General features: G+C 41.9%; 1 protein-coding gene and 1 long non-coding RNA gene across 2 annotated transcripts; one reads left to right on the top strand and one right to left on the bottom strand.

Moving 5' to 3' along the window:
• Nucleotides 1-20,035: 20,035 nt before the first annotated feature.
• Nucleotides 20,036-27,432, bottom strand: LOC100432663 (homeobox protein DBX1). Its single transcript, XM_002821960.6, is given in 5 exon segments — nt 20,036-23,080; nt 23,083-23,101; nt 23,563-23,765; nt 25,716-25,817; nt 26,491-27,432. Coding segments are annotated over 5 exon segments (1,032 nt in total). The 5' UTR covers nt 26,858-27,432; the 3' UTR covers nt 20,036-22,739.
• Nucleotides 27,433-28,806: 1,374 nt separating this feature from the next.
• On the top strand, nt 28,807-71,399 carry LOC129048671 (uncharacterized). Its single transcript, XR_008511201.1, has 3 exons — nt 28,807-30,176; nt 54,341-54,419; nt 66,113-71,399. It is a non-coding gene; the product is annotated as an uncharacterized LOC129048671 (long non-coding RNA).
• Nucleotides 71,400-72,089: the final 690 nt, after the last annotated feature.

The raw sequence follows: 72,089 nt of genomic DNA, 5'->3' as shown, positions 1-72,089 counted from the left end.
CTGAACAGAAAAGCATTCTCAGAAACTTCTTTGTGTTGAGTGCATTCAACTCACAGACTTGAACTTACCTGTAGAAAGAGCAGTTTTGAAACACTCTTTTGGTAAAATCTGCAAGTGGTTATTTGGAGCACTTCGAGGCCTGTGCTGGGATATGGAATATCTTCACCTAAAAACTACAGAGAAGCATTCTCAGAAAGTTCTTCACGATGCATTCATTCAACTCACAGAGTTGAACCTTCCTTTTGATAGAACAGTTTTGAAACACTCGTTTTGTAGAATCTGCAAGAGGATATTTGGAGCGTTTTTAGGCCTATGCTGGAAAAGGAAATGTCTTCACCTAAAAACTAGACAGAAGCATTCTCAGAAACTGCTGTGTGATGAGTGCATTCAACTCACAGACTTGAACGTTTCTTTTGATAGAACAGTTTGGAAACATTACGTTTGTAGAATCTGCAAGTGTTTATTCGGAGCACCTTGAGGCCTATGTTGGAAAAGGAAATATCTTCACGTAAAAACTAGAGAGAAGGATTCTCAGAAACTTCTTTGTGATGAGTTCATTCAACTCACAGAGTTGAACCTACCAATTGATAGAGAAGTTTGGAAACACTCTTTTTGTAGAATCTGCAAGTGGATATTTGGAGCCGTTTGAGGCCTATGCTGGAAAAGGAAATATCTTCACATAAAAACTGAACAGAAGCATTCTCAGAAACTTCTTTGTGTTGAGTGCATTCAACTCACAGACTTGAACTTACCTGTAGAAAGAGCAGTTTTGAAACACTCTTTTGGTAAAATCTGCAAGTGGTTATTTGGAGCACTTCGAGGCCTGTGCTGGGATATGGAATATCTTCACCTAAAAACTACAGAGAAGCATTCTCAGAAAGTTCTTCACGACGCATTCATTCAACTCACAGAGTTGAACCTTCCTTTTGATAGAACAGTTTTGAAACACTCTTTTTGTAGAATCTGCAAGAGGATATTTGGAGCGTTTTGAGGCCTATGCTGGAAAAGGAAATATCTTCACCTAAAAACTAGACAGAAGTATTCTCAGAAACTTCTTTGTGATGAGTGCATTCAACTCACAGACTTGAACGTTTCTTTTGATAGAACAGTTTGGAAACATTACGTTTGTAGAATCTGCAAGTGTTTATTCGGAGCACCTTGAGGCCTATGTTGGAAAAGGAAATATCTTCACATAAAAACTAGAGAGAAGGATTCTCAGAAACTTCTTTGTGATGAGTTTATTCAACTCACAGAGTTGAAACTACCAATTGATAGAGAAGTTTGGAAACACTCTTTTTGTAGAATCTGCAAGTGGATATTTGGAGCCGTTTGAGTCCTATGCTGGAAAAGGAAATATCTTCACATAAAAACTGAACAGAAGCATTCTCAGAAACTTCTTTGTGTTGAGTGCATTCAACTCACAGACTTGAACTTACCTGTAGAAAGAGCAGTTTTGAAACACTCTTTTGGTAAAATCTGCAAGTGGTTATTTGGCGCACTTCGAGGCCTGTGCTGGGATATGGAATATCTTCACCTAAAAACTACAGAGAAGCATTCTCAGAAAGTTCTTCACGATGCATTCATTCAACTCACAGAGTTGAACCTTCCTTTTGATAGAACGGTTTTGAAACACTCTTTTTGTAGAATCTGCAAGAGGATATTTGGAGCGTTTTGAGGCCTATGATGGAAAAGGAAATATCTTCACCTAAAAACTAGACAGAAGCATTCTCAGAAACTTCTGTGTGATGAGTGCATTCAACTCACAGACTTGAACGTTTCTTTTGATAGAACAGTTTGGAAACATTACGTTTGTAGAATCTGCAAGCGTTTATTCGGAGCACCTTGAGGCCTATGTTGGAAAAGGAAATATCTTCACGTAAAAACTAGAGAGAAGGATTCTCAGAAATTTCCTTGTGATGAGTTCATTCAACTCACAGAGTTGAACCTACCAATTGATAGAGAAGTTTGGAAACACTCTTTTTGAAGAATCTGCAAGTGGATATTTGGAGCCGTTTGAGGCCTATGCTGGAAAAGGAAATATCTTCACATAAAAACTGAACAGAAAAGCATTCTCAGAAACTTCTTTGTGTTGAGTGCATTCAACTCACAGACTTGAACTTACCTGTAGAAAGAGCAGTTTTGAAACACTCTTTTGGTAAAATCTGCAAGTGGTTATTTGGAGCACTTCGAGGCCTGTGCTGGGATATGGAATATCTTCACCTAAGAACTACAGAGAAGCATTCTCAGAAAGTTCTTCACGATGCATTCATTCAACTCACAGAGTTGAACCTTCCTTTTCATAGAACAGTTTTGAAACACTCTTTTTGTAGAATCTGCAAGAGGATATTTGGAGCGTTTTGAGGCCTATGCTTGAAAAGGAAATATCTTCACCTAAAAACTAGACCAAAGCATCCTCAGAAACTTCTGTGTGATGAGTGCATTCAACTCACAGACTTGAACGTTTCTTTTGATAGAACAGTTTGGAAACATTACGTTTGTAGAATCTGCAAGCGTTTATTCGGAGCACCTTGAGGCCTATGTTGGAAAAGGAAATATCTTCACGTAAAAACTAGAGAGAAGGATTCTCAGAAATTTCCTTGTGATGAGTTCATTCAACTCACAGAGTTGAACCTACCAATTGATAGAGAAGTTTGGAAACACTCTTTTTGAAGAATCTGCAAGTGGATATTTGGAGCCGTTTGAGGCCTATGCTGGAAAAGGAAATATCTTCCCATAAAAACTGAACAGAAAAGCATTCTCAGAAACTTCTTTGTGTTGAGTGCATTCAACTCACAGACTTGAACTTACCTGTAGAAAGAGCAGTTTTGAAACACTCTTTTGGTAAAATCTGCAAGTGGTTATTTGGAGCACTTCGAGGCCTGTGCTGGGATATGGAATATCTTCACCTAAAAACTACAGAGAAGCATTCTCAGAAAGTTCTTCACGATGCATTCATTCAACTCACAGAGTTGAACCTTCCTTTTCATAGAACAGTTTTGAAACACTCTTTTTGTAGAATCTGCAAGAGGATATTTGGAGCGTTTTGAGGCCTATGCTGGAAAAGGAAATATCTTCACCTAAAAACTAGACAGAAGCATCCTCAGAAACTTCTGTGTGATGAGTGCATTCAACTCACAGACTTGAACGTTTCTTTTGATAGAACAGTTTGGAAACATTACGTTTGTAGAATCTGCAAGTGTTTATTCGGAGCACATTGAGGCCTATGTAGGAAAAGGAAATATCTTCACGTAAAAACTAGAGAGAAGGATTCTCAGAAACTTCTTTGTGATGAGTTCATTCAACTCACAGAGTTGAACCTACCAATTGATAGAGAAGTTTGGAAACACTCTTTTTGTAGAATCTGCAAGTGGATATTTGGAGCCGTTTGAGGCCTATGCTGGAAAAGGAAATATCTTCACATAAAAACTGAACAGAAGCATTCTCAGAAACTTCTTTGTGTTGAGTGCATTCAACTCACAGACTTCAACATACCTGTAGAAAGAGCAGTTTTGAAACACTCTTTTGGTAAAATCTGCAAGTGGTTATTTGGAGCACTTCGAGGCCTGTGCTGGGATATGGAATATCTTCACCTAAAAACTACAGAGAAGCATTCTCAGAAAGTTCTTCACGATGCATTCATTCAACTCACAGAGTTGAACCTTCCTTTTGATAGAACAGTTTTGAAACACTCTTTTTGTAGAATCTGCAAGAGGATATTTGGAGCGTTTTGAGGCCTATGATGGAAAAGGAAATATCTTCACCTAAAAACTAGACAGAAGCATTCTCAGAAACTTCTGTGTGATGAGTGCATTCAACTCACAGACTTGAACGTTTCTTTTGATAGAACAGTTTGGAAACATTACGTTTGTAGAATCTGCAAGCGTTTATTCGGAGCACCTTGAGGCCTATATTGGAAAAGGAAATATCTTCACGTAAAAACTAGAGAGAAGGATTCTCAGAAATTTCCTTGTGATGAGTTCATTCAACTCACAGAGTTGAACCTACCAATTGATAGAGAAGTTTGGAAACACTCTTTTTGAAGAATCTGCAAGTGGATATTTGGAGCCGTTTGAGGCCTATGCTGGAAAAGGAAATATCTTCACATAAAAACTGAACAGAAAAGCATTCTCAGAAACTTCTTTGTGTTGAGTGCATTCAACTCACAGACTTGAACTTACCTGTAGAAAGAGCAGTTTTGAAACACTCTTTTGGTAAAATCTGCAAGTGGTTATTTGGAGCACTTCGAGGCCTGTGCTGGGATATGGAATATCTTCACCTAAAAACTACAGAGAAGCATTCTCAGAAAGTTCTTCACGATGCATTCATTCAACTCACAGAGTTGAACCTTCCTTTTGATAGAACAGTTTTGAAACACTCTTTTTGTAGAATCTGCAAGAGGATATTTGGAGCGTTTTGAGGCCTATGCTTGAAAAGGAAATATCTTCACCTAAAAACTAGACCAAAGCATCCTCAGAAACTTCTTTGTGATGAGTGCATTCAACTCACAGACTTGAACGTTTCTTTTGATAGAACAGTTTGGAAACATTACGTTTGTAGAATCTGCAAGTGTTTATTCGGAGCACCTTGAGGCCTATGTAGGAAAAGGAAATATCTTCACGTAAAAACTAGAGAGAAGGATTCTCAGAAACTTCTTTGTGATGAGTTCATTCAACTCACAGAGTTGAACCTACCAATTGATAGAGAAGTTTGGAAACACTCTTTTTGTAGAATCTGCAAGTGGATATTTGGAGCCGTTTGAGGCCTATGCTGGAAAAGGAAATATCTTCACATAAAAACTGAACAGAAGCATTCTCAGAAACTTCTTTGTGTTGAGTGCATTCAACTCACAGACTTCAACTTACGTGTAGAAAGAGCAGTTTTGAAACACTCTTTTGGTAAAATCTGCAAGTGGTTATTTGGAGCACTTCGAGGCCTGTGCTGGGATATGGAATATCTTCACCTAAAAACTACAGAGAAGCATTCTCAGAAAGTTCTTCACGATGCATTCATTCAACTCACAGAGTTGAACCTTCCTTTTGATAGAACAGTTTTGAAACACTCTTTTTGTAGAATCTGCAAGAGGATATTTGGAGCGTTTTGAGGCCTATGCTGGAAAAGGAAATATCTTCACCTAAAAACTAGACAGAAGCATCCTCAGAAACTTCTGTGTGATGAGTGCATTCAACTCACAGACTTGAACGTTTCTTTTGATAGAACAGTTTGGAAACATTACGTTTGTAGAATCTGCAAGTGTTTATTCGGAGCACCTTGAGGCCTATGTTGGAAAAGGAAATATCTTCACATAAAAACTAGAGAGAAGGATTCTCAGAAACTTCTTTGTGATGAGTTCATTCAACTCACAGAGTTGAACCTACCAATTGATAGAGAAGTTTGGAAACACTCTTTTTGTAGAATCTGCAAGTGGATATTTGGAGCCGTTTGAGGCCTATGCTGGAAAAGGAAATATCTTCACATAAAAACTGAACAGAAGCATTCTCAGAGACTTCTTTGTGTTGAGTGCATTCAACTCACAGACTTGAACTTACCTGTAGAAAGAGCAGTTTTGAAACACTCTTTTGGTAAAATCTGCAAGTGGTTATTTGGAGCACTTCGAGGCCTGTGCTGGGATATGGAATATCTTCACCTAAAAACTACAGAGAAGCATTCTCAGAAAGTTCTTCACGATGCATTCATTCAACTCACCGAGTTGAACCTTCCTTTTGATAGAACAGTTTTGAAACACTCTTTTTGTAGAATCTGCAAGAGGATATTTGGAGCGTTTTGAGGCCTATGCTGGAAAAGGAAATATCTTCACCTAAAAACTAGACAGAAGCATTCTCAGAAACTTCTGTGTGATGAGTGCATTCAACTCACAGACTTGAACGTTTCTTTTGATAGAACAGTTTGGAAACATTACGTTTGTAGAATCTGCATGTGTTTATTCGGAGCACCTTGAGGCCTATGTTGGAAAAGGAAATATCTTCACATAAAAACTAGAGAGAAGGATTCTCAGAAACTTCTTTGTGATGAGTTCATTCAACTCACAGAGTTGAACCTACCAATTGATAGAGAAGTTTGGAAACCCTCTTTTTGTAGAATCTGCAAGTGGATATTTGGAGCCGTTTGAGGCCTATGCTGGAAAAGGAAATATCTTCACCTAAAAACTAGACAGAAGCATCCTCAGAAACTTCTTTGTGCATATGATAGGAGCTCAGCATCAGAAGTACACAAGATTTTGAAGAGCCGATTGTCTCAGCATCCTTTATTGAATTGTGTGTTTTCTCTCCATTGATCTGAAATGGCTTGTCTATCAACAGCAATCTTTCATATATATTTGGTGCATTTTATTCCTCAATTCATTTCCATTTGGCTTATACCTCCATCTCACAAGGAAAACCGGTCTTGTCAGGGTCTCTGGTGACTTCTACCTAGTAAAGTAGTTTCTATTCATCTTCACTGACATTTTAGAAATTTCAGGGGAGTTGGCATCCTGCTTTTTGAAATGTTCTCTCCTCTTTGCTTCTGTGAGGACTTACTCTCCTGGCCTTCTGCCCACATTTAGGGCAGCATCCTTTCCATCACCTTCACTAATGCCTTCTACTGTATCCAGCCTTGGTACCAGTTCCCCCGCCTCCTCCTCCTCCCTGTTTTTCCACCCTTCTTTATCTTCAAAAAAAGTATGTAAATAATGCATGAACACATTCCTAAAGTAGATAAATGAAGCAGGGCACAGCTATAAGAGGAAACATGAAGCATCTTTTCATCTCTGCCTCCCTCCTGTTTCCCCACAGAGGTACTGTAGACAGTTGGAGACATGGGGCACAGAATGGGAGCTGCCCCCAATATCAATTCGCCCCTTCATCTTCTGTAATTGAACTGCTCAGAAGTGAGCTGACATTTCCCTCCCTTGCAGCTCTGTGTAGTCCTGTGACTGAGTTGTGGCTCAGGGTTGAGAAGGGAAATTGGCGTGTGTAACTTCAAGGACATTTCCTCAAAGGAAAGGACATGCTCTTCTCCCTCTCTTTTCTCCTTTCCACTGTTGGATGCCCAGAGCCAGAGCAACCACCTGGAACCATAAATTAGGAGCTGTGTGTTGAGGGAGAGAGGGGAAGATTAGAAAGGCGTAGACACCAATAATCTTGGAGCCACCATTCCATCCCGTACTTGTACACAGGTGATAAATGTGCATGCTTTTGTGAACTATTATCATTTGAGATTTTCTCTCACACCCAAAATTTATCTAACTACATGCTAGTATATCTTTTCTTTTTCATAAAATGTCCATATGTGATTCTGTGGCTGAATTTTTTATTTTTTATTACCAAACAGTATATTCCTCCATTTCCCTCACTTCTCACACTTAATTAATTCCTACAATCTGTTGATTTTGCCTTTAACTTCTCAGCCTCTGTGCACCCTCATTGCCACTCCCCCTATCCAAGCTACTATAATTTATAACTGATGCCAACTGGTCATTCTGCCTCAACTTTTGCCCATAGATAGAACTAGCTCATTCTTCAATTCATTCTCTACATAGTGTTCAGGATAATTTTTTAAAAACACAAATCAATTTATATCAATCCATGCTTAAAACCCTTCTGTACTTTCCTGTGCCATATAGAATGAAATGTAAGTCTTTTATGGGCCCACAAACATCCACAGGATTTATTCTGTGTTCATCTCTTTGGATCCATTTTGGTCCAGACTATCACTCTCTTTGACCACATTGTATTGATTTCCTTTCAAGCCTTTTCCACCTCTTCCTGCCCTTCACAGACTCAGTGATAAGCAGCCTGGAACACCGATATGGTTTGGCTGTTTCCCTACCCAAATCTCACCTTGAATAGCAATAATCCCCACATGTCAAAGGTGGAGCCAGGTGGAGATAATTGAATCATGGGGGCAGTTTCCCCCTTACTAGTCTCGTGGTAGTGAGTAAGTCTCACAAGATCTGATGGTATTATAAATGGGAGTTCCCCTACATAAGCTCTCTTGCTGCCATGTAAGATGTGACTTTGTTCCTTCTTTGCCTGCTGCCATGATTGTGAGGCCTCCCCAGCCGTGTGGAACTGTGAGTCAATTAAACCTCCTTCCTTTATAAATTACCCAGTCTTAGATATGTCTTTATTAGCAGCATGAGAACAGACTGATACAAACACCCTTTCTACAATATGTGCCTCATTGGCTTCTTCAGATATCTGCTAAAATGTCACCTTCTTAAAGAGGTTCCTCTGGCTAGCTTTACATCCTACTTATTTCCCTCATAGCCCTTCTCACAATTTATAATTATGTATGCACTTGTTAATTTACTTGATTATTTTCTTCTCCTACTGGGCTATAAGCTCCCCAAGAGAAAGGTGTCTGTTTGTTTCAGGAATCACTCTATCCACAGAAACAATCATATATCTAGACACACAGAAAGCATGCAATAAATACTTGCTAAAGGAAACTGCCCTGAACTAGAGTTAAGAAACCTTGATTCAAATACCATCTTCACTGCCGGGTGCAGTGGCTGATGCCTATAATCCCAACACTTTGGAAGGCCGAGGTGGGTGGTTCACCCAATGTCGGGAGTTCAAGGCCAGCCTGGCCAACATGGTAAAACCCTGTCTCTACCAAAAGTACAAAAAAATAAGCTGGGCGTGGTGGTGGGCACCTGTAATCCCAGCTATTTGGGAGGCTGAGGCAGAAGAATCGCTTGAACCTGGGAGGCAGAGTTTGCAGTGGCCAAGATCATGCCACTGCACTCCAGCCTGGACAATAGAGTGAGACTCTGTCTCCAAAAAAAAAAAAAAGTACCGTCTTCACCACTAACAGGCCGTGCTGTGGTGCTGTGTTAGGAAAATCAGTCAACCCATCGGAGCCTATGTGGAACATGCAGATAATAAGATCTACCCTGATTATCCTCATGAGATTATGAAAATCAAGTGTGATGATGCAAGGTAAAATTTTAATACTCTGAACAAATGTGAAGCAGGGAAATTTACTATTGAAGCAAGGGAAACTTACATGAGAACTTAGCTTACCCAGTTTTAGAGGACCCTGCTTTCTTAAATATGTGTAAGTGGAATGGGCTTCTATAAAATAGTCTGTCCAAGGCCTTATCAATCATAACTATTTATCCCTGGTCATATCCCGTGTAGCTATAGCTTTAAAGGAAGCATTTTCTTGGAATATAAACCTTGGCACTGCTTATGTCATCAAACCCAGGAAATGGGTCCTTTTGACTTGAGAATGAAAAGTTTAGTGGCAGCTGCTAGTTGAAATGAAACTTTTTGCTCAGAACAATCAAATTCAGCTCTTTTGCCCCTTTATCTACTTTGCTTAGTTTGTTAGTGATTGCTTGGATGTAATATTTACAGAAAAGTTTAGTAAAATGTAGGGGGTGGCCTGTCCTTTCACATTGGGATGGCTGTGTGGTGTAAATAATCCTCTTTTAATCACAGTCTAAACATGGTTCTAAAACAAGATGTTTGTGCCAAAAGGAATTCCAAGAGGCATTACCCTGATGGTTGAGGGGTGTGGGGGAGCAGGGGTGAGTGAGTTAAATAATAGAATCATCAGCCCCCCTGAGCTTGAGCCAGTTGGAGGTGGGGTACACTTTTGTTGCTTTGGATTACCAAAGAATGAATTGAAACTTCACTTTTTCTTTTATTAAACACCTTATTCTAATAGTATTTTTTGTCATTTACATGATAAAGAATGTGGTCTCATTTTGTTCTTAGCAACCTCTATGCAAACACATTTGAACTCTTTTTACATAAACTTTTTATTTGGGGATAATTGTAGATTTACATAAAAGCTGCAAAGACAGTTCAGAGTGTTCCCGCATACCCATCACTCAACTTCTCTAATATTAACATCTTACGTTAGTATGGTACCTCTGTCATCATTGATGAACCAATATTGATGCATCATTATTCACAAAAGTCATTTCTTTATTTAGATTGTCCTAGTTTTTGCCTAATGCTCTAATGTCCTTCTTTCTGTTCTAGGATCTGGGTAGGATACTACTTTGCATTAGACTGGGCTTGTTTTTGCATTGGCATCAAAAAGTCATATTTTCTTCTTTTAAAGTAAAACTATCACGTTAAAATTAAGGAAATGTTTTTCTTTTTGGAGGGTGTAAAGTTACAAACTTATTTACATTTCTGCCAGGTATATAGTCAATTAATACTAGTTGTCTTTTCAAATTTGGATTGTGCAACTCCAGCTAAAGATACTTCTTAAAGGAGAGAGAGTAAATATCTACCAAAAGGACCCTTGTAGAGGCTGAAGTTGGTGGGGAGAAGTGGCAGAGATTTGAATTCTACAGTGTCTCTGCCCTTAGTGGAAAGAATGTAGTCGAATCTCACCTCTGCTGTCTGGTTAATTGAGGGAAAGTTACTTAGCTTCAGTTTCCCATTCTGTCACATGCAGATATTGATCCTTTCATGCAGGGCTGAGGTAAAGGTTAGATGAAAAGGAAATAAAAACATTAGCATTATACCCAGCACACTATGGTGCATTAAGTAGCCATTATTTTTATTCATTTATACTTAAGTAAGGGAAAGAAGCATTTTAGAAACGTTTTACTTGTTTCAGTTTATTGCCTCTGAGTGAAAACGTCTCCTACAACAGTGGTCTCCAATCTTTTTGGCACCAGGAACTGGTTTTGTGGAAGAAAATTTTTCCATGAACGGGGGGTGAAGGATGGTTTCAGGATGATTCAAGTACATTATATGTATTGTGCATTTTATTTCTATTATTACATTGTAATATATAATACAGTAATTATACAACTCCCCATAATGTAGAATCAGTGGGAGCCCTGAGCTTGTTTTCTGGCAGCTAGGTGGTCCCATCTGGGGGTGATGGGAGGTAGTGACAGACCATCAGGCATTAGATTCTCATGAGGAGCATGCAACCTAGGTCCCTCGCATGTGCAGGTCACAATAGAGTTTGTGCTCCTATGAAAATCTAGTGTCGACACTGATCTTACAGGAGGTGGAGCTCAGGAGGTAATGCACACAATGGGGAGTGGATGTAAATACAGATGAAGCTTCACTCATTTGCCCATGCTAACCTCCTGTGGTGCAGCCGGGTTCCTAATAGGCCACAGACCAGTACCAGTTCATGGCCCAGGGGTTAGGGACCCCTTTCCATTCAACATCACTATCCACAAAACACATGCCAGCAATATTCTTCTCTCTGCTCTTTCTTATGTCTTTCTTGAAACAATATGGTGTGTGGTTTCCCCATCTTACCCTATAAAAATTATACCATTCTTCAGGGCTATAGGCAAATTTCACCAAAAAGCCTTCCTTGATGCCTTCAGTGCTGGTGAGAGGGGAAGGGTTTTGGAGTCAGGGATAACCAAAAAGATCTCTGAATCTGTTTTCTCATCTGTAAAATGGAATTTAAAATAGTCATCATATGGAATAAAGAAAATAATGTATGTAAAATGTGAATTACTGCATCTAGCATATAGTATGTTCCTCTAATAATAGTAATAGCTAATGTTTTAGATAGTAGCAATGGGAAATGGAAAGAAGCAGAAAATCTGTTCAGGGCGTACATGCAGAGGCAGGTCTTAGCAGTTGATTCACTGTATTGTGTGGAGGAGAAAGGGAGGGGTCAGGAATGGCACTGAGTCTCTAAATTTTTGAGCAAGAGAAATAAAGGCATTCATAGAGTTAGGGGCAAGAGTCATTTTTGCTTTGTATGAATGTATTGTTGCAACTAGAGGACATGGCACTTGGTACTGATCATATGGAATTTAACAAGTCGTGGGGACACTCAAGGGCCGATGTCTAGAGACTGTTGACCATCTGGGTCTGGAGCTGAGAATGTTAGCAGCGGAATGTATTTGAGTCACCCGGCACCAAAGTATGTTAGTGGTGGCGAATTTGTAGGGATCTGCAGCAACCTCAATTCTTGCCTCCTCAGAAAAAAGAATTCCGCTGAGAGCATAAGGCAGTGTGAGAGACTGAGGCAAGTTTTAGAGGAGGAGTGAAAGTTTATTAGAAAGTTTTGGAGCAGGAATGAAAGGAAGGAAAGTACACTTGCAAGAGGGCCAAGCAGGCGACTTGAAAGATCAGGTGCACTGTTTGACCTTTGGCTTGGGGTTTTATATGTTGGCATAATTCCGATGTCTTGCATCCCTTCTCCCCTGATTCTTCCCTTGGGGTGGGCTATCCCCATGTGCAGTGGCCCACCAGCACTTGGGAGGGGCCACGTGCGCAGTGTGTTTACTGGAGTTGTACACATGCTCACTTGAGGCGTTCTTCCCTTACCATCTAGCATTCCTAGAGGAAGGTCATACACCAGTTAAACTCCACCATTTTGCCTCTTAATGCACATGCTTGAGCCCACTTACCCAACTCCTGGGATCTTATCAGAAAGCTGCTGATGACCAGTTTTGTGTTTTTTCTGTCTGTTGGGAGACTGCCTTTCCCTGGTGCTGGCTATGACCAATTATTTTAGAGAGTTTAACAACCACCTGACCATCACCTAATGGTCGCCTTACATTCCTGGTGGGGTGTGGGGAGCCCCTCTCCTGCCCTGCTTATGTCTGACTAGCTACCTATCATAACAAGAAGAGAGAATTTTGAGTGGCAGATTGGGGTTCTGCATCATACGGGTGCTAATTGAAACTGAAGAAGAGAGGAGCAGATCACCCAGGTAGCTTGTAGAGAAAGAAGGAGCAAGGGCTAAGGATAGAACCTTGAGATACATTAACATTTAAGAGAAAGACAGAGATTGAGGAGTCCAAGGATGAGGCTTAGACACCTTGAGGTATATTTCAGGTGAGGGATGTTTAATGCTGATGAGAAGTTGCCGGTGAGAAAGACAGGCTGAACATGGGTAGAGAAGGGGTTGTAGAAAGGAAGACTTGCAAGAAAGGAGAATGACATGAAGACATGTGAAAGGCACAGGTGTGGTTGCAGTTGAATTTTTAGGTGGGGTGGTAGGAACTTGGCCTCATAGATTTCTCCTATCTCTCACCACAGTAAAGTAATTTATATGTGTAGAGAAGTGGTTCTCAAAGTGGGATGTGAGGATCCCTGTAAGTCCCCAAGACCCTTCTGCAATTGTGTGGTGGAGTTTTCCAGAGGCTACATGTGTGATGATGTCCCCATCTCCCCCTCTGATGGCTGCAAATGGAATGTTTACTTGTATTTTCTTGTGCTTCCTAGAATTTTCTAAGGAAGTAGATGTAGATTTATGTGCATTTCTCGGGATTAACTCCATTTTTTTCTTCAGCACTTCTACTGTGTTCTTATCTACTCTCTTGTTATACCTACTACAACACCTGTAACCCTGTTATTCAACCAATTGTTATTTTGAAATTCCCAGGTTTCCTTGAGTCTATGCAGAAACACAAGAAGTGCACTTTGTTGTCTCGTTTAGCAATAATACAGTATTTTTAAAATTCTTTGAAAATGTTCTACACTTCAAGATTTTACAAAACACTGCTATAATTTTAGAATTTTATATTTTATTTTAAAGTGAAAGAAAATTCATTTGTCATATACAGTTGGCCCTCCATATCCATGGGTTTTGCATCCGTGAATCCAACTAACTGTGGATCAAAAATACTTGAAAAAAATTTGTTTGTACTGAACATGTACAGACTTTTTCTCTTATCATTATTCCCTAAACAATACATGGATGACAAGGCTGGGCATGGTGGTGGCTCATGCCTGTAATCCCAGCACTTTGGGAGGCCAAGGTGGGAGGGTTTCTTGAGCCCAGGAGTTTAAGACCAGCCTGGGCAATATAGTGAGACCCCCATCTCTACAAAAAAAATAAAAAAATTAGCCTGGCATGGTGGCATGTGCCTGTAATCCCAGCTACTAGGGAGGCTAATGTGGGAGGATCACTTGAGACTGGGAAGTGGAGGCTGCAGTGAGCTGAGATCACGCCACTGCACTCCAGCCTGTGCAACAGAGCAAGACCATCTCAAAAAAAAAAAAAAAACAGCATAACAACTATTTGCATAGCATTTACATTGTATTGGGTATTATAAGTAATCCAGAGATGATATAAAATATACAAGAGAATGTGCATAGGTTATATGCAAATACTACACCATTTTATACCGTGGACTTGAGCATCTATGGATTTTGATACCTGAAGGAGGTACCAGACCCAATGCCCCATGGATACCAAGGGATGACTGTATCTTTCTCATATTTAAGGATGAATTGTTGGCTTTTAGAAAGGAGATTACCCCATGGATACCAAGGGATGACTGTATCTTTCTCATATTTAAGGATGAATTGTTGGCTTTTAGAAAAGAGATTAGCAGGCCGGGCTCAGTGGCTTACGTGTGTAACCCCAGCACTTTGGGAGGCCGAGGTGGGCAAATCAAGAGGTCAAGAGCTTGAGACCATCCTGGCCAACATGGTGAAACCCTGTCTCTACTAAAAATACAAAAATTAGCCGGGCGTGGTGGCGTGCACCTGTAGTCCCAGCTACTTGGGAGGCTGAGGCAGGAGAATCACTTGAACCCGGGAGGTGGAGGATGCAGTGAGCCGAGACAGCGCCACTGCACTCCAGCTTGGCCCAGAGCGAGACTCCGTCTAAAAAAAAAGGAAATTAGCAGACTCATTTTCTCTCAGTCCACAGCTGCACGGTATACTTCTCAAAATGCTAAGAAAAATTGAAGATGACATATCAAAGCTTCTCTGAGCCATGGAAGGGAGAAATATACACACAAAAACTGAATGTAACTAATTAAGAAAGAAATTATGTCAAAAGTTACCTTTTCCCTCAGCTTTATTGATGCTAATAATTTGTCTTTATTGTTTTATACAAGAGACCATTCTTAGAAATTCTTATTCTTCCAATTAAGTTTTACTATCCTTTTGAGGGCAGCCATCGGAATTTAAACAAAGGAATCGAAGTGAACTTTTAAAACACAGACATGACGCACTCTTTAAAAACTAAAACACTGTTTGTTACACCTCTTCTCACCTGGGCGCGGTGGCTCATGCCTGTAATTCCAGCACTTTGGGAGGCCAAGGCGAGTGGATTACCTGAGGTCAGGAGTTTGAGACCAGCCTGATCCACATGGTGAAACCCGTCTCTACTAAAAATACAAAATTAGCCGGAAGTGATGGTGCATGCCTGTAATTCCAGCTACGTGGGAGGCTGAGGCAGGAGAATTGCTTGAACTCAGGAGGCGGAGGTTGCAGTGTGCCAGGATCTGCCATTGCACTCCAGCCTGGGACATAAGAGTAAAACTCTGTCTCAAAAATAAATAAATAAATAAATAAATAAATAAATAAATAAATAAATAAAACCTGTTTGTTACACCTTTTCTAACTAGAAACGAAAAGGTCACTAAAGCATCTTACAAAATAAGTTATTATTTGCATTGGCTAGGAAAGTGCACTCAATAGGTAAAAGACTAATAAAGCCCTGCACAGTTAACATTAATTAACACCTACTGGATAGTCAGCTAAAGAAATCATGACAATGCCATTTTCCAGTGGTATAACAGCTCGAAAAAGACTGAGTTAATAAAGCACCTGAAAAATTGTACTTTTGCTTTGAAAATGGCCGAATATACAGAAGTACCTGGACCTTTTATTCTGCTTGTATTCATTTAGTACTTGCACCAACTAATTAACAAAGAGCTTCTTTTATACGAATGCCTAACAACAATACAAGTGTTGCTGAAATATTTAAAGTGTTGAATGCCTTTTTAAATCTCATGGCTTTTTGTGGAACAACTGTGTTGAGATTTTTGTGGATAGTGTAAAACTAGTGGTCAATAAAGCTGCTAGCCTACCTTAAAAGAAATCAAGGGAGTAGCACCAACCCACACTAGTGGTCATTACATTCTCTGTGATTCCGCAGTCATCCCAACACCCAGCCAGTTTCACTTAAGAATGTGCTTGATAAAGCAGGAAAGTTTATTAGTGTTATTAAATCTCAACTCTAGAGTATATAATACTCAACCCTTTCAATATTCTTTATAATGAAATGAGAAGTATGCATAAAATATTTCTGCTAGGCCGGATGCGGTGGCTCATACTTGTAATCTCAGCACTTTGGGAGACCGAGGCAAGCGGATCACCTGAGGTCAGGAGTTCGAGACTAGGCTGGCCAACATGGTGAAACCCTGTCTCTACTAAAAGTACAAAAAATTAGCTAGGTGTGGTGGCATGCTCCTGTGATCCCAGCTACTCAGGATGCTGAGGGAGGAGAATCGCTTGAACCCGGGAGGGGGAGGTTGCAGTGAGCCGAGATTGTGCCACTGCACTCCAGCCTGGGCGAGAGAGTGAGACTCCATCTCAATAAATAAATAAATGAATAAATAAATAAATAAATATTTCTGCTGCATACTGAAGTGTGATGATTGTTTCAAAGAAAAACACTCGTACCATTGTTAGAACTAGCCATGTTTCTCATGTAACTCCATTTTTACTTGAAAATATGACTGACAGACAAACCATGCTCAGAGTTGGATATCTCATAGATATTTTCTCAAAAATAAATAAAGTAAGCCTATCCACTGAAAAAAAAACTGATAGCATTTTTCTCAGTGATAAAATTAGAGCTTTTAAATAAAAATTTGAGTCTTGGAAGCTTGTATCTGCTACTATAAGCTTGACAGCTTCCCAATACTTACTTTGATGATGAGATGGGTGGTGATATTAACAAATGTAATGTTTGATGATGTGTGAAAAGGGTTAATATTTGGAATATCTGCATGAGTCAATGAACCCAATATTTTCCATATGACCAATGCATTATGTTACAAAATCATACATGGGTAAAATACCCATTCTAAGTGGAAGACAGACCAATGGATCTTCATGTAAAGGAGTTGAAAAGTTCATTAATAAAATTTTAGATTACATATTGCAGCTAACCATTAAATAACTACCACTTGTCAAGTCTTGTTGTTCTAAGAACAACCCCAATTATCTAAAAAGACTATGCAAATACTCCTCCTTTTTCAACTGCATAACTGTATAAAGCCGAATTTTCTTATATCGCAACAAATGACAGAAACATATAAGAGAATCCAGCTGTTTTCTATAAAGTCAATCATTAAAGAGATTTGTGGCCAGATGCTGTGGCACATGTCTGTACTCCCAGCACTTCGGGAGGCTGAGGCAAGTGGATTACTTGAGTCCAGGAGCTCCAGACCAGCCTGGGCAACATGTCAAAACTCTGTTTCTACAAAAAATACAAAAATTAGCCCAGCATAGTGGCATGTGCCTATAGACCCAGATTGGGAGGGTGAGGTGGGAGGATTGCCCGAGCCTGGGAATGTTGAGGCTACAGTGAGCTGAGATTGTGCCTGTACTCCAGCCTGGGAAACAGAGTGTGACACTGTCTAAAAAAAAAAAAAAAAAAAAAAAAAAAAAAAAAAAAAAAAAATTGGCAGAAAGGTACGACAGTGCCACTCTTCTTTTTTTTGAGACGGAGTCTTGCTCTGTCACCCAGACTGGAGTGCAATGACACAGTCTAAGCTCACTGCAACCTCTGCCTCCCGGGTTCTAGCGTTTCTCCTGCCTCAGCCTTGCGAGTAGCTGGGACTACAGGTGTGTGCCACCACACCCGGCTAATTTTTGTATTTTTTTAGTAGAGATGGGGTTTTACCATGTTGGCCAGGCTACTCTCGAACCCCTGACCTTGTGATCCATCTGCCTTGGCCTCCCAAAGTGCTGGGATTACAGGCGTGAGTCACCGCGCCCGGCTCTACTCTTCTAACTTTTTTTGTTTTATAATATATTTGTCATAAAATGTGATATTTTATTGATATTTAGTGGATTTGTTTTAATTAGTAAAATATTTAAAATTTATCTCAATCTTAATTTCTTGTACAATAAATATCAATAGATAAAACCTATAAGAACAAAAGAAAATCTTAAGACTTCAATAATTTTTAAGAATATAAAGGAGTTTTAACACTAAAGTTTGAGAATCACAGGTTTAGACCATAGGAAGGAGATCTGGTGGTGGGGTAGGACATTTAGAAGCATAAGAAAGGTTTTAATAACCATTGATAATTTATTTTTTTCACATAACTGCACAACATTAAAAGACATAAAGCTCTATTAGAGAGTTCCCACTGGCTGAGTTTCAGTTAAATGTGTTTTAAATCAGTTTAGTCAAGGGAGTAGGATTGTGATTAATCTGAATTTGAATTCTGACTGGGTGACCACAGGAATATCACCAAAACTCCTAGCCTCAATTTTTGCATCTGTAACATGCATCTACCTTAGAAGGGTTACGGTGAAGTTAAAACTCATGTAAATTTTGCTACAGTGTGTTTGTGGACCAGCCACATTAGCAAAGCGGATACCCAGAGCTCTGAATCATGATCTGCATTTCAATGAGACCCTCAAGCGGTCCTTATGGCACAGAGTAGTGCTGGTGTAAGGCACCCAGGAGACTGACTGCCTGTCACATTGTAGGTGCTCAATAAATATCTCCTTTTTTTCTTTTACTATTTATTTCTTATTCTTTAGCTTATACATGTAACTATTTCAGTCTTTTTGGCCTAAAGTTATTGGTTTGATTTTTAAAAATACATCTGACCTGTTAATTTAATCCCTTTTTCTTATCAGCCAAAGTAATCTTTACATTCATTTATAAAGTTTAAAACTTCCAGACCTGCAGTCTAGATTCTAGAGTGTCTCATTTCTCCTTTTTTATTAAAAAAAAAAAAAATTTAGGCCAGGCGCGGTGGCTCACGCCTGTAATCCCAGCACTTTGGGAGGTGGAGGCGGGGGGATCACGAGGTCAGGAGATCGAGACCATCCTGGCTAACATGGTGAAACCTCGTCTCCACTAAAAATACAAAAAAAAAAAAAAAAAAAAAAAAAAATTAGCCAGGCCTAGTGGCAGGCGCCTGTAGTCCCAGCTACTCGGGAGGCTGAGGCGAGACTGGCATGAACCCGGGAGGCTGAGCTTGCAGTGAGCCAGGATCGCACCACTGCATTCCAGCCTGGGTAACAGGGCAAGACTCCGTCTCAAAAAAATAAAAAGATAAAAATAAAATAAAAAAAATAATAAAAAAAAATTTAAAGCAGCCACCCTGACAATGAGCCCCATGTGGTTGTTGTGTGGGAGACCCACTGCCTATGTAACTAGAAGATCTGTCCCTCCTTTTATAATAATTCATTTATTCACTCAACACATATCAAATAACCAATATGTGTATGGGATTGTGAATGACATTAGGGGAACAGTGTGAAATGAACATGCTCCTCACCCTTGTGATGAAAGAAACACTAAAGGAATGAACCGAAATACAGCATTTGTAGTTCTCCGGAACACTTTGTGAATATGTAAGTAATATATGCTTTTTAAAAAAAATCTCGAGTATTGGCTGCTCGCAGTGGTTCATGCCTGAATCCCAGCACTTTGGGAGAACGAGGCAGGCAGATCACCTGAGGTCAGGAGTTCGAGACCAACCTGGCCAATATGGTGAAACCCTGTCTCTACTAAAAACACAAAAATTAGCTGGGCATGGTGGCATGGGCCTGTAGTCCTAACTACTTGGGAGGCCGAGGCAGGAGAATCGCTTGAACCTGGGAGGCAGAGGTTGCAGTGAGCCGAGATCATACCACTGCATTCCAGCCTCGGCAACAGAGTGAGATGCTGTCTCAAAAACAAAAACAAATAAACAGGCAAAGTACAAACAAACAAAAAAACCACAAAAAACAAAAAAACTCAAGTATTTTTTTCCTTTTCTACATTTTATTGATTTTAAAAAGCACTTTATGTATATCTTGAGTGCTTTGACTTCTACATTGTGTTATAATATTGCTTATTTCACATTTTTCACTTGCCTGCCATAACTTTGATGGTTGCTAGATTTTTAATCCTTCTAGCATGTGAGTTATTTTTCCAATAAAACAAATTTTTTATTTAACACTGTGGTAAAAAAAAATGCACATAACATAAAATATACTACCTTAATCATTTTTAAGTGTACAGTTGAGTAGTGCTAACTATATTCATATTGTTGTGCAACAAATCTCTAGAACTTTTTCATCTTGTAAGACTGAAACTCTATATTCATTGAACAACAAACAACTTTCTATTTCCTCCTCCTCCAGCTCCTGGAACCACAATTCTACTGTTTCTCTGAGTTTGACTACTTTAGATATCTCATACAAGTGGAATCATGTATAATTTGTCTTTTTGTAACTGGTTTATTTCACTTCATGTAATGTCTTCAAGGTTCACCCACATTGTAGCATGTGACAGGGTGTCTTTCTTTTTTAAGGCCAAATAATATTCCATTGTATGTATATATCACATTTTATTTATCCATTCATCCATCCATTCGTGGACCTTTGGGTTTCCACCTCCTGGCTACTGTGAATAATACTGCAATGAACACGGTTATGCCTTCAGAGTGCCTTGACTCCAGATGTAGACACTAATGCGCACCTGTGCCTGAACGTGATTCTTGACTATAAGAAAGAATTTTTGAGCTGGCGGCAGAAAGGGAAAGGTAGGCCAGGTCAGGCTTCTAGTCAGGCTCCCATGTTGGACATCCAGGCAACAGCAGAGAGATAGAAAACAGCCTGAATCCTTCAGAGTCCTGTCTGAAAGGAAAGGACTAACTTGGGTTGAATGCTGACCATGCTCAACACTTTTGTGTCTGTTGATGGGGAAATGTGGGAGGTTTTTTGAATTTTATGATTATGAAAATGAGGACAATTATTTTCTTCAACTTCACAACATCATATATAACAATAATGAAAAGTGATCACCAACATCAGGAACAAGCCCAGCAGGGGATCTTAGCATGGAGGTGGTTTGCATTATTTGAAAACAGGGTTAATATAAAATAGAATATATTCAATTTCAAATATAATACAAACTACCATGAGTTTGGATTAGGATTGCAAAGAAACATGGGTGTGTGTAGCTGATGGGGCAGAGACCAAACTCTCAAAGGGCACAAAAGCCCCTGCCAGGATCTAACCAGATGTTCTTTACTCCCTAGCTTGCTGGTTAAAGAAATCATTCCTGCTGAAAACTAGTCTTAAAAGAACTTTTGTTTCATATGCACACCCCAGAGTCAATATCTGGGCTCCCATGTCAGGCCTGTAGATGGCATTCCTGATAAAATTAGGTCATACACAGAAGGAATGAGTCAAGACCAGTTCTGAAGCTTCCCTGAGGACCAGGAAAAATGCCTTCAGGGAGGAAAAGAAAAACCGTTACAAACTTGAGCCACTTAGACTGACTTGCATGGATTTCTCTTATCCCATCATTTCAGTCCTTAGAGAAGGGGAGGCGGCTTATTGCAGATTCAACTTTTGGTATCACTCTGGAGCTCCTTTACTTGTAACATAGCAAATATGGTTACTTTAAGGTACAGGAAAGCAGAAAAGGCACTGGCCTGAGGGTCAGATGGTTTCTAGTTCCAGCGTGGCTACTTACCAGCTGGGTGGCTTTGGACAAGTGCCTGCACCTCTTGAACCTCAGCTTACCTCCTATAAAACCCAGTCCTGGGGCTAGAACAGCTCCATTCCTTTCAGCTCTACCATTCTGTGAATTAATGACATCAGTTGACCATTGATTGCATCCATTCTACTTTTTATTTGGCATTTGTTCATTTGATACATATATACATATATAAAAATCTGTACATGGTAAAAACACAAAATAAGTATTTCTTTATAAGTTATGCAATTAAACAGCTACCTTTTTGAAGTTTAAAAGCCATTGCAAAAAAAAAAAAAGTGAGAAATCTAGTCAGTCCTTTATAGTCATTCACAATAACCTTGGTATAAAATATCCATACAACATGTGTGTACAAAATAGTGTACAGTTCATAAGAGCTGTGCAAAGACAGCAAAGTTCAGTTAAAAAAAAAATCAAAGAGGCTGTGTAGGTCTCTCTGTCCACATCATGCCCAGTTCCCAGGAGGTTTGCAGCTCAACAACACCTCCCTAGGAATAATAAAAGGACACAAGGTAGAGTGTGTGGTGCGTATATCATGGATACAGAAATTAAAAAGAAAAAGTTTTAAAACACACATACAAGAATAGAGACTGCTTCTTTTCTCCCCCTTTAGAGAACTCACTTCTTTCGCCAGAGAGCTTTTGGAAGGTGACAGAGAAGACTCAATATGTATGTTGTGCCTTGAACCAGAAGGCACTAATATATATATATTTCCTTTTTGAAAATTTTGAGCTTTGTAAGAGAACATCTATGGGAAGACAGGAGTGGGGTGAGGGGTGGAAATGAGAGACTGGAGTGAAATAGGAGCCCCTTGCTACCTATCAGGGGAGGTGAAGGGATCTAGAGAGTCAACGGTGCTGGTGTTAGTTATATGGTTTGGTGTTTTCACTCCTAACTCGGTTTCCTCCTCCATAAACAGGTTTCCTACCATATAGGGTCGTTGCTGCTAACGATCAGCAGAGTCTGTCTCACAGCAAGGCCCAGGCCGTGGGGCCATAGAACACCCCACTGTGTTTAAAATAGTTTGCAATAAACAAAATAGAATGGAGCCCTTGCTGAAAAGTTAAGGCTGGGACCAAGACTTAAAGTGAACTGACGTGGGAAGGACTATTTGGAGTTGGTCTTTTGGGAAGGAAATGTCTCTTTGGGGCTACCGCAGGGCCGGTGGCGCCCTCAATGAGGTGATGGTTCTACCGTCGGGAGAGGCAGCATCTAGGCACGGGGACAAAGTGAACGCGCAGACTGGACCCCACCTCTTCGTTTTCAAAGCACTTAAAAACAGTACTCTGGCGTGCGAGCGGCTTCTAGGACACAGTGATTTCCTCCTCTTCCTCGCCCTCCTCTTCCTCCTCGGAGTCTGAGAAGTCCGAGGGTTTCCCGGGGCTGCTCGAGTGCGCGGGCGAGGGGGGCAGCGGCCCTGGCAGCCGCGGGTCCCGCAGGTGCTGGGGGTCGGGGGACGCGTGGTATGCCAGGCGGTGGCTGGGGCTGCCCCGGCCCTCCTCCTCCTCTTCTTCGTCCCCAGGGCCCTTCTGGCCCACGTCGCTGAGGTCCGGGTGCGGATTGAGCTTGGTGGGCAGGGTCTGCTCGCGACAGCCCCCGCTAGACAGGAGTTCGCGCTCCTTGGAGTTCCGCCATTTCATGCGTCGTTCTGGAACCAGATTTTCACCTGGAATGTCCCAGCCGGCGAGAAGAAGGGAGAAGCAGAGGTCAGATCAGGGGCCCCGGAGGACGCACGGGGGCGGTGAGTGGAGTGGGGTGCAGGCTCTGTCCTTCGGGCTGTGTCCTCTCCCCACCCCCAGAAATGAGTTCCGGTGGATTCCCGCATTGACTCCGCCCCTGCCTCAGCTCGCGGTTCCCTTTGCCTCATCCGCTGCCACCCTGCCCCGAAGGGCGGGGTTGGGGCCCCCTGAGGCCGGGAGAGAAGGCGGGGAGTGGGGGTGGGGAGAGAAGAGGGCTATCCTGCGGAGCTTCGAGGGTAGTGGCCCGTGTACTCACTCCCTCTCTAGGCCTCGGTTTTCCCATCTGTACAGTGGAACCTAAGCTGTTTCCGAAACCTTGCAATTGACGGGTGCGCCGGGGAGGGGTGAAGGGCGGGGGCGGGGGGTGCTGTGGAGGAACTGCGCTCACCTGCGAGTCTTTCAGGCCCAGCTTGGCCGCCAGCTTCTTGCGGTCGGGCTTGCTGATGTACTTCTGCTTCTGGAACATCTTCTCCAGCGCCTTGCGCTGCACGTCGGAGAAGACTGCTCGACGCAGCATGCCCCGCCGAGGCTTCCCGCGCGCGGCCAGCGGCCAGGAGAAGGTCCCGGGGATGGGCACCACGCTGGAGGACGCTGCAGGGTGGGGCGAGGTGGCGAGTGAGTGGGCGTACGACCCCCAGTCCCAACACGTCTCTCCGTGGCTTTTTGCTCTGATCCCTTCATCTCTTTAAAGCGCTCCTTTTTCTACCCCTGGAGAATAGGCCACGAACCTACAAACCTGCGAGAGTGAAAGGCGCTTTCCGCCCAAATAACTTTCCCTTTCAATCGTGCAAACCCGGATTAGGTAAAACCACGGAAACAGAGAAAACAGCCCCCACAATAGCCTGTTTCGTTTTTCCATTCAGTGGACTTAGGGAAACAAACCTGCGTACATCAGCTAAAACAGCAATAGAAAAAAAAATTACAAAAATAAAAATAAAATATCCAGCCGAGGCCACTGGGTTTCTCCCCTAAGCTTTTATCATTTCAGTGGCTTTTGCATTCTTCAGATGAAAATGAGATGCTTTACTATTTTGATAAAGAGGGAAAAATCCGATTTAGATTTTTTTGAAAAATCCAATAAGTATTCATCTTTTTTTATATTAATCCTTCCTCCCCTCCCCCACGAAACGTAAAGAATTCGGCCCGAATACATGAAAAGTGGCAGCTAATTAGCACATTGACTGCTTCCCAATGGGTATTGGTATGATAAAAGGGGGGAGAGTTTCGCTTTAAGCGAAAGAAAAAAAACAAAACAAAAAGAAACAGAGACTCTAATGAAGCGTGAATGGTAATTGTGTAGTAATGAACTAACAGAAAAAGACTGAGGACAAGCAGCGAAAGCCATATATTACTGGGACAAAAGAGATTTACACTTTCAAACTAAACACAACTGCAGGCCAAGACCATTGGGAGAATACTGATGGCAGAGGCTTCTCTTCCCCGAATCGTTTTCATTAAATGGACATGAAAAGCTATTTATAAAGCTCGGGTTGTTTTTGTTAGAGCATTGAGATGAGGGAGAAAGGGAGCAAATTCCATTATTAGCAGCAGTGTGAATGGTGGTGGTGGTGGTGGTGGTGGTGGTGGTGGTGGGCCTGGGGGTGGGGGATGGTGAATTCTCTCTCCCCCTTTAAAAAATCAATTGCTTGTTTCTTTTGCTGATATTTGGGAGTGCTGTCGTGATTTTACCCATCCCCCGCAGGCCATACCCAGTTTTTCTTCTCTTTATAAGGACTCTCCTGCCTCCTTTTTAGTTTTGACCAGTGGCAGAGTTTTTGAGCCATAGTTTGAATCGTCAGTGAGGTTACAGGAAGAAAACCTGGTGGAAGCTGCCTAAGGTGTTGCTCCTTTAGGCTGGGACACAATTATGGGCTTTCTTCTAACTGCTTCTTATTTTTCAAGATCAACGGTATTTTATAGGACAGGGTGGGAAAGGAGTATGAGAAGGGGTTTGGAAATCAGGCTGGAAATAGGTTGGGATTGGGGGAGGATCTAATCCGCCTCCCCCTGGGCGACTCTAGGCATCCCACACAAGAGGGCACCCCATGTGGTCTTGTGAAAAGCCCGAAGCCCTGAATGAGTCTTAAAGAGAAATTAGCCCCGGCTGGTAGGTGTCTCGGCGGCGTGGAGGGACTAGGGCCGGTCTGTGTGTGGCTGCCCGGAGGAGCTGACCAATTGGTCATGGTGCTGAAACCTTTGTGGGGAATCGTGGCCAAGTGCACTGACTCTGTGGGAAAACGGCGGCGTGAAGGGATGCCAACAGCTCCTCGCCGGGAAGGGAACCGCCTCAAATTGGGACCATGACAATTCCTGCTAATTTGTAGAGCAGGGAATTGGTGCAAAGTGTCAAGCAGTCACTGCTTGTGCTAAATAGGGCATCAAATTGGCGCGACGGATTCATGAATGTTGTACGCCTCGCAACCTCTGAACCAGAGCATAACCCCGAGGGGTGGACGGAGAAATATGGCTTCGGAGCAGGGAGCGATGGGCCGGGGCTGGGGCGCCGCCCTGCCTCGCGCAAAGAAGGGGGACGAGACCTACCTGGGAAATAAGAAGATCTGATGAAAGGCTGAAAGGACCCTTCGAAGTAGGGAAAGGCGAAGGTCTTGGGAGGGACGCTCTGGAGCAAGGCTGGGGATGTTTCTGGTGGGCGGTGGAGGGGGTACAGAAAGGAGAGAGGGAGACAGAAAGAATCTGATTACGTACTTGCCTGTTGTATAGCACACTGAACACGCGATATAATTAGCCCTTCATCTGGTTTCAAAGACATCTTTCTTATATGTTGACAGGGTAAAATAAATCTTCCCAACATTGTCTTATCTGTAAAACTATTTTCTTTCCCCCCAACATAATTCTCTGCGCCGCCCCACTCTACCCCAATCTCCATCCTAGGCACTAACGAGACAGGTAGGACTGAGTGGGGAGGAAAGAAATTGCAGATTTATAATATTTGCTAATCCAATAAATATATCGTATTGAGTTAAAAAAAAAAAAAAAAACTGTCTCCTAGAAGCTCGAAGGCAGAAACGCAGACGTCCATGGGCGTGCGCTCAGCGTTACTGCACCAGATGAATGCTCACTGTCTCCGACTGCGTGTGCTCAGTTCACTCCGAGGATGGGGCGAGCCTAGAGGCTTTTCTTCTCCGGAATTGACTGGACTATTCTCACATTGCCCGACGTAGGGTCTCAGAGTTCGCGCGTATGTGTGTGCACCGATGTGTGTGTGGGGGCCCGCTCGCTAGAGGAAACTGAGGCCAGGAGGACTCCGCGTATGCCTGGTACCTAAAAGGGCCCTCAGGGTTCTGCCCTCGTTTACCTGTTCTGGGCCCCGAGGAGAGGATGGCGTTCACTCCAAACTTCAGAAACGTCGTCTCGCTGGCAGGGGAGACGGCAGTCGGTGGAGAGCCGCCCCGCCGGCTGCCGGGACCCGGGGAGCCCAGGTCTGAGGCCCCCGTGTCGGTGAGGGCCGTGGGGGCCCCCTGCCTGGGCGGCGACATGCTGGCGGTGGGCACGCTGCGGGGCAGGTAGGCGGGGGGTCGGCTGATGCGGATCAGATCCTCCACCAGGAAGCTGGAGTGGCCGGAAAATGCCGCCTGCAAGGACTGGGGCAGCGTCAAGGTGGGCGTGGGCCGCAGGAGGCTAGGGTACCCGGCGGGGGGCGCGAGGAGGCCGGGGAACATCATGATAGGCGCGGGGCGGGCGAAATAACCCTTCTTTCAGTGGCCGGAGGGTAAACGCCTCGCTTCCCGCCCCTCCCGCCCCCACAGTGTCCTCTCTCTTGGGCTTAGCAAACGTCTCCAAGTAACAATCCCACTTGGGCGTCTGCGAGTCCTCCGTGGTCCTCTCGTCGAGGTGATGGTTTTATAGTGGCCCGCCCGCTAAAGCACTTTGAAAAGTGACAGCTCTGACAATGAAGTTCAACAAAGTTCTCCACTCGAGCTTCATTCGCCGGAGGCTCTGGACGCTCTGATTGGCGCAGGGGTGCAATTTATGATTGGATTAGTCTTCATAAGCATGGCCCGCACAATGGGCCGGCAACAAAGGCCCGCGCGCATCAATTCTGCATATCGACCGCCTCTTTGCAATACAGTGCGCCCCCAAAGCTCTCGCCGAAGGTTTTTGTTCCGAAGCAGCACCCGGGCTAATTAAATGGCTATTTAGAAGTTTCAGATGACATCTTGCCTCATAGAAAAGGAATTATTTAAAGAACGCACTAAATTTATTTGCAGCTCCCCTGCTAAGCCTGGAAAATAAATCAATAAATATTCATAGAAATACATCTTCAGGCTATCAGCAAAGTTGCCCTCCCTCTTGTGGGGGTGGGGCAATGAAAAGTTTCAAGTCAGTGGACATGAAAATATACTCCCTTTCCGGTCTCTAGCCCTATCCTTTACTCCAGCTGAAGCGTAAAGCAGATGTAGGGGTGAGTGAAATCAGTGTTAGAAGTCCCATTCTGACGACTCAGGGAGACTTGGAAATGGATGCTTTGGGGCCACTGGATGTGTGCCCGTAAGAGTGGGGAGAAGTCTGGAGTTATTTCATTTCGGGAGACTGGTTGAGTTTGAGCGTTGGTGGATACCTGAACAGTAAAACGAGTCTCCTTCAAATTCCCAGCAACTTGGAAAACGATTTTCTCTAGGAGTTTCTGCAAGGGGCTCTCCGCACCTCACCTTGCGAGAGAAGTGGAGGAGAGCGGCGCTGGGCTGCCGAGCGGCAGGATTCCGCTTGCGAAGGGCTTTGGCTGACCGGAAACTGCCTCGGGCAAGGTTATCCAAATGCTGTGAGTGCTATGCTGGCCGTTCTCCAACCACAGGGAGCTCTCGGCAGTTTAAGTTGAAACTCACAGCCCTGACATTTTAAGCCATAGCAGCGAAGGTCCAGACGTCGTCTGGAGAGAACCCTACCACTTGCGGGGCGCTTAACTTGGCCCAAGGTTTGGCAGCTTCTTAATGAACTACAACGCACAAACGTGTGAAAACCAGAGGGAAGGGATGCGGTTCCCAAGAATGTTGATCCACTCCAGGAAAGCCTCCTCTGAATGTGGGGCTTCAAAGGAGAATCTTCCTGGAGACAGTCCCTTCGCTTTCCTCTGGTTGGGGCTGAGGTGGCACTAAGACTCGATTCCCCCCATTTCTCTGTTCGGCGAGATAACAGATGTGTTAAATGTCCCATTCATCTCTTTAGTGTGGCTGAACCTCCCCAAAGAGAAGTGTGCAGCCCCGCCAGGCCGCCCTGATCCTATTAACCATGAACTAACTGTCACCTTCAGCTGGTTTTCCTTTTTGCTTTTTAACACAAAGCTTTCTCAAAAATCTTATTAACCAGCTTTATTTCTCTCGATGGTTTTGTTCGGGGTGTTTTGTGTTGATGATCTCCATGTCGCTGCTTTAACCATTCAATAAAAGTGCATCTGCGATTTATATCACATTAAACCAGAAACGGAGCCCGCTAAAACTCTCCCTTGATTCAAATTAAAAAGTTATTTAGGGCCCGGCTCCAGAGGCGAATTAATGCTAGAAGATGACGTAAGTGCGGGGTTTCTGAGCCCAAGACCGCTCATGCTCATGGGCAGCGGGAGAAAACCAATCAGGAAAGAAACAACTTTTAAATAAGGGGCTATTTGAATATGGGAAGCGCCTTGCTAGAGTTAATTGAAGTCCCCTGGAAACGGAAGAAGGAGATCTGTCGAAGAACGTCAAAAGTTCCTCTTTTTGAAGTTTGCAATAAAATAGGTGAGAAAAGCATAAGCTATCTGAACACCTGCACTTTAACCTTGCCACGAGACAGTTTCCCATTGCAATAAGGCTGGCACTCTCCCTTCCTCTCCCTTCCTTTTTTCCTCAGGCCCACCTCCCTCCTTCTCCCACTCTCTTTCCCTCTGCCCCCCCCCCCACCCCTTTTTCTCCCCTAGTCTTAAGGACTTGGGCAGTTGCCAGTTCCCAGAAGGACGCGCCGGGAGCTTCAGGATGTTTGACTCCCTACGGGTGAAGCGCTTGTCCAAGTCTTCCGGATGATCAGAATAGAGTCTATATTTGCCAAAATCAACTTGGATTTTGTTTTTTTGGAGGGGGGAACGGTAAGAACTTGAAGCCAGCGTGAGCCCTTCCCAGCTCCTCCTTCCCTATTGGGGCATTTGCCGGGATGTAGTTTTCACCGTTTCCTGCCCGTTGACAGGCTTCATGCCAGCCCCTATCCCCCACCCCAAGCCCCAGCCATTCTGCCTCACTATAGACTAACTGCTACTAACTTCTCGGCTTTTAAAAGTCTACCCTGCCATTTTTTGGAGGGTGGATCAACCCCTTGCTGCCATCCACGTGGACCCTGCTTCCTGGGGTCGGTCTCTACAGCTCCTAAAGAATTCCTAAAGCGCCAAAGAGGAAAAGTGAGGGCGGGGGCGAGGGGGCGAGGGGGCGAGGGCTGGCCGCCCGTGAAAGGAAAAATAAATCCTAAGGAAGCAAGAAATCGGACGAAAGGATCTTACTTTAAGTGATCTCCTTGAACGCATCTTTTCAAACTCCGCGATAGCCCAAGGAGCTGCGCGGCGCGGCGGCTGCGGCTAAGACCTGTGACTAATGCCGTTTGACCTGAGCCCGTGGGGTTTTGTGCTTCCTGCCATTCATTGTTATGTCGTTATCTTCAAGTTTATTTCGGAGAAATCACTCGCGTTCTTTGTCCCAAGGCTGAGCTTTCTGTCTATTTCTCTTTCAAGAGAAAAGAAGACGGGAGGGGAAAAGAGAGAATCGGAGGCCCTGGTTTGGGGTTTAAGGTCCTTGCCAACGCTGCGGGGGAGGCCGCAGCAGATCTGGCTGGGGCTCCCCGGGCCTAGGTGGCCAAAGCTGCCGAAACCTCCCTTGGATAGTAGAAAGAGCGTGTCGGAACGCACTCTGGGGGTTTCTTTCCCCCCCGCGCAGGGGAGAGCGAGCATGTTCCTGCCCCGGGCGCCGTGCGGTCGCAGCAGCAGCGCGGCCCTCTCCAGTGCGGGCCGTGCCTGGAATGTCTCGGGTAAGCGAAGGCCATCAAGCGAGGCGAAACGGACACTACAAAGTAGAGAGTGGTGTGAGCTTCCCCGCCCTCTGAAAAGATGGCAAGTGTCCGTTTCGCGAAGGCTGCAACGCTAAGGTCGCCCTTTGCAGGCTTCGGACCCCCAGTCCTCCACGCTCCCTGCCGGAGCAGCCAACAGAGTGAGAGCGCATTTTGGAAAGATCGGCCGGATGCCGGGCGGCGACGGGGAAAAGCGCCCGACGCCTGGCTTTGGGGCGGGGGTGTGTGTGTGTGGGGGGGGCAGGGAGCTAACGGGAGAGGCGAAGGAGGAGCGCTGCGAGGCTCGGACTGAAAGAGCTTTTCCTACCGCCCCAGCCCCTCTTCGCAAGCCTCTCTATTAAGACAGCTCTAAGGGGTTCACCTTCAGAATAGGCCACTAGGAGCTACCGCTGCCCCAGCTCTTTCTAGTGTCTCCCCCCTCACCCCCCATCCCTTTCACACTCACTCCCCTCTTTTTCCTTGAAAATCCTTCTATTGTGCCAATCAAGCAGATGGTTTGCAGGAAATATAGCTTGGCCTCGCTGACCGAAACTAATTTTAACTAGCTTTCCAAGCCCGAAACGTTTGTTTTGCTCTTACAAAATAGCCCCCAAAACAGCTGGCAAGGGTGAATTAAACCCATTAAAGACACATTTATAAGAAATTATATTCACATAGATTGCCGGAACCCCCTTGTGCTGCCTAAGAGAGGAGATGAGCGCATTTAAATGAAAATGTCGCCGGACGCTCCCCTCCTTAACGTAGCCTGAAAGTCTCAAAACATTTTACTAAATAGATTAACTTGACTATTGTCTTGCATCACATTTATCAGCTTCATTAAGTGAATAGCTGAACAAATATATTACACATGCATGAAAAGCTCTTTTTGGAGGAGTCTCATTGTATCCTCAGCCCTGACAGGTGGTTAACTGTGTGTTGTTTTTTTGTGTGTGTGGGTTTTTTTGGTGTTTTCTCTTTCTTTTTTTTATTATTTTTTTTAACCCGAAGAAAGAGGATCTCTGTAGAGCGGTGCAGGGCTTGCAGTGCGGACTTGGAGAAAGTTTACTTTAACTCCCTTCGTGGACAAACCTCTGCCCTAGCAATATTAAAACCATGTTGGGCCAAGGAGATATGAGACCGTTCAAAATAATCAAAATTAAATTTTGGTAAGCCCAGCCTTGAATGCTTTCTCTCTCCACCATTATCTCTGCCCACTTGTCTGGGAAATTAATTTCATACTGCTACTTTTTAAAGCTGAAGATTCCATCCCACTGTGCTTGAAAATAGCCATTGTTTCTCCTTTCTTAACCAGCTCTTCACAGACTGCAGGATTAAATATTCTTCTTTTTTTAAAAAAAGAAAATAATAATAAAGACAGAGTCTCATTTTGTTGTCCAGGCTGTCTCCAACTCCTGGCCTCAAGTGATCCTCCAGCATCTAAATATTCTTTTAACTCACATTTGAATCCATTTCACTTTACTGTATGTCTTTAGGAAAAGTTCTTGTCTCCTGGTCCTCAGTGTCCCTATGGGTAAAACGAGGAGTTGTCTTAGAAAGCTCTCTAAGGGCCCTTTCAGATCTGATCTCCTGAGGTTTAAAACCCCTCAGCTCTTTGTTGCCTTACGAAGGGGCCCAGCAACTCCCAGCCTCTGAGCCCAGGGTGATGACAGGAAGGACAGCACCTCCAGGTTCTAGGGTGCTCCCTTGGTGGAGGGGAGGAAAGTGGAGTGCTCTAGAGGCCTAAGGCAAATCTGCCAGCCAGGGAGGACTGCCCACACTGGGCTCTCACTCCTGGGGTCTCAAGATACACTGGGTACCAAGAGCAAAAGCCTTGAGGTCATGCCACCCTTACATTGCAGTCCACATCCCTCTCTTCAAACAGGCTGCCCTGCCTACTGTCCATGCTGGTTCTTGTTGCATCATGAGGCATGGCCCGACACAAGGTGAAAAGTAGGAGGGGATCCTCCCTGGCCCACTCCCCTTGTCCTGGGCCTCACTTTTTAGCTGCTTTAGTTACTGGTGGAATGCCACAATGAGCCCCTTCCCCTCTATGCTCCATCATCTTTTCCCTCTCTTGCCTTTTCTGCTTTCCCCCCACCCCAAGCTGGAACTATTGATGTTCTGTCCTGGAATCTTTCTGGTTAAAGAGGCTTGGATGAAGGTGAAATTGGTGCTGGGTGGGAAAGGGTATAGAATCTTTCTCTGAAAGGGCTGCTTTTATCCAAGGCAAGAGGAGCAGAACTGTGCTGTGAATGAAAGTTGTCTTATGATGTAGATAAGTATCTCTGCTTAAAAAAAAAAGTTGGCCTGGTGCGGTGGCACACACCTGTAATCCCAGCACTCTGGGGGGCGGAGGTTGGCAGATCGCTTGAGTCCAGGAGTTGGAGACCAGCCTGGGCAACATATTGAGACTGTCTCTACAAAAAAAAAAAAATTTTTTTTAAATTTCTTTTTAAAAGCTGTGTTGGAGCAGCCTCCAGAAGAATAAGAATAGCTTATTGGGTGTAGTGATGACTTGCAATCTTTTCTCAAGTGATTAATCTTCCCTGATGGTTTGATGAGATTCTTAGGGAGGGGGCTGAAGACAGTTGTGTTTCTTTTTTTTTTTTTTTTTTTTTTTTTTTTGTTGCCCAGGCTGGAGCACAGTGGCGCGATCTCGGCTCACTGCAGGCTCCGCCCCCCCCGGGTTTACGCCATTCTCCTGCCTCAGCCTCCCGAGTAGCTGGGACTACAGGCACCCGCCACCAAGCCTGGCGGTGGTGAGACAGGGTTTCATCGTGTTAACCAGGTTGGCTACGATCTCCTGACCTGGTGATCTGCCCGCCTCCGCCTCCCAAAGTGCTGGGATTACAGGCGTGAGCCACCGCACCCCGCCAGTTGTGTTTCTTTTGGAAGAAGTTCCTTCAGTCAGATAAGGGAATTTCAGAGCAAGCCACTCACTCCCTGTACTTCAGAAGGAGAAGCGGGAGAGGCAGGAGAAGGTCAGTGAGAGACCTTGTGTCTGAGGCTTATTTCTGAGGACTTTCAGTCTCCTTTGTTCAAAGCACTCAGCATGCCAAAGAGCCATATTTTGGGCTATTGTTTTCTGAGCCCCAACAGAAGGAAAATGAATCATTTTTAGAATCAGGACCCATAAACTGGAGAAGGAGTGTGGGAGAAACATCCTTGCCTCTAAACATCAAAGCTCATTTTGTCTCTGTTTGAGATTTAGAGATTTGCCCTGTTGGGACAAAGAGGTAGACACCCGTGGGAGGATTGGAGGCAAAGCTACTAGTTCTTTATAATGTAGTGAAAGTTAGTTTTAAAAATTATTTTTCTTCTAACAGGTAGGGAGTCTTGATTTGGCCAAAGGAGGGACCTATCATAGGGGCTGTTTTGAACCATGAGCCAATGCTTGAGAGGGAAATTCTGAATTGTGTTAGCCTCTAAATTGCTGGAGAGTTTTTTTGCCTGGGGCTGAGGTAGGCTTAGATTTTAATGCAGTAAAGAGAGAAGAAATCTCCAGGGACTTTTGCCTGCTCTGCAGTTCCACTTACTCAGTGTAGGGAAGGGAGAGGGAGGCATAAGAGAATGTGATATTCTCTTACATTGGTAAGAGATGAGGAAAATAGATTTATTTATGGTATTACTATACTACACAAAGGCCTCAAGTCCAAATGCCAGCTTCCATCTGCAGAAGGAATAATAAGACAATCCCCTGCCTGCTTACCTTCATTTACCATCAACCTCCCCTCCCACTGCAGAGAGAAAAAAGATGGTCATCAGACGGAGAGGTTCCTTTCTGCCAGCTTACTCTCCATTCTATTCACATCCCTGCAGATAAGCCCCCTCCTGCCTCTTTGGGAACTGTGCTGGTTAGTTTTCTGTTTACCCTTCTAAACCCCACTGTCTACTCTTTCTCCCTCCTGCTTTGCCCTGAAAGGCTGGCCTTTAGGCCATGCATTGACACTAGGATACCTTGCTGGCTAGATTCTTCTAGTTGATTTCTATCAATGGAAAGCACCAGCACCAACTCAAGGGCAGAAGAGGTATCTATTCCTCCCACTCCCTTCTTGCCTAGTTGCATTTCTGGGAGGGACTGTAGCTACAGCTTCCAAGATCACTGGACTCTGGCAACATTGTCCTTTCAACCTTCTGCCCTTTCACACCTATGGGCATAATGGGGTATAATGGCTTCCCACTGTTGCTGGTCTTTAAGTACATTAATATCCTTTGTTTATTTGCATTACCCACTCACACCTCTACAAACAGTCTCTTCCATATGCACTGGAAAATCTGCTGCTGGAATCCTAAATGATACAAGGACTTTGTTCTCCATTATTTTCTCTATATATAGCTTCATATTCTCTCTATGTAGCTTTGATATTCCCTTCACCACTGGTTCTTTCAAATTGTGTTCATTTTCAAAAGGACTCTCCATTGGCCTTATATCTGCCTGTAACTACCTCTTCTTAGAAATGTTCTCTAACTCCTGTGAGGCCTACAGATGGAGGCTCACCTTGCTTTACTACTCACCCTACATTATGAAGGGCCACACAACCCAAAGTGTTGACACTTGGTCTGAATATCTGAAATCCATCCCCAAGCCCCACAAACAACCATCCCTGGGCTATGCCTTAGGTTTGGTGATAGGCATACCAGTGATATGATCCATCCTTGGGCAGAGAGACCTGTGAGGGGCTTGTGCAGTCTTTGAAAACGAGCTTGGTTATATTTGGGCAAAGAATTCCTGGGCCTAAAAGGGAATATATAGGCTCTAGGTGAACATGTGTCTCTGTGTGGCCCCACGGACTCCTGCCCCATGAGATGCATAGGGCTGTAGAGAACCTAGACTAGGAACCTATCTAAAGTACATGCCCCAAGCAAGGTCCCTGTTTGGTCTAAGCATGGTACTTCTTTCATAACCAAAGTTTTTGACAGTGATGTCTGCCTTGGCTTATTTCATTTAACATAATGTCCTCTCACTTCATTCATGTTGTCACAAACGACAAAATTTTATTCCTTTCTGTGGTTGAATAGTATTCCATTGTGTATATGTACCACATTTTATCCATCCATATGCTTATGGACACTCAGGTTGATTCCATTTCTAGGCTATTATGAATAATGCTGCAATAAACATGAGAGTGCAGATATCTCTTCAACAAACTGATTTCATTTCCTTTGGATGTATACCCAGTAGTGGGATTGCTGGATCATATGATAGTTCTATTTTTAATTTTTTGAAGAATCTATATACTGTTTTTCATAATGTCTATACTAATTTACATTCCCACTGAAAGTGTGTAAGACATTCATTTTCTCCACATTCTCACCAACACGTGTCATCTTTTATCTTTTTGATAGTAGCCATTCTAACAGGTGTGAGGTGATATCTCATTGTGGCTTTAATTTGCATTTCCCTGGTGATTAGTGATGTTGAACAGTTTTTTATATTCCTGTTGGTCATTTGTATATTTTCTTTTGAGAAATGTCTATTCAGATCCTTTGTCCATTTAAAAAATTGAGTTTTTTTGCTATAGAATTATTTGCATTCCTTATATATTTTGGATATTAACTTCTTAGCAGATGTGCAGTTTACAAATATTTTCTCTTATTCTGTAGGTTTTCTCTTCACTCTGTTGATCATTTCCTTTGCAATGCAGAAACTTTTTTAGTTTGATGCAACCCCATTTGTCTAATTTTCCTTTTGTTGTCTGTGCTTTTAGGGTCATATTCAAAATAACTATTGCTCAGATCAATGTCATGAAGATTTTCTCCTATGTTTTCTTCAGTAGTTTCATAGTTTTAGGTCTTACATTTAAGTCTTTAATCTGTTTTGAGTTGATTTTTGTATATGGTGTAAGGTAACAGTCTAATTTTATTCTTCTGCATGTGGATATCCAGTTTCCCCAGAACTCTTTATTGAAGAGAATATTCTTTTCCCAGTACGTGTCCTTGGCATCTTTGCCAAAAATCAGTTGGTGCTAAACATGTAGGTTTGTTTCTGGGCTCTCAATTCTGTTCCATTGGTCTGTGTGTCTGTGTTTATGCCAGTACCATGCTGTTTTGGTTACTATAGCTTTGTAGTATGTTTTGAAATCAGGTCATATGATGCCTGCAGAAGTTCTTTTGGATAGCATTGACTAGGGTTCCTGAATATGGGAAAATGAAGCCAAAAAGCTGAGGCTGTTGGCCTGCAGAAATGGAAACCTAGAAAGATATGACTGCTGCATTCAGATATTAAAAGGGCTGCCTAGAGAAAGAAAGTAAGTAATGAGTTCCCTGTTACTAGAAGGAGCCAAGGAATAGCATACTTTATAGCAAGAAGGGAGATTTTAAAACATACATTAGATCTTATCACTCCACCCTTTCCTTCAGTCAACAAATATTTAATGACACCCTAGCATATGCCAGCAGGTACTATTCCAAGAGCTGGGAATGCTGGAGTAACAAGACATACACAGTTCCTACCATCCTGGGCCTTCCTATTCCACAGAGAATAAAGTGGAAGCAGGTCCTGCTGTTTCCTTCATCCTCCCCTCCTTACCTGTACTCCTGCCATCCCCATCTCCTCTCTCCTCTAAGGTGCCAGGTTTCTTCTTACTACCCTAGTTTCGCATGTGCTTTTTCCTCTGCCTTCTTAATTTGTTTAACTCTTGTTCATCCTTCAAATTACAGCTTAAATACTACTTTCTCATCATTCAGTTTTAATCACCTTATATTTTTTCTTCTTGGGATGATATATATAAAGCATTGCCACTTACTAACTGTGTGACCTTGGGTCTAGTTACTCAGCCTTTCTGTTCCTTAGTTTCTTCAACTGCTTTATCTAAAATAGGTATAATAATACCTACCATAAAAGATTGTAAAAAATACATATTCCCTACAACAGTGACCAGCCTATATTTAGATACATGAGAAGTTTAATGCCTTTACCCCTCAAGAAACAAAATATTCTAACTCCTAATTCTGTACCAGATTTCCTTTTAGATATTGGTGAAGATTTTTGTTTTGTTTGTTTTTTGAGATGGAGTCTCACTGTCACCCAGGCTGGAGTACAGTGGTGAAATCTTGGCTCAATGCAACCTCTGCCTCCTGGGTTCAAGCAATTCTCCTGCTTCAGTTACCAAGTAGCTGGGACTACAGGAGCACGACACCATACCCAGCTAATTTTTTGTATTTTTATTAGAGACGAGCTTTCACTATGTTGGCCTGGCTGGTCTGAAACTGCTGACCTCAAGTGGTGATCCACCTGCCTTGGTCTCCCGAAGTGCTAGGATTACAGCCATAAGCCACCACGTTTGGCCTGGTGAAGAATACTTAAACCAATAATAATAACAGCAACAATGATAGTGATATAGTGATATATGCCTTTATTGAGTACTTACTATGTGTTTGATACTATGTTAAATATTTTCCATGCATTATTTAAAATAATCCTCAAAATAACCTTATGAGGTAGATACTATTATTATTCCTGCTTATTTAAAGGAGAGGACACAGAAACTGAGGGAAAGTTAATAATATTAACTGTGGTAGCTTTATATCATGTTAACTTGACTAGGTTGAACTACACTTTTCAGAATTCCCTCCCTATGTGATTCCAGTTAGGGTAGGCCACAAAAGAAAGCCTGAGAATTTTGGAGAATGAAAGAAAAGCGATAGCCCTGTTGTAGCCACTTCACTGGCATGAGGCAGCAGCTGGGCCTGCAAGTGCTCCATGCTCCCCAGTTCCCTGACTCCAGGGCCAGGTGTGCGTGTTTAGCTATATGAAGAAAGGCTTAGGCTTTGGCAGGACTTCCACACTCACTCACAAGGACGGAGGCAGCAGGGACTGACCAGTGTGGGTTTTAGTCTGTTCTCATGGGCTTCCAGCTCATGCTGGTGGGTTCTATCCTGCTCTTGATCTCCTCTTACTTTTCGTCCACCATTCCTTCTCGACTGCCTGCCCCGTGGACCTCATGTGCCAGCATTAGATGTGAAGGTGACAGCCTTATGGAGGATGCTTATCTGGCTCTCACAATTGTATCAGGTTAAACTCCTGTAACAAATCTATATACATATATATGGATATGGATATATAATATATATGCTACATATGTACGATATAATACATAGATGATATATATGCTACATATATTATGTATGATATATATGAGGTATATATGAGATATAGTATCTATGTAAGATATATATGTATGCATGTATTTTATTGGCTCCACACCTCTAGCTGAATCCTGACTGGTACAGTGCCCAAGGACACACAGAGAGTAAATGCCAGAGCTGAGGCTTAGAATTCAGTAGTCTGCCCCAGAACCAATATTCATAACCATTATTCTATACCAACTCAGAACAACTCTCTAAGAAAGTTTTGGGATTTTGGAGGTTGGTGAGAGTTGTCTGTGGTTTCAATTAATCTGGGGCCTTCTTCTTCCTTGAAGTACTAACAGGGATTAAAACATCATTATACTCATAAGCCAAGCCAAATTGACACCCAGAAGGCATTCAGCAACAAATAAAGTTTCACTGGCTTATAAAAATCAGGAGTTCCACTACTACTACCACTACTACAACTACCAGTGCTACTACTACCAATGATGTGACCACATTTTTAGCACTTACAGAATTCCAGGTACTGTTCTAAGTGCTTAGATATCAACTCATTTAATCTTTACAGCAATCTCAGTAAATGGATGCAGCATTTCCAGCACCTACTTATTTACAGAAGTAGTTATTAGATTTTTAAAAAGTGAACTTTGTGAGGGCAGGGGACCAAGCATGTGGGGGAGATCTCAGATTCCTGCTCTGACAAAGGGAGATTAAATATGAATTCCAGTTCTACCTTGACTCCAGTTTGAAGTACATATATCTCAAGTGTCTAGTACATATCTATCAGTCAGGATGCTTTTGACTGCAAGTGGCAAAAGACCAATCCAAAAATAGAATAAACTCTAAAGGAAAATTATTATTTCACAAAACAAGAAACCCAGAAGGAAGGTAATCCCAGAAGGAAGAATCCCAGACAGACAGAGAAGGGATGGAGGATAAGAGTTCATTAATTCATCAGCTTGTTGATAGCACCAAAGACTCAGATTCCTTCCTTCTCTGCTCAGCCATCTTTAGTGTTTGAATTGCCCTCTTTGGCTGGTTCCCAGTTGGTCCCTGATGGCTGCCTGCCTCCAGGCATCACAAGCCAGTGACAATGTTCAGCAGAAGAGGAATGAGCCAATTTATTCTATTCTCCTTCCTTTTATCAGCAGGGAAGATCTTTTCCACAAGTCCAACCTAAGGATTGCTTTTATGTCATCAGTCAGAATAGTGCCAATTGACCAGTCACTGGCAAGGAAAATGGAATCACCATTATTTGATTAAACAGATCAAGGTTCACCTCCCTGGGGCTAGTGAAGGGCCCAACTTCCTGGAAACATGTGCATGTTATTAAGGAAAAGGGGGGGTGTAGCTTTGGGTAGGCAACAGACAGTGCCTGTTACTGCGTATTAAAGCATGATTTGTGAAATATGCTCTACCCAAAGCTAGAACCAGGGCTGAGTCTTAGTAGCTGCCCTTTATCACTGTGTCTCACTTCTGGTTTTTGTTCGTGGTTTAATTACTCTACCACAGATACTGCTTATGCTCACTAATACCCATTCTTTTCTTCTTTACGGGCACACAGTTAGACATTTCCTGGCTTCTCTTGCAGTTAGATAGAGCCATATGACTATGTTCTGGCTAATAGAACATAGGCAGAAGTGATGTACACCACTTTCAGGCCTGGCATATAACATTCCCAATATACACTTCTTTCTTTTTTCTCCTTCCAGTGGGATACTACATGTTGGGGTGGCAGTGGTACAAGATGGAATGAACCTGGATCTCTGAGTTACTTAGGAGAGCCGCTTTGCATCAGATTGTGGCATGGGCAAGAAACAAGCTTTTGTTATAAGATTTTGGAGTTATCAGAGAATTCATCCTACATTGACTTATGTACTCATCAAAATCATATTCCTTGTGACTTGTGTTTTGAGCACAGGGGTTGCCAATCTGGAGTGCAGGTCTCATGCTACCAAGGTGGTTATCCAAACATGCATCCAATTTTTGGATTCTGTCTGTGAAATCTCTTTCATGTCAGCCTTACTTAAACACTTCTAGTGACTGGGAACTCATTATTTCTAGCAAGAGATAACCTCTAGTAAGAGATAGCATATGGACTAAGGATGACAACTAGATTTCAGCTCATGTGCTGAATCTCACTAATTTGTAGAGATTCAGCACATGAACCGAAATAGATTCAGCACACTGTGCAAAGAAGGATTCTGAGGCCAACTCTGAGTGGTATGGAAAAAACTTCTACTGTTAATTAATAATGCCTTCCAAGGCTCTGAAGGCAGAAATGGTGGACTCATGCCCCCATATGGCACCTCTGGTCTAAGCAGTGGGGAGAAAGTTGATAGGAAGGAAGTTTGCCATTAAATAGCAGGACTCAGGGGAGTGGATATGGGGATTATAATAAGAACAGTTGTAGCAATAATGATAGCCTCTATTTTAGTGAGTACTGTGCTAGTGCTTTATGTATTTTATTTCCTTGTCTCCTCATAAGTCCATTTTATAAACAAAGAAACTGAGGCTCAAAAAGTATAAAGTAGCTTGCAAGGGGTCATGTAGCTAACTTAGTGGCAGAAGTGGATTTGGACCTGGAATGATCTAACCCAAAGTTCGTGTTCCTACCTAGCAGCCTAAACTGCCTATGGGATTGGGGAAAGGACTGGTTATGGCAAGGTCTTTTTTAACATCGTGTGGAGCCATATGGTATATTGTGGGAAGTTTAGTGGCATCACTGGCTTCTACCCACTAGATACCAGTAGCACATCTCTCAAACACCTCATCATGAGAGTCAGAAATGTCTCCAGTGATATGGTTTGGCTGTGTCCCCACCCAAATCTCATCTTAATTGTAGTTCCCATAATCTCCACCTGTTGCGGGAGGGACCAGGTGGGAGGTAATTTAATCATGGGGGTGGTTACCCTCATGCTGTTCTCGTGATAGTGAGTTCTCACGAGGTTTGATGGTTTTATAAGGGGCTGCCCCACCCCATTGACTGTCATTCTTCTCTCTCCTCTCATCATGTGAAGAAGGACATGTTTGCTTTCCCTTCCACCATGATTGTAAGTTTCCTGAGGCCTCCCCAGCCATGCTAAACTGAAAGTCAATTAAACCTCTTTCCTTTATAAGTTACCCAGTCTCGGGTATGTCTTTATTAGCAGCATGAGAATGGACTAATACATCCAGAAACTGCCAAATGTTCCCGGGTCGGGGTGGGGGGCAGCGCTATTTGCCCCATTTGAGGACGACTAGGTTAGAGGATAGCAAGCCCTGCACTTGGAGCAATTCTGGTTCTGGGCAGGCCATGAGCTGGGAAGGGACTGAAGAATGAGAAGGTGACCACAAAGGGTCAGTTATGGAAACCCAGAAAGCAAGGGCCAGTCAGGGTAGCCTGAGAGTGTTTGTCACCAGAAGAAGGCAACTGGAGGCTGAGTTCTCTAGGCTGATGCACTAAGTCTCCTAGATGTTTCCTGTTGAGGGGCAGGACTGAATAGGGCTGAGCTTGCTGGAGAAGATTCCCATGGCCCTCAATTGTAGGTAAAGGAAGGATGTGATGGGAGAAGGATTTTAACCAGACGTCATCCTGAACACTCCTGAGCGTCTGTCACTGCAGATGCATCTAACCATCAGTACATACTAAATGAGAGTTTGTTAAATAAATGATGAAAAACCAGAACAAAGGAAGGGAAAAACGGAGTTGCACTTATTATTATTATTTTTTTTTCTGAGACAGTTTTGCTCTGTTGACCAGGCTCGAGTGCAGTACTGCAATCTCAGTGCAATGCAGCCTTGACCTCCCAGGCTCGAGCAATCTCCGATGTCAGCCTCCTGAGTAGCTGGAAGTACAGGTGCATGCCACCATGCCCAGCTAATTATTTTTGTATTTTTTGTAGAAATGGGTTTTTGCCATGTTGCCCAGGCTGGTGTCAAACTGCTGAGCTCAAGTGATCTGCCTGCCTCAACCTCCCAAAGCACTGGGGTTACAGGTGTGAGCCACCACATCCAGCCTGAGTTGCATTTATTTTTGAGTAAAAATGTGGTATCAAACAATATTCCTGAATAGCCACTAAACCTGTAATTGGCAGATACTAAGCAGCAAATTTTAGCCATTTGCTGAAAAGTTTCAGGGTTAGGGTGAAAGGAAAGGGAGTGTGGAATTTTTAATAAAAATTAATTGCTACAATTCAATGTGTTTGCTCAATACCTCTTTTACTCTTCAGTGGAAGACTACTTTTTATGAAAATAGAGATATCCTCTGGAATAACAGAAAGCAAAAGCAAATTGCAAAAAAATATAAATGGTATTTGGCAAAAAAACATAATTTTTCTTGTAGTTAGCTGAATAAGTGTTTATGAATTTTAATTCTTAATAGTTATTTTGCTTTATCTTATTTTTAAAAAGTGAATAATTTCCTAATATGCATATGTCGTTAAAATATGTTTCAAAGGCTTTCTCAAATTCAGAGCCTCTAGAGGGACTGTGGTTAGAAAAGATATTTCTGCCTTCACCAATTCAGAAAGACAAGCTTTGCCTACAGGGTCATGCCCCTCTATTTTAGGTTGTGTTTAAAGGGGACACCAAAATATTGAAACTATTTTACTACAAAGCTAACAAACATACCCACAGCCCCAGTTTCTACTCATGTGTAACTTCTGACCCTTTCTCAAAAAACCGAGTACTATGATTACTAGGCGTTGCTTCTTAAAAATAAAGCTTGCATTGTTTTCTTCCTCTCATTTGCATTTTCATCATAGAACAGTTCACAAATCCATGTTTTTTTTCTGCCACCATTGAAGATATTTTGCTATCTGTTACGTGCAATCAATCGCATAAAGCATGAAGAGAGTAGGGCTGCTATTCATATGTTGCCTGTTAATCTAATTACTGAGGTGGGGGCTCCAGAAATAGAGCTGCCCACATAGAAAAGCTTTCCTCCCACCTGGTGGATTGTTTAGCCAAGCTTTCTAAATGTGCAGAGTTTTAGAAAGCGGGGACAGGAGGAGGCACGGGTAAAGAAATAAATCTTTTTTTTTTTTTAAGTTTCTATGCAGAGCAACGGAAAGAATTTAGTGGTTGTCAATATGAGTTTAGTACAAAGGTATGGTTTAAAACGTAGGTTCATTTTGACTGAGCTTCAGGTCATGCAAGTCCAGGGAAACCTGTGCTGCTATTTGTTTTTTGTGTGTTTTAAAAAGAGTTCATAAGACGTTAAGGCAGGGAGATGAAGCAGAGGGGGCGTCCCAGGGGGATGACGTCTATTAAAGGGTGGATACTTCAGGGGTGTTATTTCCAGAGGCTCTTAGTGACTGATTGTGTGAAAGGGTAGCTCTGAATGAGCAGCTCCAGCCTGGCTTGATTTTGAACTGGTTTTAATCCTTGATTCCTACAAACAAAATAAAATACCTTGTCGAATAGAGCCCATTGAGTGCGGATGATGGGTTAGGAGTGGGGGTACGAGATGGCAGCGTGGATGCTTGTTTATCGAGGAGGAGTTGTCCGTTGTTCCTGGAGCTGGTGAAAGGAAAGATGCCAGAATCTGATGGCTGGGGTAGCATTGATGTGAGGTAATGGGGTAATCGGATTGAAAGGGAGCCATAGTATTTATGTCAGTTCACATTTCGTCAAAGGAATAATATGAGGTGCTACCTAGCTGAGGCATTGGCCTGGGGGTTCAGTTAGCAAGCATCCAGGCCTCATTGGATTCAAATATAAATTAATTCTCACAGGAGCATTGCCTGATTAATCTATTTGCATAATAGTAGAAAAACTGCAGAGTGGTTACTTTTTTTTTCTTCTGCAGGGATTTGGACAAAAAAAGGTTTAAATTCATTTGAAAGAAGAGGGTGTGAGAAGTCAGAGAAGCAAAAGCCCCTCTGGGGCTCCCAGAGCTGTTTTCTGGACCAAGAAGAGTTGGAGTTGAGGGAAGCCCCGTTGCCTCAAGAAGTTTAACTCTTCCTAGGAAAAAATCACCTTTTTTTTGACGCATTAGGAGTCTTAGCTCTTGGCTCAGATGGTGGGGTCTGGTTCAGCAGAGGCTCAGGACATCGGCCCAGAGTGAAATAACCCGGTCAAAGGACATCATAGTTTCAAAAATATATAGGTTCAGTTCTGGTGTACTCAGGTTTGCTGGGTTTTTCTGAAAAGAATTTCAAGTCTATTTGCTATTTCACTGAGAAATAAGTAATTGGGCTTATAAAACTCAGGACATTCATGACCCATTTTGACTCAGTGCATTCAATCAGTGAGAACCTGCTGAGCACAGCCTGGTGTTGCTTGTGTGTGATGGTGGGTATGACAATGAAATCTGTGTGTTATTTTTAAAAACCATATTATAAAAACAGGATGGATGGAAGAGGACTAAGGGTTCATGAGTTTCAGATTTTTGATACCAAAGTTATTTTTTCTGTAAAAATTTTAACAGAAATTTAAAATATAGCTATAAACATTGCTTGGCAAATCCAGCCTCGATTACTTCCAGCCTTTGCTCAAGAAGAAAGACCTTTCTTTTCATAGTACTATAGGCACTGTCTTCAGTATTTCTTACTCATTCTTATTACTTTTATTCCCTTATCATTCACTGTTGTGATAAAGAAAGCACCAAAGCCATTTAGATGCAACTGCCATGTTGGCTTAAAATGCTTCTATTTTCACCAGTTCCAGATGGAGAAACATTGTAAACAACAACAAGGCAAATCCTATTTTCTAACTGATCACATGGTTAATTCAAAATTTTATTTTGAAAGCTTCCTGCTATAGTAGAAATGCCTATGGTAGGTGCTTGACAAATGTTCATTTCATTTTCTCTTCTTGACTATACCCAGAATGACAATCAGATGTCCTTCTTGCTTAGGAAAATCAAGGAATAAGAGCCTAATACCAGCAGAGAAGAAAAGGTCTATTTTATGCACTTCCACTGCTTTAGGAGTGCCCACCTAGCTGAAGACCCTTTCTTTGAGCTCTGCATTTCCCCACCCCCTATTAAATAAGGGTGAGCCTCCAATAGGTTTTTTTTAACCCTTTCAGCAGTAATGCTAATTTTGTGTTGAAATTAGCCCTCATTTAATGCAAGTCCTGTTCTCTAATTAGTTGGTCATGGTATACTCAATACTTCTTTTATATTTACTCTGAAAGAGAGTCACCAACTTTTATGCAAAAGATTATACTATCTACTGAGAGAGAGAAGCTAATTCACTCTCATTCCCCCCAACATCTTATTACCTATCAGGGAAACAAGACAAATACTTTCCCACACTCATACCCATATATTCTCAGTAGCTAAGCATTAGTGGGAAGCCATTACCCCTGGGGGCCAAAATGATTGTGGTAATCAGATTGTGAAATAGATCAGATAAGGAGAAGTCATTGGGGCCAAATGAGTGCATCACCTAGCAAGCACCAGAATGCAAAAAATGGCGAGTGGCCCATCCTTGCTGCTGCTTAAGCTGGAAGCATAGAAGCTGGAGCATCCTGTTTGGTTTGGCTGTGTGTGGGCCTCAGGGCAGCTGTGATGCTGCACTCAGTCATGGGTAACTGTGAGAGGTGCTGAGCAAAGTGGATGAGTTCTTATGACAGCAAGGAGTCTCAGGGAAGGAAATGAGACTCATTTCACACGGCCCTAAGCAATAGAACTGGGACTGCTAGAGGAACACTGATTTGGCTGAATACAAATATGACTATTTTAATGGCTCATTTGCCAGTTTGTTTAGTCTCCATATAGAAGAGTGACCTTTGAAAACATAAATTACATCAAAACATGGCCCTGCTTGAAACCCATCAGAGACTTCCTCCCTGTGGCCTGCAGTGCCCAGCGTCATCTGTCCCCTTCCCACCTGGTCAGCTTCTTACCCCATCCCCTCCCTGTACACTAAGCTCAAACTGCCTTGGCCTTTGGATCCTTGAACCAGCAGAGCTATTTTGTGCTTCAGAGTTCATGCAAAGGTTTTTCTCAGTCCTGGCTGGTTCCTACCCATCCCTGACACACAGCTTTAAGACACAGATTTTTGCAGGCTTTCCTCTCCAAATACATCTGCAAATCTGATCACTCTTCACCAGCTTCACTGCTATCTGCTGGTCCTTGTCCCCATTAATGCAATGGTCTCTCTGCTTCTAACCTTGTGCTCAACACAGAAGCCAGAGGGACCCGTTGAAAATGCAAGTCAGATCTTGCCGTATCTCTGCTCAAAACCCTCCAATGCATCTCATCTCAGAACAAAAGCCAAAGTCCTCACAAAAGCCCATAGGTCCTGCATGACCTTGCCCTGACTCCCTCACCACCCTATTATATCTCAGACTTCATCTTCTATTGGTCTTCTCCCTCTCTCTCTCTGCTCCAGACACACTGATCTCCTTGTGGCTCTTTGAATTTGGCAGGTGTACTCTCATCTTAGGGCCTTTGCCTGGCTGTTCCTTCTGTCTGGAATGCTCACTTTCCAGATATTCACATGGTTCACCCCTCACATTCCTCAAGTCTATGCTCCAATCTTACCATATTAATGAAGCCCTCTCTGAACACCTTATTTAAAATAGAATCCTCCCAACTCCAATAATCCTTAAGATAGAGGCTTGGAAAGAGCTCGACCCATTCAGGGACTTGTGATGGTTCTGGTATGGCTGCAACACTGGGCTAAGAGTGTGGGAAGTAGATGATCATTTTGGATAAATTGGCTGCTATCAAATTGTTGAACATGTTAAAAGTTAAATCAAATCCTTTGGACATTAGCCTACAGGAAACAAAGAACCATTGGAAACTGTCAAACGGGAGAGTCCTGATAAAGCAATTGTTTCAGGCAAGTTAACCAGCTGGTGGGGAATAAACCAGGTAAACAGGATGTCTCCTGATAAAGACCAGAGCTAAGTCCAGGGTCCTTGCGAAAGCATATTCAGAGATTTCCACACCACTGAAATTTATTTAATTCACTACATGCCAGTTGTGGATGGATCTATTACCTAAAAGATATTCAGGGGCATGTAAAAAACGAGACAACAAGGCCTCTGCCTTTCCAGAGATTACAGTACTGAGATTCTGAGAAATGAGGAGTTCTCGCTTGATGACTGAGTTTGTTATCTCAGGAACAGTCTCTGGGATTCTCTGAGCTTTTCTCTGTGCTGGGCACCACTGTCACATGGTCTCCTTATCTGCACATACATCCCCACAAAGTGTGCTCCTCGGACATTTTACTGATGAAGAAAACCTTCAATGACTGTTGTTTCTAAAGTAATTTTTTTTTTTTTACTATTTATTATTCACATAGGTGAAATTGGGTCTGTAGGGCAAGCCCTTCACGGACTGATTGATTATTTCCTCCCAGGCACACAATTTTCTCTGATTTGCTTCCAGCCTCCAGGTGATGCTGATGCCTAGAAATAGGGTTTGCAGTGGGAAGAAAGTGATGGATTAAAAATCACAAGGCCAAGGCGAAGGTGATGGTTCCAGCTGTTCCCTTAATTGACTGTGACCTTGGGCAGTTACTTAACCTTTGTCCCTGATTTTATTATCTATAAAGTAGAGAAAATTAATATATCTACCTTTCCCAAAGTGATATTGTTGGGGAGAAATTAGTGGATTTTTAAGGATTTAAACATATATTACATATATAAATATCAGTTATCATTAGTATTGTATCACTACCACGACAGCAACTGCTAAATTAACTGATATGCTTTGTCCTCCTTCCTCCTCCTCCCTCTTCCTCTTCTTCTCAGCTCTTCCTACTGCTATTGTTTTTGGTATTCTTACTTGTTAGGCGTCCTTGTAGTTATTAATTATTTTTTTCACAACTAGAACTGAAGAGTGGAGAAATAAATATCAGGTCATGCGCATATCCCTACTGACAAACTTTTTTTTCCACTTGAGAAAGGTTTTTTGGCGGGTCACTTTCAGTTTGTCTCCCAAACTTGTCATATTGTACACAAATCACCTTGTATGGGATGGCTATAGCTGAACACTACACGTTAACTAACCCATCCATTCTCAATAGGGGGTCGACTTTTCCCTCTACGGGACATTTGGCAATGTCTGGAGATGTTTCTGATTGTCACAAATTGGGCAAGTTGGGGGAAATGCAGAGGATGGTATTGTTATTTAGTGGTGGAAGCCAGGGCTGCTGCTAGTCAATGTGCAAGACAGCCCCTCAAATAATTATTTAGCTTAAAATACCAGTAGTGCCAAAGGTGAGAAACCCTGAATTAACTAAGTGCCTTTTTAAAAAATTTCTTTTTCATTTGTGACTTTTGTTTTCTTTTAAGTTTGTTTGTTAAAAGCAGTTTTGCCTTGTTCTCTTTAATTTTTTAATTTTTTTGGTTGAGGAATAACTTACATATATAATGAAATGCACAGATCTTGTTACATTTTGATTACTTTTAGCAAGTGCAAACTTTTCTGTATCCCAGATTTCTATCACTACATAGACCATCTCTTTCACCCTAGTAAGTTCTCTTATGCCCCTTTCTAGTCTGTTCCCACACCACCCCTGTCTGATTTCTTGTCACCATAGATTATTATGCTCATTGTTTTTAAATATTAAAAATCTCATAACTGGGCATGGTAGTTGGTAGGGTTAGTTAAGTTAGAGATAACTAGACCCTAGGAACCAGAGAGCTGAACTGCAAGAATGGGGCTTGAGATATGAAGGAAAAGTCACATGCAAAGAGCAGAGAAGCAGCTAGCTGGTATCGGAGGATGCTGCAGCAAGCAGCTGACTGAGATGCTGCCAGGAGGGCAGGTGAGAGACAAAGGAGTGCCCGTGACAAGGAGTGGATCCCTGGCTGTGGAAATGAAGGCTCGGGAGCTTAGAAAGAGCTATGGGAAGACTTGGGCAGAGCCAGGCTGCATGAATAGGAGCACAAGTTGAGGACTTGGCAGGGGGAGTATATTAGTCTCCTAGGCCTTCCATAAGAAATTACCACAAACGTGGTGGCTTGAAACTCACAGTTCTGGAGGCCAGAAGTCTAAACTGAAGGTGTTAGAGGGCTGTACTCCCTTTGGGAGCTCTAAGAGGAAAATATGTTCTTTGCCTCTTCCAACTTTGGTGGCTGCCAGCATTCCCTGGCCTCCTTGGCTTGTGGCCACATCACTCCCATCTCTGCCTCTGCTCTGTCTTCACACTGCCTTCTCCTCTTTTTTTTTTTTTTTTTTTTTTTTTTTGGAGACAAAGTCTTGCTCTGTCACTGAGGCAGGAGTGCAGTGTGCAATCTTGGCTCACTGGACCTCTGCCTCCTGGGTTCAAGCAATTCTTGTGCCTCAGCCTCCCAAGCAGCTGGGATTACAGGCATGCACCATCATGCCCAGCTAATTTTTGTATTTTTAGTAGAGATGAGGGTTCACCATGTTTGCCAGGCTTGTCTTGAACTCCTGACCTCAAGTGATCTGCTCGCCTCGGCCTCCCAAAGTGCTGGGATTACAGGCGTGAGCCACCATGCCTGGCCAGCCTTCTCCTCTTCTGTCTGTTTTCCTTTGTATGTTTCTTGTAAGGACACTTACCATTGGATTTAGGCCCCATCTAGATAATCTAGGATGATCTCATCTCAAGATCCTTAACTTAATTACATCTGTAAATGCCTTTAACTAAATAAAGTAACATAGGTTCAACAGATTTGATGTGGGTATCTTTTGGGAGGCCATTTGTGGGCCTAGCATAGGGAGCAAAGTCAAGAGACAAGTTTCTACAACTGGGTTGTGAGGTTAAAAGGGAGCCCTCTGCAGGGCTGGCTGATGGCCAGGCTGGGAATCCACAGATCTTGGTTCCTGTATATTTTTCCAGTCTACAGTTGGGATTAGCCCCAGGGAATGAAGGACATTAACATTTATTGAGCATCTGATATAACCAGGCATACTAAGTGCTTCATCATTTGCTTCCTTTAATCCTAACAAAGACCCTGTAAGATAGCTCTGCTTTTCCCCATGCCTCAAATTTGTATTTTGGAAATTGTCAAACTACAGAAAAGTTTGAAAAAAAAAGTACAATAAACAGCTGCATATCCTTAACTTGGGTTCACTAATTGTTACCATTTTTTCACATCTGTTCTCTGCATGTGTATGTGTATATTTGGGAAGGTGGAGACCTAACCATTTGAAAGTAAGTTACAGATATCATGACAACTCAACCCTTAACTATATCAGCATCATCACCTGATATGAAAATGAGAGATAGTCACTCTTATTTGACATATGAGAAAATGGGATCTCAGCAATGTTAAGTAGATTCCTCAGAGTCTCAGAACTAAAAGCACAAGGCCAATATTTGAGCATAAGGCTGTCCAACTCCCAAACTCATGCTCTTTCCACACTACCATTTTTGTTAATCATGCATTCAACAGTCTTGGTGGGGCAGGGTGAGATGGGGGTCCTATGAATGGAAAATACATTTTCCATTGAATGTATTTGAATAAAGCATGCAAGGCAGAAAAACAATAGACAGGTAAACAGATAAGTTACTGAGATCATTTCAGGGCTTTATGATGAAGAATGACTGGTGGAAGAATGGGAATGTTGAGCCTGAAAGATAAAAAAAATAGCATATGGCCTCTGCCTTAAAGAAGGTTGCAACGGAGCAGGATTCTTAGAAATGGGGACTGGGACTCTTAGCAATGAGGAACCTGTCTTCCATCCTTTCTCAAGAAGCTTCAGGAAGATGTGTTTTACCAAAAGAGGGTATAAACCAAGAAAGAAGACATAGAGTTCTGGAAATAAGGGATCCAACCCAGGAGAGAAATAAAGGCAAGTCTAGGGACAGCAGGACTAGAGGGTGCAAAGAGGAGCAGGAAAAGGGAAAGTTTCTGAGGAAAACAGAGCTGGCAGTCACCTGTGTTAAAAAATGATTCTATGATACTTGGTAAGCACAGTAAGACAGACTTATTCAAGGGAAATAGGTGTAGAAACCATTTTATTCAAGTGATTTATCCACTGTATTCACAATAGGTGTAGAAACCACCAAGATAGAATTTGCAGTGGGAAAGAAAGGTTGCACTCAACTCCGAACACAGCATGGGCAAGTGGGAACTTCCAGCCAAAAAGCAGGGTGGTGGTCATTGGATGAAAAGTTACTGACAGGAAACATCAGGGGTTGATATAGTTTGAATATATGTCCGCGCCAAACCTTATGTGAAATTGTAATCCCCAAAATTTGGAGGTGGGATCTGGTGGGAGGTATTTGGATCGGCGGGCGGATCCCTTATGAATGGCTTAGCACCATGCCCTTGGTGGTGAGTGAGTTCTTGCAAGATCTAGTTGTTTAAAAGTATGTGGTGTCTCACGCTCTCTCTTGCTCCTGCTTTTGCAATATGACATGCCTCCTCCCACTTAGCCTTTTGCCATGAGTAAAAGCTCCCTTAGGCCTCCCCAGAAGCTGAGCAGATGCCAAAGCATGCTTCCTGCACAGTCTGCAGAACCAGGAGCCAATTTAACCTGTTTTCTTTGTGAATTACCCAGTCTCATGTATATCTTTATGGCAATGCAAGAATGGCCCAACACATGGGAAAGGACAGATTCTGGCTAAACAAACCTAATAAACTTCTTCCAAAAGGTAGGCCAGGGTGATCAGGTATCAAGGGTGGAGGATTCTGGTTAAACTAATTCACCGGGATTCCTGCTGAAATTGAACAATGCAGAGAGAAATATGTAAGGCCTACTTTGAAGTTCAGGGGAGTTTAAGTAGAGTTTGGCCAAAGAGAGAATCTTTGTCACCTGTTGCATTTGACCATATGGAAAAGAGAACAGCACTCCGATATGGAAAAGAGAACAGCACTCCGAGGTGTTTTACAATTTTGGCTGGGCGCAGTCGCTCACACCTGTAACCCCAGCACTTTGGGAAGCTGAAACGGTGAATCACTTGAGGTCAGGCGTTCAAGACCAGCCTGTGAAACCCTATCTCTACTAAAAATACAAAAAATTAGCTGGGTGCGGTGGTGCATGCCTGTAATCCCAGCCACTTGGGAGTCTGAGGCAGGAGAATTGCTTGAACCCAGAAGGTGAAGGCTACAGTAAGCTGAGATGACGCCACTGTACTACAGCCTGGGAGACAGAGCAAGACTCTATCTCAAAATACTAAACCAAAATAAAAAATAATAATAAAATTTTGTTGTAGAGTTTTAGAACAACTAATGATAGTTACATAGAGAGCAATGTAAACAAAAAAGAAGAAAATATTCACTTCAGGAAAAATAAAAAGTTACATAATAGGCCGGGTGCATTGGCTCATGCCTGTAATCCCAGCCCTTTGGGAGGCTGAGGTGGGCGGATTACCTGAGGCCAGGAGTTCGAGACCAGCCTGGCCAACATGGTGAAACCCCATGTCTACTAAAAATACAAAAAATTAGCCAGACATGGTGGTGCATGCCTGTAATCCCAGCTACTCGGGAGGCTGAGACAGGAGAATCGCTTGAACCAGGAGGCAGAGGTTGTAGTGAGCCAAGATCGTGCCACTGCACTCCAGCCTGGGCCACAGAGCAAGACTCCATCTCAAAAAAATAAAAAATATTTACACAATAAAGGAAATGTAACCATAGTATAATACCAGCACATTAATAAACAATATTTTCACAGTTATAGTAAACATGTGATGGTGATTTCACCTAAAATAGTGACATAATTATTTAGGAGAATGGGTGGGGGTATTGAGCAAGTCTCCTGTTTTCTTTGCTGTTGTTTCCAGTGCTTGAATCAGACCCAGAGAATCCCAAATTGGCATTCTTTGAAGTTAAAGACTTTTGGCTCCACCCAAGTTAGGATGTCAACTGAGAGGAAGACCATTACTAAGAAAGTTATAGGATTGTATTTTTGTTTTGTGTGTGTGTGTGTTTTTTGGAAGCAAAGAGGGGCATACAAATAGTAAGCATTCAGTATTATTTATAGTATATCAAGTTTTAGATTTATGAATATATAACTGAGCCATCCTAATATATCTTGAGTCCTCTAAACATTTCCTCATTTTCATAGAATTCTCTACAAATTTAGAAATGTTAGTACTTAGATTAGGTTCATTTAATAAAGTTGGGGCCAGCTGTGGTGACTCACACCTGCAATCCCAGCCGAGGGAGGCCAAGGTGGGTGGATCACCTGAGGTCAGGAGTTTGAGACTAGCCTGACCAACATGGTGAAACCCCATCTCTACTAAAAATACAAAAATTAGCTGAGTGTGGTGGCGTGCGCCTGTAGTCCCAGCTACTCGGGAGGCTGAGGCAGGAGAATCAGTTGAACCCGGGAGGCAGAGGTTGCAGTGAGCTGAGATTGTGCCACTGCACTCCAGCCTGGTTGACAAAAGTGAAACTCTGTCTCTAAATAAATAAAAATAATAAAGTTGGATTGAATTGTATTAAACTCTTTGGTCTAACTTACCTATCATAGTTTGATTATGCTATATAATGAGATAAAAATGCAAAAATGTGATTTCTATTAATCTGGGTAAATAAATAGAACAAATACAACCGTCTACCTCTAGGCCAGCACTATCTCTTAACCTGTGCGACTGCAACAGCCTTTACCTGGTTTCTCCCCAACCTTTCTGATACAGATAAAGCTATTTTTTATTCTTCGATTGACAGAGGGGTCTTTAAAAAATAAAGATCTCTTGTCACTCTTCTGTTTAAAAACCCTCAATGGCTCATTGAATTTGGATAAAATCCAAATGCCTTAACTTGACCAGCAAATGTTCACGCTGTGGCCCCTGGCAATCTCTACAGACCCCGCTTTTCATCTCTTTTCCCCACACCCTTGCTGCACGGGCTATAATTTAAAACCTTTAATTCCTCTCAGCATATTTGTCAGGCATTGTCTCTCCACCATGGGGCTGTTATATACGTTATTCTCTCTGCCTGGGTTGCTCTACCGCCTCTCCCTCTCCCTACAACATAAGATCTTAGCATTAGATGCTTCAGTGCCATTTCCTCTAGGAAACCTTCCCTAACCACAACCAACAGAAAACTCGGGTCCTATGGCACTTGACATTTCTCCCTTTTAACACCCACCACATTCAAACTCACAAGTTCATTGAGTGCATTCCTCCCGGGTTGTAGCTCCACGATGGCAGGGAAAATGTCGAAGGTCTATATTGATAATCACTTTATTTCAGGAGTCCAACACCATGTCTGAAACATCACCATAGAACAAGATGGATGGATGTTTTCATCACAACTATGGATGTTAGACCTGTGAGTACAGTACCTAAGTTCCCATTTCCATCCTCATAGAAAATAATTATTTTTTACGATGTCTAAATTTTTTTCCATTGTAAATATTTACTCATTCATTTGTAACTGAGTGGAGGTTTGTTTGAATGCAATCACAAGAATGGCTCATAGTCGCAGGTTGGGTCTCCAAGACAGCAAGGGCCACAGAGTACAGAGTTTTAGATCTTGTGTGTAAGACCAGGCACCACAGAGCTCTCCAGTGTCACCTTCCCTCATATTTGCCCTTGCTTTCTAAGGTCTTGCTATACTGGGCTTTCCCCCATTTTCCACAATGCTCTTAACCTCAGCCTGGGATACTGCAGATGGGATTTATAGTTCACGGTTAGAAGATGTGGTCAATGATGTGTTGATTGATTGTTAGACAGCTGCTACCAGGTTAGTCTGAAAACATCAGGAAATTTTTTATGCTGGTGACAAAGGGAGCATAATTATTATGTTCTCAGGGTATTTTTAATTATAAGCAACAATTTAATCATTGCCTCAGATCTGCTTATGAGCTTACTTTAAAAAAAAAAGACAACTTTTCACCATAGTTTACTGGCACCATATGACAACCAAGTATAACCTACTTTGGCACTTAAACATGGTTAGAAATAAAGACTTCTGCCCAGAAAGGGTAGATGACCACATGGAATGTATTGTTTCCTAGACAGAAGCATGTCAATGTGTGATCTTAAAGTGATTCTTTTCACAGTGAAAGAGTTACTGAAATGAAAACTACAGGGAGGATATTTTCCCCCAAAGATTAACTCTTTTCCTAACTGCCTTTTTATTTCCAACCTAGTCTCATCTCAGTGGCTATTTTGAGGGTTTCTCATATAAGAATCATTTTACTGAGTTTTATCTCAGATGAGAAGCCTGTAACTGAGATTGTAATCCTTCTAAGTGAATGGAAATTTCAAGTGTAGCTCATCAATAATAGCTGTTTAAGATGAAAACTGTCATGGTCTTGTTGCCAGAAAAATGACTGAGCTACTAAGAAAGAAACTCAGAGCAGTTTGCTGAGGTGAATTGGAAAAGTGGGTGTCCTTTCTTTTTAACTTTGAAATGTTTTACCTGGCTTTGGTGAGCAATTCTAATTCCTGTCATTTAAGTTGGCATTTTGTTGTTGTTGTTGTTGTTGTTATGAATAAACACATGAGAGAAAGATTTATGTAGAGGATCATGGTTTAACTATTCTATTACTGGACACCATAATAAAACAGATGTGAAAACTGTGAATGACAGTGCCAATCAGAATACCTTTTACATAGTGCCTATCTCCAAGGAATCATTTTTCCCTCATGTCAGAGGACCCAGTAATCTGTCTGGCTAAAGAGAGAGAATTTTTTTTTTTAACATCCAAGCTGCCAATAGCCTAAACAATTGCCAGCAGAGAAACCAGGCTGTTTTCTTTCAAAAGCCTATACAGAACTATTTTGGGAACAGTTCAGCCACTGGGTAAGCGAGTCAAAGGGCTGCTAGGAAGTGTGTGCTGTAGCACACATTTCACTCTCTGCAAACATTCTTTTCTGATGGTGCATCTGAGTGCTGAGATTCTCTCTCTCTGGGGCCTTCCTGTTCCATCTGCTCCAGCTTACTGGCTCCCCTGCAAAAACAGCAAAGGATGCCATCCCTGCACTGGGTATATAACTGAACTGATTATCTTAGATTTGGTGCTATTAATTTTTAATAACTTCAGCAAGAAGTAATTGGGCAGAATTTCTCCTATTTCACAGAAGGGCAGGTTGAGGCTTTGAAAAAGGTTATGCTTTCTTGTTTCTTTCACTAATGTGCCACTCTGATTCCAAGGGAGGCCTTTTGGTCTTAGGGCTGTGCTTGGGCATTTGCCTTTTGGGGGCTAAGAGGGAATTGGCCAGGCGCTGTGGCTCATGCCTGTCATCCCAATACTTTGGGAGGCTGAGGTGGGCAGATCACTTGAGGTCAGGAGTTCAAGACCAGCCTGGCCAAATTGGTGAAACCCTGTCTTTACTAAAAATATAAAAATTAGCTGGGCGTGGTGGCATGCGCCTGTAATCCTAGCTACTGAGGAGGCTGAGGCATGAGAATTGCTTGAACCCGGGAGGTGGTGGTTGCAGTGAGCCGAGATCATGCCACTGCACTCCAGCCTGGGCAACAGAGCGAGACTCTGTCTCAAAAAAGTAACTAACAGAGGAGTTTGCATTATTCACTGTCAGTCTGGGAGTAATTAGCTGAGGCTCTACATTTAATATTACACAGAGATTAATCAAAGAGGGAGAACACGCAGCCCTTCAAGAGCCTGTTACTTGAATGGAGAAACACATGGTTCAATCAAACCTGTATAATGGTCTTTTGGAGATGACAGGAAGGCAGCTCTCTGCCTAACACAATCCAGGCAATTGTCTTGGGTTGAAGGCCCTCAGTGGGTGTGCAGAAGACCTACGTTCAAGCCCTGAGTCTGCAGCTTCTGTCTTATGATTGGGCAAAGATCTGCTTTTGTGCCTGTCTACCCCTCTGGCTGCATCTCAAAGCAAGCTCCTCCTCACTCTACACTCCAGCTCTACCCTTTTCCTTCCACCACAGGACCTTTGCATGGACTGGTTCCTTTGCCTGGCATGCTCTCCTGCCTGTCCTCACTCCTACTCTTTCTTCAGGTGTCATTTAAGATATCATTTCCATAGAGAATCATTCCCTGACTCCATCTATATGGGGGTCTTCCCATCATGATGTTGATCACAAAGTTCATCAATGTATTTTATAATTACAGTATTTGTTTTTATTTTTCTCTCCACTAGATCAAGTAGAGATTATGTCTGTTTTTCTTATTATTGTTCCCCTTGGAACATATTGCCTGGCAGAAAGTAGATGTTCAATACATATTTATTGAGTGAATGAATAAAGCTGTCACATACATGCCCTGAGCTTCAGTTTCCTATAAAATAGGGATCATAAAGCCTACCTCTTATGGTTGTTTTATGGGAGAAATGAGGTCCTGTGCTTAAAAGTGTCTTGGACGGCTGGGTGTGGTGGCTCACGCCTGTATTCCCAGCACTTTGGGAGGCCGAGGCAGGCAGATCACAAGGTCAGGAGATCAAGACGATCCTGGCTAACATGGTGAAACCCTGTCTCTACAAAAAAACACAAACACAAAAATTAGCTGGGCGTGGTGGCAGGCACCTGTAGTCCCAGCTTCTCGGGAGGCTGAGGCAGGAGAATAGCCTGAACCCTGGAGGCAGAGGTTGCAGTGAGCCGAGATTGCACCACTGCACTCCAGCCTGGGCGACAGAGCAAGACTCTGTCTCAAAACAACAACAAAAAAACATGTCTTGGACAGTAACTGCATTTAATAGGTATAAGTATTGCTTATCTGAATAAATACAGAGCTTAATAGTACTCTTTAAATCTGTGAGCCAGCACTTAAGTGAAAGGCCCAAGTGTTAGCAGCATCATTTGTATGATGCTTTAAACTTAATAAAGCCGTTTGCTACACATGGAGTAGAAGATTGTGTTTTCCAAAGATAGCTCCACCTCCACCAATACATACATCCCATTCCACACCCTCTTATAATATCACTGCTGTTCCTTCTGCAGAGGAGTTGCTGGGGGGTGGTCTGTGTTTCCTCCCCTTGAATCCTGTGGGGGCTTGTGACTGCTCTAACCAAGGGAAATGGCAGAAGTGATGCTACCTGACTTCTGAGGCTAGGTCATAAGAATGGTATAGCTTTGACTTGGCACTCTGCCTATCTCAGGTGCTCGCCCTTTAATCTGCCACCACCTTGCCACTGTGTCATGAGGAGGCGCTGACAGACTTACCAACAACTCCCAGACATGGGAAGGAGCGAGCCTTTTTTTTTTCTGAGACGAAGTCTTGCTGTGTCACCCTGGCTGGAGTGCAGTGGCACGATCTTGGCTCACTGCGACCTCCGCCTCCCAGGTTCAAGCAATTCTCCCTCCTCAGCCTCCCAAGTAGCTGTGACTACCGGCATGTGCCCCCATGCCTAGCTAATTTTTGTATTTTTAGTAGAGACGGGGTTTCGCCGTGTTGGCCAGGCTTGTCTTGAATTCCTGACCACAGTTGGCCTCCTAAAGTGCTGGGATTACAGGGGTAAGGCACTGTGCCGTGCCCAGACCTAGCATTTGAGTAGCCCCAGCTGGTATCAGGTGGAACAGAAACAAGATGTCTCCACTGATCCCTGTTTAGATTGTAGATTTGTAAACAAAATAGATGCTGTTATAGTTTTAAGCCACTATGTTTTGTAGTCATTGTTATGCTGCAATAGATAACCAGAACACAGGGTAATCCCAGCCCCTGCTGGCCCATGCAGTAATCAAGGTGGGCATTACCATTTATTCTCATTTTTCAGATGAGGGAGCTGAAACTCACAGGAGTTAAGTGACCTCCCCAAGGTCACATAGCCAGTGGGTGGTAAAGTCCAAGCATCTGGATTTCTAGCATTTGTCTTCCGTATATCCCCCACAAAGTCCTGAATCTCAAACATAAGCCTCAGCAGCAAGGGATGTTACTAACCTCCTAGGGAATCCTGTCTCTTGTTTAATTGGACTTGGGAAGCTTGGGGCTCCCCTCTCTTTAAGCTTGGGCTCTTTCAGATGTTCCAGCATCCTGGCCTCACACTTCAGAAACAGGAAGAAGAAAATTGCAGCAGATTATAGCCTTAGATAGCACTTGAATTTTTTAAGATGCTAGCCATCCCTCACGCCATAAAAGCGCTACATTAAGACTTGGCAGATGTCATTTACACACATACCAGAGAGGCTGAGAGAGGTTCAGAGAGATAAAGAAATCAATTAGAGGTGGTTCTATGCCTCTTAACCCCAGACATGAGTAGAATTTTTCAAAAGGGTTCTCTACCATCCCTCTCCCTACACACCCACACACAAACTTGTTTCACCGTTTTTCATCACAAGGAACTAATTAGAAAATCAACTCCCACGGGACAACAGCTCTGATTACCCCTGACTAGAGAAATCGTGTTGCCATTTTATAGGCCTGATACTTTATGAGTTGTTGAGATAGTACAGAAATTGAGCACAGCACATGGTCCATAGTAAACCCTCAACAGGGCAGGCATATCTCACGGGCTCCTTGTGATTACAATATAAAATCCAAACTCCTCTGCAATGGGCATACACAAAGCTCTGTGTGATTAGGTCCCCTTCCTTCTACTCAGCAGTGTCTTCTACCACATGCTCCTTGCACATTAAACCCTAGCAACAATGAATGTGCCCTCATCCACCTCTCTAGCCTTCGCTCATGGCCTTCACACATGCCTGGGATGCCTGTATTCTGCTGCTCTGCTTGACAAACGTCTTTTCTTTCAAATCTTAAGAGCTATGTTTTCTGAGAAGCCTTCCTTGACTCTCCCAAGCTAACTCAGAGAGTCAAGTCCTGCACTGAAGGAATTTTATTTTCTATTCTAACTGGATGCACTAAAATCAAAGACAGAGACCTCCCCCGACCCCAACAGTTTCACTCCCCAGTCCTAAATGCTGTGCCTAATTCAAAGAAGACACTTAAAAGATTTATTGAATGAATAAATTCTCTCATTTAATCCTTATGGCCGCCCCATAAAGTGGGTACTTTTATAATCCCATTTTACAGGTAGTGAAACTGAGCTCAGAAAGGTTAAGGGACTTAGACTACCATGGCTAAGTGGGGGAGCCTGATATCAAATCCAGGAATGTTTACTGCCAAAGCCCTTGCTCTTTCTGCCATGCCATACTGTGACTGCCTCTTCATTCAGTGATGATTGGATTAACATCGGGGGATGCAACAAGAAAGTCCTCCGTAGACCAAGGCCACCCCAGAACTCTGTGCACTGCTTTCAAGACGTCCCCCACCTGCTCTGTGAGTCAGCACAGCTCAGAGTGCACCTTTCAAATAGGCTGGTGTGATTAAGGAGGTTCAATGACTTTTGTCCCTTGTGTGATTATTGTTGTTTGAAAGTAAAGACGGTTTCCTGCATCTGTTAATTTCATGCCTGAAACTTTCTAGACTAGTCTTAGCACTTGGGCTGCACCTGGTTCTCATCAAAGCTTTTATGTCCCTATTAACCCCGTCTCCCTTTTCAGATTAGCCTGCGTTTGAAGCTTTGATTAATTTTATTCTGCACTGATGGGGGATTCTAAACTCTGTACTTCTTCAAAACAAGCACTGCTGGGCCTGTCGGCTATATGGCTCCAGTGGAAATGATCTTCTGCCACATAGCTATAGAAAGTCGAGCGGCAGAAGGAAATTAACCTACTATTTCCACAAAGGGATATGCTCAGAATTGCCAGCAATATTTATGTGGACATTGTGCTCCCAGATACACTTGGATGGCAGTGAATTGTCAGTTACTATGACAAAATGATGGAAGAAATCAATCTGCCAAGTATGAATAGCTCTCAATGGGCTTCAAGGTTCTCAGGTTAAGGGACCCAAAAAGCTGACAGGGGTTGGGCCTCGTATCGATATGACCTCCATTGGAGAGCATATAAATTAGCTGAGATGTAGCCAAAGAGGTCTGTTCTCCAACATCTCCCCCTCCCTAAGCGGAGCGTTTTCCAATATTCATGTGGAAATGAAAGACCATTTCAGAAGGCCTGGAAGCCCAGCTATGTTAATAACATTCAAATCAGGCCTCTGTTCCAGAGAGGAGGCACGAATTTCACCTTTTCATACAACATTTCCTCCTCCTCATTAGTTCTCTCCCCAGATAAATTATATTAGATTGCGCAAAAAGTAATACAAGTAGACAAATCAAGTATGCATCCCACTCTATCTTTCTAGGTAGAGAGATTAGATAGATAAATAGATAGATAGATAGATAGATAGATAGATAGATAGATAGATAGATAGGTAGATTCCCTCCTTAGAGGAAGTGATTTCAGATTCCTCTCCATTGGATTCTAGACCATCCCTGGAGCCTCTCTATTTCAGAGTGATTTTTAAATAAAAGGTTTTTGTGGGTGACCACTGGTTCAAAATAGGTTCCTATTACTGATAAAAAGAAAGATAAAGCCATTCATTCAGGACATCCAAATAACTCATAAAGACTTGGATTCTAGAGCAAGTCATTTAAGAGGAAACAAATGTTGAAAGCCCTAAGATGCTTAATTTTATTCGATTATCATTGCTTATCTGTGCTGTAATTTTAAGGTGACTCATGTAAATGCTTTATATCAAGCTTGTCCAACCTGAGGCCCACAGGCTGCATGTGGCCTAGGACTGCTTTGAGTGTGGCCCAACACAAATTCATAAACTTTCAGAAAGCATTATGAGATTTTTTTGGCAATTTTTTTTTTCAGCTCATCAGCTATCATTAGTGTTAATGTATTTTATATGTGGCCAAGACAATTTTTCTTCCAACGTGGCCTAGGGAAGCCAAAAGATTGGACACCCCTGCTTTATTATGTAAGCAAACCATAAAATTAAGTTTAGGAAAATTTAATATTCTTTACAAAGAATCATTAAAGAAATTATTATCAGAAAAAAATATTTCAACTCTCTTTACAAAAAATCCAAAATTTCTTTTTTTGGTTCTATTTCTTACTACAAGCTCTCTTTGAATTATGTCTCATATATTTAAAATAAACTATGAGGCCAGGCGCGGTGGCTCATGCCTGTAATCCCTGCACTTTGGGAGGCTGAGCTGGGAGGATCACTTGAGGTCAGGAGTTCGAGACCAGCCTGCCAACATGGTGAAACCCCATCTCTACTAAAAATACAAAAATTAGCCAGGCATGGTGGCGCATGCCTGTAGTCCCAGCTACTTGGGAGGCTGAGGCAGGAGAATCACTTGAACCTGGGAGGCAGAGGCTATGGTGAGCTGAGTTCGCACTACTGCACTCCAGCCCATGCGACAGAGCAAGACTCTGTCTCAAAAAAAAAAAAAAAAAAAAAGCCTGGTTATGTCCCAAGAATAACCACATAGTAGCTAAGGAACCTGGGCTGAACCCCACCCAATTCCAGTAACTCTGTCACAGCAAATGACAGTGAGAATTCAGAGACATCAAGTTGATCATCTTTGTAGTTGTTAAAATACATGAACTCTCCTTTGAAAAGTTATTATAGAGGATAAAAGAAAAAACTCTAAAGAATTGCAAACAGTGTATAATTCAGTATTGAATATTGTATTAGGACTTAGAAGCAGGAGATTTGACTTAGGCAGATTAAGTCAGGAAAAATATAATGAAAGATGCATAATTTAGTCTGGGCCCTGAAAAATAGGTCCAAATGTAATTTCATGAAATTATTTAATATTTTCAATATGTAAAGATCTCTTAAAATAAACAAGACAAGCATGCCAATAGAAAAAAAAAAGCCAAAGGACATCAAAGATAATTTATTAAAGGGAAAAATGTAAAGAAACATATTAAAATATTCAACATAATAATGAAACAACTTCAAATAATAATATGCTTCTCTCCCTCAACTCCATTCAGTTGGTAGAAAAATTTTTTTTATATATCATTACCCAGCAGTGAAAAGATCATTTTGTATCTTGTTCATGGGGAAGTAAATGAATACAACCATTTTGGAAGACAATATGGCAGTATGTATCAAGAACTTAAAAAATGTTATTTAATATTGACTAAATAATCAGAGATTTCCACAAAAATATACTTGTATAACATGGAGCTACTTATAATAGCAAAAAACAGAATTACTAGATGCCCAATTCTAGGGAATTGGTTTAATAAATTATGATATATACGTGTAACATTAGGAAGAATATTTTCAAAGACTTTTTAATGGAATAGGAAAATTTATCTGATATAATAAGTGACTAAAAAGGCAGATAACACATTATATATAAGATTTAATTCTACTTAAAATGTACCTATGCATGTGTATTATATACGTAGACTACACGTGCATTACCAAAAAAAAAAAAAAAAAAATAGCAACTATCTCTGAATGGTGAGACTACGGATGATTTTTTTTATTTTATAATTTTTGTACATTTCCTAAATTTTCTATATGAACAAAAAATATTATTTGTTACTTTGTACATATTGTAGTTGTCGACTTATTCTTACTAACAGAGAAGTAGTGATGCTATTGCTTTCCTTTGTAGAAAATCAATCCCATCTTCTAGGATATCTTCACCTTTGTTGCTATCATCCCATTTGATCAATGATTTATTCTTGGTACTCTAGAAATCTTTCCCAAATGCCAAATTGAGTTAGGAAGCATACATCCTCCTGTTGGATTTTTTTTTTTTTTGAGACAGGGTCTCACTATGTTGCCCAGGCTGGGGCGCAGTAGTGCCATCATAGCTTATTGTAACCTGCAACTCCTGGGCTTGAACGATTCTCCTGCCTCAGTCTCCTGAGCAGCTGAGAATACAGGCCCACACCACCATGCTCAGCTAATTTTTTATTTTTATTTTTGTAGAGTCAGGGTCTTGCTAAGTTTTTGGATCAGTTTTATGCAATGTTTTCTTCTCCTTTCATCTGTATTACCTATTTTGCAAGCCATTGCACAATTTCCAGATCGCTCTAATCTTTCTGGTGACTACAGAGGCAGTCAAAAATGGCACTTAATTAAGAGCATGAACTCGAGTCTCATTGTCCATGTTCTGTAAAACCCTGGAGTGGGTCCTGGAACCAATCCCCCAACTACCCTGAGGAGTGACTGTATGTCCCTCTTGCTCTCCATTTGAACTTAATCCACAGAATCAGCTTCTATTAAACATCAAATTTTTTAATCTATGAAAATGTTCATCTTTCTCTCTACAATTCTGGGAAAACTAAGGAGATTCACTCTTTTTGGAGAAGTGACAATTTGATAAGTGGTTGCAACTTTACTCTAAATGTGGTAATATTTGGTCTTTTTCTTTCTCATGCCTTCCTAGAAAAAGAGTAAAACTGAAATAAAGCCTCTTTCACTGCAGTTGACACAGGTGATTATGAATGACTTCAGAAATAAACCCCAGTGTCCTACAAGGCTAAATGACTTAGAGCCCACTCTACATGACATATACTGTTTATAGTTTTTGAATATTTGAGGGATCTGGTTTGGGAAGCAATGACAAGAAAACCAGATTTTTGCAGTACAATAAAATAAGAAAGAAGTCAATGGCATTGAATCCTAAAAGTTTTCCAAGCAAGAAGCCAGGGTAAGAGATACGTAGTTCAGCAAAGTTTCAAATCCTTTTGAACCTTTATAGCCTCTAATCCTTAACACAGGTCTGCTCCCTTGTTCAAATTCATTAAATATCCAAAACAGCTGGGTAAAATATGGAATAATATAGGGTTACTGTTAACTTGTTTAAATTCAGATCAAATCTTAATCTTTTTTGTTGTTGTTGTTCTGGCCTTTTCTGTTTAATTTGCTTCAAAGGTTTTCAGGAGTAGTGATGTGAATTATTCTTCATGTGCTGGATAGATTTTAGGCTTTAAAAGAGGCAAGATGCCTCTGACTTTGTGAGCACGAAAAGACTACCCTGAGCAGGGTTTTCAGATTTGGTTAGTCTGAAAGTAGTGACTCATATGGGTTATTATTTCCACAAAGACAAAACACTTGTCTAATTGGATGAGGTGGGTAGCACAACAGGTGGTTTGTATCAAGTCTTCTCTTTGCTTTTCAAAAAGCAGAGAAAATGCTCAGGTGAGAAATCTTACTCCAGCAAGGTTCACAAATTAATTTTCAAATTGCTGAGTTTTGAAGGAGTGTTAGTATTTTTAGTGTTAGAAGTTAAAATTCAAGTATCACCATAACTTACAACTTTGTTTCCTTTCCTATCTTGGCTTAACTGAAATCTGTAAGCCATTGTATTAATCTTTTTTTTTCCCCCACAATTTTCCCTTCTCTAAAACTTCCGGAAAGAGCATCAACATCAAATGAAAATGTTTCCACAAACAGCCACATTAAATTGACTTATGTAAAGAATACATTACTCATAATACAGTTAAAATATAAAATATTTAAATTTGATATCTTATTTTCTCTTGACAAAGATGTAAATTTGGCACAGATTTATTTAATGGAGGGGTTAAAATACTTTTATATTTTCTAAGTGACTTTTTTTCCCCACTGCTCAAGAGATAGCCCTACGTTTTGTATCTCACTTTTTTTTTTTTAAAAACAAGACAAAAAGTCAAGCGTCTTTAACAATGTATGTTGAAGACTGCTCAGGGCAGTCTTTTCATGCTGACAAAGTCAGAGGCATCTTGCCTCTTTTAAAGCCTAAAATCTATCCAGCACATGTGGAATAATTCACATCACTGCTCCTGAAAACCTTTGAAGCAAATAAACAGGAAAGGCCAAAAAAAAAAAAAAAAGATTAAGATTTGATCTGAATTTAAACGAGGATTTTCAGGCCAGGCACAGTGGCTCACACCTGTAATCCCAGCACTTTGGGAGGCCGAGGCAGGCGGATCACCTGAGGTCAGGAGTTTGAGACGAGTTTAGCCAAAATGGCGAAATCCCATCTCTACTAAAAATACAAAAATTAGCTGGGCTTAGTGGCGCGTGCCTGTAGTCCCAGCCACTCAGGAAGCTGAGGGAGGAGAATCCCTTGAATCTGGGAGGTGAAGGTTGCAGTGGGCCGAGATCATGCCACTGCACTCCAGCCTGGATGACAGAGTGAGACTCCATCTCAAAAAAAAAAAAAAAAAAAGTGATTTTAAATTCTAGGACATATTTATATAAATGACATTTGCCCCTACCCTTTTCTTGTTTACAGAGAAGAAATGCCACCCAACCTCCTCAGTTTTGTATTTATTTGACTGATAAAAGAAAAACTTCAGCTGAATTAAATTTAAAGAAGTTTAATTGAGCAACTAACAATTCACGAATCAAGCAGCTTTCCCAGCCAGAGTAGGCTCAGAGACTCCAGCACAGCCACATGGGAGAAGATTTATGGACAGAAAAAGGAAAGTGAGGCACAGAAGCAACTGGATTGGTTACAGGTTGGCATTTGCCTTATTTCAACATGTTCAAACCATTGGCTACATTTGGCCAAAACTCAATGATTGGCACAAGTGTAAGCTACGGTCTGTTTACACCTCCACTTGTTATAGTTCACAATGTACAGAAAAACCTTTAGGTCGAACTTAAAATACATACAGAGGCAACTTTAGGCTAAACTTGATTTAACATGACTCTGGAGAATTGTTAATTTGAGTATATTATGAATATAGCCATTTTGTGTATAAAAAAGCTATGCCTAGTTTTACAGAAACCTAGTTCAAGAAAAATCAGACATATAAAACAGACTAATAAGGAAGTGCTTACTCTTATTAGAAAATTATTCACCTTACAGGATAATTTGCACCAGAGTTCATTTTATCTGTGTGCATCTGAAATATGATTTTGTATTAAAAGTGTGTACTTATTACTATCTTAAATTTTATTGCATTTGTCTAATTATCCAGATAATTATGGTTTTTAAGAAAGATATGCTTTCACCTAAACTACCCCAAACCTGAGAAATAATGTTATTTATAGAACATTAGAACTGGAAGGGAACTGAGAAACCCTTTAATCAAGCAGTATGTAGATTTGTTTTTGTAATGTTGAGCTTGCAGTTAGAATATAGATGCAGGAAAGTTGATCAGCATTATCATCACTTATTAATTTATTCTAGCTCTCATTTTGTAAGCGTGTGTGTGTGCATGTGTGTATTTGGCGTAAGAAGTTGGCTAAAATTTCCCAGCCTAAAAATGATCAAAGCAGTATTTTCTTGATCTGCAGTCAAATGCTCTACCACTGAGCTGTACCTTCTCCTTAAAGGAGTATTTTCTACTACCCCTTTATTCAGCAAGTAGCAAATAAAAAGAAAGGAACCTTAAAGTCTTTATAGGTGACTTTTATTTGAAAAATATATGACATATGACCCACATCTATGTACTAGTTTTAAATGCTATCTGGCCTTTGTTATTATTTGTCTTAACAAAACAACAAAATCGTGCAGTTGTCAGAGGTGTGTGAACCAGAGCAACTCCATCTTAAGTAGGAGCTGGGTAAAATGAGGCTGAAACCTACTGGGCTGCATTCCCAGATGGTGAAGGCATTCTAAGTCACAGGATGAGACAGGAGGTCAGCACAAAATACAGGTCATGAAGACCTTGCTGATAAAACAGGTGGCAGTAAAGGAGCCGGCTAAAACCCACCAAAACCCAAATGTCGACGAGAGTGACCTCTGGTTGTCCTCACTGCTACACTCCCAACAGCACCATGACAGTTTACAAGTGCCATGGCAAATCAGGAAGTTACCCTATATGGTCTAAAAAGTGGAGGTGTGAATTATCCACCCCTTGTTTAACATATCATCCAGAAATAACCATAAAAATGGGCAACCAGCAGCCCTCGGGGCTGCTCTGTCTATGGAGTAGCCATTCTTTTATTCCTTTACTTTCTAAATAAACTTGCTTTCACTCTGCACCGCAGACTCGCCCTGAATTCTTTCTTATGCGAGATCCAAGAACCCTCTCTTGGGGTCTGGATCGGGACCCCTGTCCTGTAACATGTTTCTGGTGACCATGAAGGGACTATAGTGCAGTAGCCCTGACCCAATGGCTACCTTTGGGTAAGTGTCGGGGTCCTGTAACGTCTTTCTGGCGACCAAGGAAGCGACTATACTGTGGAAACCCCCGACCCAAAGGCTACCTTTCGGTAAGTGGTGGGGTCCGGTAACATCTTTCTAGGGAACCACAAAAGGGACAATACTAAGGAGACCCCCTGCCCGACCCAAAGGAAATAGACTGCAGCACTGATTGGACAACTTTGGGTAAGTGGTGGGGTACCCAGGTAAAGAATGGGATTGGGTTAAGGGCCCAACTTAGGGGAGTTAGGGTCTCTCTTAAGACAGAATGGGTTAGAAGCCCATCTTAATAAAAGGCAAGGATGCTTGACTTTAGGTTAGAGGCCCGATTTAGGAGGGTTAGAGTCCCTTCTAAGATTTAGGGGGTTAGAGGCCTCTCTCAGTAAAGTCTGTCTGGGTTAAGAACAGGTTTGACACTATGTGATGTTAACTGCTGTTCTCTTTGGATTAATCTGCCTTGCACTCTTTGCTGATGGCTGTGGGTGAGAGGGTTAGGCATGTACAGGATCCTGGGACATAGGGACCTTTTTCCTCCCTAAAAGGGGAAACTTGAGAGCTAATAGGGTGGCTGGAAAATATCCCTTTGCTACCGAGAAACAGCCGCCTGAACTTTTCAATATTGCTGCAATGGGTGGGTCTTTCTCGCCTCCCTGAGCATTTCGCCTTCCCCACTCTGCTACAGGCAATGCTTTTCTCTCTCTCCTTTCCCTTTCTTATCTTTTCTATTACTCAGGGCAGCCATCTTGCCCAGAGACCACGTGTCGAAACTCCAAGTCAGAGGTTGGATTAAAGATGACAGGGCCCATCTGGTGGCAAATTTAAGTCTTGCCAGTTTGATATTGGGTGCTAAGCAGAGTGGCTAATGTCTATGTTTTATCACACGTATTTTACTCTGGCCAGAATGAAAAAAAGTAATTTTCCTTTATGATGCGGCTTGGCCCCCAGGGCGATGATGCCACAAACCGGATCACTAAGGCCATTCAGAGGAAGGGAACCCAGAAGCCTGGCATGCCGGCCAAAGGGTAAGCATTTCTTACCAGTCAGATTTCTGGCCTCTCTCTCCTCTCTCTCTCAATCTCTCTGTGCAAATGGTTAAATGAATGGAAAAAACAAAACAAAACAAAAACCAGTGTTTATCTCCTCTGTAAAGTTTTGATTAATGTGAAAAAGAATTCTAAGGCTAGTCTTAAACTGTTGTATTTTATGCTATGAATTCGTTTTTCTGTAGAATAAAACATGGGCTTAGAATACCTGTAACCCCACATTTCAAGACAACCCAACAAGCTGGTCAGTAACAATCTTGGCTGCAGGTCCCTGAAACAAACAAAAAAACTGGATGAAGTCTCCACCTTGTTTCATGTCCTTGGGAGCTTGACTTTTTAACCACGTGGTGGTACCTTCTCTTGGTCTCCGCCTTGCAGGGAACAGGAATTTTAGGGTTCATGTCATAGTCAACTCTAAAAATCATATTAAACAGTTAAAACCCTTTACAACCTCAAAATTAACTACTCTAGACTTCTTCTGGGAAAGAAAATGGAGACTGCCTCCTACTGTAACTCAGTAACTAAGGTTTTACACTTTCACAGTGGTGGTCCGGGTTCAATTCCTCACCTAGGAAGTAAATCATTTCTGGCTTAATATCTGCATGACCTTGTCTATTCTCTTCTCCGTGGACTATCTTAAATTTTCCTTTCTCTATGCACCTAGCAGGTTACCTTTGGTAAAGTTCAGAAGCTAGAAATATTGGCTGCTTGGCATGGCTAAAGTCAGGTAATAAGAGATCTGAAAGGATTTCTTTTTTAAAGAGCACTATGGCTAAAAGTCAACTAAAAGTGGATAAACAAGTTATAGATATATTTTAAAGGCCTTTATGTTTTTCTCTTCTTGGAACTTGTTTTTCTGGGACTCCTTGGGAAAAACAGAGGAGGTGCCACAGACCCCATTTTGGGGAAAAAATCTGTTTTCCTCATGAAACCCCAAGAATTAAAAACAGATAGATCCCTCTCAAAATCAAAGACTCTGTTCTGTTTTACATTATGTTATATGATCATTTTGGGTTTTGGGGATATCAGAAATTACTTCACATTATGAGAGAGTTTTGATGTGTAATAACTAGGTAGTTACTAGTAGTTACAGAGGGATACTTGACTCTTTGCACACTTGGATCAGAGAAACATGCTCTTGGCCACCTGGAAGATAAGGAAACATCCCTACCCCCTCGGGAGATGAGGCTCCCCTGAGGGATGGGCTGATTACCAAATGGGCTGATTAGCTTTGGGTTGTTTTACAATGAAATACAGAGTAGAAGCACTACACTGTCTTCCACAGTATTTCCCTCCTTTTGGGGATCCAGGAACCAGTATAAAATGATACCCTTAATTTTGGGGATCTGTCTTTTCCTTCAGCTGCTTATTTGGCCCTAGAAATGGATGCTTTCCTGGCCCTGTTCTTCCAAGGGCTCCACCCTGAAGCCAGTAATCCAATTAAGAAACTGACCAATGAAAAATCTTACAAGTACTGAATCTTCTGTCTGTGTGTCATATGTGTCATATGTTTATATAAAAAAGAGCTCTAATTAACTGGCTTAGAAAAATGAAAAATTAAATAAAATATTTTGTCAGAAAAATAGAAACTTTAATGCCTTTTTGTTCACGTGACTTTAGTAATCTTTTGGAAATAAAGACAATTTTAAAGATTATTGGTAAAGTAAAATGTCTTCAAAATGTAGACATTTGGTCTAAATTAAGACCAGATATCAGAATTACTAACTACTTTAAGATCAAACTGTTTCTTTGACTTTTGAAAATTGTTCAATTTACCTCCCTTAAAGCCATTAGATTCTAGATAAGGCCTGGGGACATGTGGAGTTAGCCACACCCCTAACTATACTAGAGAGTCAGCTCTTATCTACACTTCTGCCTGGTGTCCTAGACTAGACTCCACACCTAGTACACAATTACAATTGCTTACTAACCAGGCTTTTCACCAAAAGTAAAAGTTGCTAAGAGTTAATATTATAACATGATTAAAACTATTAAAGAAACAACTTTATATGCAAGGTGTGTAAAGAAAGTAAAATGTGTTTTTGGTGAAATATTATAAGAAGTCATGGGAATGTGGATTTTTTTGGCCTAGAGTACTAAAGGATTGTTTTAAGTGAAAAAAAAAATCTAAAAATTTAAACAAGTTGTGAAAGGTTTATAAAGATTAATTGTAAGAGATTCTGTATGTGAACATATTGGCTAAAGTTAAAGGAATATTATTCAGTTTTTCCATAAATTAAACATTGGAATAAAAGCACAACAGGCTTTTCTTAGAGCACTGATCAGATCTTTCACAAAAAAATGTAAAGGGTTATAGAAGGTTTATAAGAATCTTACGGTTAAACATTAAAATTAGGTAAATATGTCTATAAGGTTTTATTAAAAATTGGGTTTAACATTAATAGTACATTAATGTAAAGGTGAAATTTCACTTATTTGGTATAAAAACTATACAGGAAGCATTATCAAATATGAAATAGTATTTTGCTTTCTTTGGACTATATTTGCATAAATGTGTTATTAGTATATGTTCCAAAATTATGGGAAACTCCTATAATTCTAATGTAACTTAGTGTATGTTATTAATACTTATAATTGTTATGTAAAATTTTGTGTGCCACAGAAGTAACCAAATTTCTTTATTAACTGTGGCTTTAACAGTGGCTGTCCTAAAACTTTTTATCTTCCACAGACAATTGTTGTCTTGTTTTAATCCTCTTTAGAAGGTGGTTTATAATCAACTATAGAACTCTAACAGATGTTCCTAAATAAAGGTTTTCTAGTAACTTTGGAAAATTGTAACATTAGAATAGAGGAAACAACTTTCAGAACTCTCATGAAGAACTGGAATGTTCATGAATATCAAATAGAAGAGGAGTTAATGGAATTAACTGAACCAATAAAAAACTGAAGCAATCTTTTTAACTTTGCTTAAAACACTACTAATCCTTTGTTTTGTTTTTCAGAGTCAAGGAAACTTTTAAGCTATTTACAGCTTGTAACAATTGAGTAAAGTATACTACTGTGAACAAAATTTAGAACATATTTGTTTCTTTCTACCTGATTTCTCCAGA

This window comes from Pongo abelii, chromosome 9 (assembly GCF_028885655.2).
Source record: "Pongo abelii isolate AG06213 chromosome 9, NHGRI_mPonAbe1-v2.0_pri, whole genome shotgun sequence".
Classification (NCBI taxonomy): domain Eukaryota; kingdom Metazoa; phylum Chordata; class Mammalia; order Primates; family Hominidae; genus Pongo; species Pongo abelii.
This window is presented reverse-complemented; position numbering and strand designations above follow the sequence as displayed.